This window comes from Panulirus ornatus, chromosome 19 (assembly GCF_036320965.1).
Source record: "Panulirus ornatus isolate Po-2019 chromosome 19, ASM3632096v1, whole genome shotgun sequence".
Lineage (NCBI taxonomy): Eukaryota > Metazoa > Arthropoda > Malacostraca > Decapoda > Palinuridae > Panulirus > Panulirus ornatus.
In genome coordinates this window covers 61,364,911-61,425,858 of record NC_092242.1, presented here as the reverse complement: position 1 = coordinate 61,425,858, position 60,948 = coordinate 61,364,911, and the positions used below count along the sequence as shown (strand labels likewise).

The following is a 60,948-nucleotide window of genomic DNA, read 5'->3' as shown; positions in this document are numbered from 1 at the left end:
AATGTTAGCCTGTGAAGGTATATATTTTTGATTACACAAACATGCTTTTAACTCAAATCGCCTTTAAAGTGAATAGTTAGGGCTGTTAATAACGAAACCACGTTACCGAATAAATTTTGATTCGCTGTCTAATATATATATATATATATATATATATATATATATATATATATATATATATATATATATATATATATCCTATCGAGTGCATGGCAAGGGTCAGAAATGCGGTGAATGTATATGGTCTTGAATTCTCTTGAACGCATTACGAATGCGTTTCATTTCGATTAGTGGTTCTGAAATGACGTTTTCGTTCTTGTTGACAGTGATATGAAAAAGGACCAAATAATCAATCACCATATTGACTGCCAGGGTCGTTAAGGTCGCCTATCGAATAAATCTGAGTGCCTTATTTAAGCGTTTGATATATTCAATTTTAAGGTCATGCACTTTCTCATTGCATAAATATCCCTTAACAGACGGTACTACCACAAGTATAAGAGTACGCTGGTTCGTTTTTTTCGGTATAAGGCATAAGAATTACCAAGGTCATTAAGGATATAAACGTCGATATAATTGCATTTCGAAAAACTTGAACTTTTGTGGTTCGATGTGTGTGTGCCATTACTGGAACAGGATGACACCTTGTATACCTTTAGTGATGTGAGGTCTTTTAGATGGTTATGTGTGTTGCATAAAAGGAAATGAAGTGCTTTATCTTAAATAACGCGTGGTCGATGCTCGCTCAGTCGCCAATTAACCATTTGACTAAGTGGTCGGTTGCCTGCTGTTATTGCAGTCATGCATAGTTGATTATACCTAAGCATGAATATACTTTCCGAAGGAGGTATAGATAATTACATATGAGTATGGCACACATCCTTTATTACTAGAAAAAAAATACACTCGGATGAGCACTTTTGGGTCTAAATTTTGGGCAAACACAAAGATGATATATATTCGGTCATCTGATATATTCTACCTATAAATTCTTAGTTTTTCACATAGCAATTCAATCATTCGGTGATCTGCTTAAGTTATGAGATTAATAATAACAACCATATCTGACTGGTCTTAGAAGCAGAAAATTCTACCAGGAAATGAATAAAGTTAGTGTGTTGCTGACAAAGCATGACCCAAGTATATGAATCTCCCTCGAAAATAATATCAATATTACCTCTATTTAGGAATGTTATTTGAATATTTTGAGGTATAATAATAGGGTTTATGTCTTTTTATATAAAAATGAAACCGAGAAAAGTGATATTTTATGAAAGAGTTTAGCTTGATAGCATAGTTTTTCCATGGACCAATCAGCGGCTTCCAAATAATAACAACATGGCCACGCTCACTAGGTATGTGTCAAACCCGTGTTTGAGTTTTATATCCTATTACTGCTGGATGTTTGGCGGGATATGATTTCTCTTACAAATATGTTATTCAATAAGAACTAGACTATTGATAATTATTGATGAATTGTCATTATTCATGCAGTATACCTATTATTTGTCGTATTGTACCGGCCTCAGAAATTGTTATCCTCATGGAAATCAGCTGTTGGAACCTGGTTCAACGTCAACACTTACAATGTGGGCTTGCAAAATTGGTTTTCGGGATGAAACATTCCTAGCCAGGGAAATCTTTGGTCAAATATATGATTTCCTCATGTTTCCAGTCAAAATTGGGTTAAACATTATTGGTCCAAATTCCTTTGAGGTGTTAGTCAAGGAAAATTGTACAGTAATATTTTGGTTTTTAAGGTTATCAAAGAAGTTACACTCATGGAAGAAACGTATTGGTATTTCAGTGGACTTTCTACACCCTGAAGAAATAGTTTATTTCAGTGGTAGGAAACGTAGGACATTTAATCCGAATAGTTTACTGATGGAGGGCATTGTAAAGATGAGGGAAAACTTGATATTAACTAATATTTGAAGTACTTAGAGGAAATAACTTTGGAGAGATCTCACCTAACTTCCCTTAGATGTGTAGATATATTGCAGACTTACATAAATGATACGGCGAGCTGCTGGTGGAGACGGTGCATTACAGCTCAAACACGTAGTATATCCATCTGTGCATTGGATAGATACGCAGATATGATGATATAGAGATGTAGTATAAATATGTTAGTTTTCAGTATTTAGATATAAGGACGATGGAAAGATATTAATTATATCTGTTTTTATTAGCAGTTCTAGACTAATGTTGGTGGTTGGATTGGGTTGGTCAGGTTAGGTAGGGTAGGGTATGTTAAAGCTTGATTAGGGTAGGTTGTATTGTGCTTACTACTGTATAGCAAGAAGGGTATTATTACTGTTTCAGACATCCAGCAACTATTGGTAGGTTTGGTTGAAATTGTTTTTCGGTATTACCATTATAAACATCCAGCTAGGTTTGTTATGTAAGGTTTGCTTTGTTTAGTCTGGTTCAAATTGTTTTACCGATGGTGTTTGATGTCTTTTCAATGATCCTGGCCTTCATTTCTATCGCAGATCAGTATTAATGATCCCTCCCCTCCCAAAAACCTGGTTCCAACTAGTGGTCCCCTATTATCGTTGGATAAAGGAAATGATTTTACTGTGCCTTGGGAATGGATGAAGTAGAGCAAGTATGAATATGTACATATGTATATATAGATGTGTATGTATGTTTATGTACATGCATGTGCATGTATTCATATATATATGTTGGAAAGGATCACAATTTTGCGCGTGATCAAGATATTCCTATGAGTCCACAGGGAAAATGAAACACGAAAAGTTCCCAATTGCACTTTTGCGTAATAATCACATCATCAGGGGAGACACGAGAGAAATATAACAGTCAGTTGATGTACATCGAAGAGACGAAGCTAGGACGCCATTTGGTAAACATGTGATTGTCCAGTCACATGAGAGTGTGTGTGTGCATTGACATATAGTGTGATTCATACATTTATGTAATTTTTTTTTCTTCGTAGGTTGGTAGCTGCAGCAGTGTTATTTACACTGGTCTGTGCTGTTGACAGGAATAATTTCAAAACGTGTCAACAAAGTAGCTTTTGCAGGTAAGCTAAGTGAAGTTTCTCATATATCTTGTTAATGATATTTCTAAAGTTCCCCCAGCAAAGAGCAATTTTGATATTGTGACAATTACTCTTTATGAACTCATGTGAAGCAAAACCAGCAAGAAAATGTTATAAGAAAGTTAGGGCATCAATAAAGGTTTCATAGATTGTTAATGCTACCGTGTGAAAGGAATACCGAAAGGAGGTGGAATTCATTGTTGGAATTTATGATATTTTAAAACTTTTCCATGTATTACAGATGACCTATGAAATTAGTAGATTTCACCCTAAGGTGAATTTTGTTAGAAAAGCTGGACATATTGGTAGAGGTTGCAGTATTAGTGTAGAGGTACTGTAATGGAAAGCTGTATTCTTTGAAGCAGAAATATTCTGATTTGTCTTGATTTATTATGTAACTATTTTGTATGATTATAGCATTACCTCTACAGTATTTTTTTCCCCTTTTCTTCTTGTCCATAAAGCATTATGCAAATGCTTGTTGGTAAATTTTTTTCTGTTAAGGTATATGGATATTGTTAGACTATTTCAAAGAGTTTTAAGATATTTAAATATCGTTAGATTACTATGAACATTTGTTTTTTGCTTTTGCAGACGTCACCGTGCCATAAAACCTGGAGAGAGTCCATATGTTCTCCTTACAGACACTTTAAGCATAACTGAAGAGGGAGTTTTTGGAGATATTTTGAATGAGAAAAGCAGAGTGTTTTTTACCCTTGAATTGTACCCTTTGAAAGATGCCACTCTTCGAATAAAGATCAATGAGAAAAATCCTATCAAACAACGTTTTGAAGAACCTTATGCCCTAATTGGTGATGGTCAAACAGAGACGTAAGTGTTGCTTCTCTTTGTCATGGGATATGATTACAGGAAGTGTAGATGCAGTAATGATGACATTACAAAGTGCATGTCAGGCTTCTGTTGAAGTGAAATTTGTGCATGAGAGCATGGAAAAGTAGTTGTGTAACTGATGACTGGATGAAAACAGCTGTGCCTCTTCATGTGTTCCTGGCAGTACCTCGCTAATGCAGGAAATGGCAATCAAGCATGCATAGTGGAGTATAGAACAAAGTTTCCCTTGGTTAAAAGATGATATGAGTAAGGATGAAGATATGAGAATATGATTAGGAGAAATCTACCTATCTGTCCATCTATGTCTCTGATGCCTGTTCCCTTCAGGAATTTCCACCAAGGGGGTGACAATGGCAAGTGTCCACTTATCCCTCTTATTATGTGCCTTCGTTACATATACCATTCCATGCATTTTTCCCCAGATTCTCTCCCCCCAGTGCTCTTCCTCTCAGTTTCTCCATATCTCAGGTGGTCATCCTCTAGCACCAATCCCTTTAATCATACTGTTATACACCATCCTTGTAAACTTCCCATCTTGCATTCTTTCCACATGCCCAAACCACTTCAGAGTTTTATGCTTTATGCATTCTACCACTCCACAATTCATTTCCAGTGCATTCCCAGCCATACCAAATCTCTCATACAGCCCCTGAATTACTTTCATCATTTCATCTAGTCATAGCACATGCCTTTCTCAAATAAGTCGTTCGTACAGTCTGGATTCTTGACCTCTAAATCATCTCATGTTCATGTTTCGGCATCATAGGTCATGGTCATGAGTACTATGCTATCACCTTAATCCTTTCTTCATTTCAATGCTTACACCTCAACCCATCATTAAGGCCCCTTGACTCCTCTATCACCTACTCTCTTCCTTATTTCTTCTTCCATATCACCAGACTTACTCAAGATAGCTCCCAATTACTTAAGTTCTGTCACCTCTTCTTATTCTTTCTTCCCTTACGCACACTGTAAATGATAAAGTGGTGATTTGGCACATGGCATTATAGTTGAAGGTACAAGAAAGGGAGTTGTACTGCTCAGTAGAAGGAAAGAAGGAGAGTTGTAGAGTGAGTTGCATAGTGAGTGAATTTTTATTTTTGTGATGATGGAATTGAGAATGGAAACATTAGTCATAAGTGATGAATCATTGAAATGTGCTAAGTAAGAAAATTAAGCTGAATTTATAATGTGCCCTTTGGAAGGCCATTTTAACTTTTAATACACCAGATGTAGGTAGAGGATATGCTTGAGTGAATAAGAGGCTAGGTGCACTTGATCTTCTTTGTAAAAGGGATTATAATTCAAAGTAATAGTATTGGAAATGCCTTGACTTCATTATTGATTAGTTGATGAATCAGAGAGTTATATTATATGTAATATCTACAGGTTTGAAGTGATTGATCGTTCAGCAGATGAGTTGACAGTTAAGTTTGGTTCAAGTCGTGCTGTGGTGAAGGCCAAGCCACTAAAGGTGGATATTTATAATGGAGATGAGCTTGTGGTCAGCACCAATGCTCGAGGTCTACTCAAGTTTGAACACTATCGCAACAAGCCTGAAGGGTAAGCCTTTTATTATGTATTGAAGGTTGTATGGATATTCTCAGGTTGATTGAATAAACTTGAATGTCCTTTGTTTTCTTTTGTTATTTCAAAATCTCTTAGAGAAGACTTGAACAACGAAAGGGCTGTCAATTTTCTTTTCACAAAGGTCTTAGTCATAGACAGAAGCCTTCAATGAAATTAGGCATTAATCAAAACTGGGAAAATAAAAGAGACGTTATTAGATGAACTCAAAAGAGAGTAAAAAAAATGGGAAAGGAAAGTAAGGAAAAGGGAAGTTTTTGTGTACTCTGTTAATTTGAAAAATGTATTTTTCTGAAAAGTGATAAATTTCAGACTCCATAAAATTGAGATGGATTGCAGAACAAGGGTGATGATTTACTGAATCTGTTTAGAATGAGTTTTGTAAAATACTCTTTGTATTCCAGTGTAACATAGAGTTGGATCTAGTGGCAACAGACATACGTAATTACTTACCTCCTGTGCCAGTGCTCAGGAATCTGGTCATGTCCATTGGCTAGGACCACAGACCGTAAAGTGTTCTGATGTGTTATGTGCATCTGTATGCACAGAGTGCATTTGAGAAGCAAATGCTTGGTGTTTTCTTTATGGTAGTTGCACCATGGACATGAAGGGTCTTGGGATATGTTGAAATGGTGTTTGTAGTATTGTAGTGATGGATGCTGTCCAGAGCATAAGTGGGAGAGTGTGACTTGCATTCATCTGGTGATTGTGGTTTCTAAGAGGTGTATTTCTGGTAGGTTGGAGTTTAATCCTGAGTTAGGAGGTTGTTTGTTTTATGCTTGTCAGGGTGTTTCATTGTGTATGTATAGTGCCAATTTGGAGGTCAGTATTTTGGTAGGAGTGGTAGGATCTGAGTAGATGTTACTGAAGTGTGAGGTAAGGGTAAGCTTTTTATTTCTACCTGGGGTTTGGTGGTTAGTTATAGAGTAATATGGGTGGGAGGGGTCTAGTGTGGCTACATAGCATTGGATACTTAGCTTGTTGAGGCAGGTCTGCATTGGTAGGATTTTTGTTATGTTGCGAAGATGTCAAGTGTTTTTGGTTACTATATAGCCAGTGATTGTTCTGAGTGCATGGTTTGATGTGGTTTGCAGTTTTGTTGTATTTAACAGAATTTCATATATATTTGTGTGAAAGTATGACAGTCTTCTGCATTAAAGTGATTCATAATAATCTTGTTCCATTGAGTCATTAAATAAGAGGGATGTTTTCCCTAGATGTTTTATTTTCACAGTACCCAGACCATTCTGAGTTTGCAGTCTGTAGTTTCCATAGTTTCATCACTTATAATGCCTTCACCCTGAATGGTTTAATTCTTTATTTTCATGTTGCCTTTCCTGTCTAAACAGTGTTCTTAGAGATCACCATCCATTTGGCCTGTAAGTTGAAAAATCATCCTCACAGTTTATTTATTTATTTACATTTTCATGTTGAAGGTTCATGTCTTGGATAGAAGTCCATAATGAAGCTAGGACTTACTTGATTGAAATATAGGAAATGTTAAAGAGGGGGAGATATAAGAAGAGAAGAATAGTATTTTAAGAGTTGTGGGGGACATAGTAATCCCTTTGGTTGACTGATTTTTCCCAGCTACCTTTTTCAGTATTCAAAGTGGCATGTACCCTTTCAACCTGTACATGTAGGAAATGAAGGAAGTCTCACTTTAGAGCATATCTTTGTGTTTAGATTTTAGCCCAAATTCTTTTAATTACTGAGACCAAGCTTTATGAAAGTGATGGTGATTTACAGAGAGTGATTGCAATTGTCAGGTTACTGGCTTGACCATAGGTGATATGCTCTTTGCTCAATGAATTGTATGTTACTGCTAGTATGAGGCTTTTTTTTTTTTTTTTTTTTTGTCTTTCTGATGCCCCCTCTTTAAGGTGAGAGAAGCAGTTGTGTTTAGAGAAAAAAGATTATCTTTTTAACTCTTGGGTAAAAATTGTTTCAAAAGTTCATAACATTTTTACTACCATCATTGGTTCAGTTTCATCTCTGCTATGCCTTGTAGCCAAAATTTGTGTGTGTCGAAATGAATTTTCTTTATGAAGATTTTACATAAACTCAAAATGTGAATCCTTTTGAGTTGTATTATGTCACTGTTATTGTTTTTCATGCAGTGTGATTACAATATCCTTGGAAGTTAATGAAATTATTTTCCATTTTATTTACTTTACAGATTTAGCTGAATTGATTTTAAACTTTTGTTTTAGTAAGTAATAGCTTTCACAACTGGAATTTCATTCGTGAATGTTTTGGTAAATGGTATTATATTTTTAGTGATGCACATCCTAATGAAGGAGAGGAACATGGAAATGCACATCCTTTGGAAGTTGAGGAGGACACCAATGGACTTTGGGAGGAAACGTTTAAGAGTCATACAGACTCCAAACCTCATGGGCCTGCATCAGTGGGTGTGGATATTTCCTTCATTAAATCAAAACATGTTTATGGCATCCCTGAGCATGCCGATTCTTTCTCCTTGAAAGAAACAATGTGAGTTATGCATATAAATACCTTGGTTTTGTGATATGATTTATCTTTGCTATGCCCAGTAGCAGTGTTGGATGATACAAATAGTACTTATTTTTAATTTAGACATTTGGATAAAGTCTTTCTCCAGTATATTTGCTTGTTTATATACTGTGATCATTGCCTGATCTCAACAGCTAGATATTAGGATAATGAATAGTATATATTCTTAGATAAAACCTCACTCTTACCCTGTTTAAAACTATTTCCCTAAGTCACGCGGGGAGTGCTCATCCTCCTCGAAGGCTCAGAGTGGGGTGCCTAAATGTGTGTGGATGTAACCAAGATGTGAAAAAAGGAGAGATAGGTAGTATGTTTGAGGAAAGGAACCTGGATGTTTTGGCTCTGAGTGAAACGAAGCTCAAGGGTAAAGGGGAAGAGTGGTTTGGAAATGTCTGGGGAGTGAAGTCAGGGGTTAGTGAGAGGACAAGAGCAAGGGAAGGAGTAGCAATACTCCTGAAACAGGAGTTGTGGGAGTATGTCATAGAATGTAAGAAAGTAAATTCTCGATTAATATGGGTAAAACTGAAAGTTGATGGAGAGAGGTGGGTGATTATTGGTGCATATGCACCTGGGCATGAGAAGAAAGATCATGAGAGGCAAGTGTTTTGGGAACAGCTAAATGAGTGTGTTAGCGGTTTTGATGCACGAGACCGGGTTATAGTGATGGGTGATTTGAATGCAAAGGTGAGTAATGTGGCAGTTGAGGGAATAATTGGTATGCATGGGGTGTTCAGTGTTGTAAATGGAAATGGTGAAGAGCTTGTAGATTTATGTGCTGAAAAAGGACTGATGATCGGGAATACCTGGTTTAAAAAGCGAGATATACATAAGTATACTTATGTAAGTAGGAGAGATGGCCAGAGAGCGTTATTGGATTACGTGTTAATGGACAGGCGTGCGAAAGAGAGACTTCTGGATGTCAATGTGCTGAGAGGTGCAACTGGAGGGATGTCTGATCATTATCTTGTGGAGGCTAAGGTGAAGATTAGTATGGGTTTTCAGAAAAGAAGAGTGAATGTTGGGGTGAAGAAGGTGGTGAGAGTAAGTGAGCTTGGGAAGGAGACCTGTGTGAAGAAGTATCAAGAGAGACTGTGTACAGAATGGAAAAAGGTGAGAACAATGGAAGTAAGGGGAGTGGGGGAGGAATGGGATGTATTTAGGGAATCAGTGATGGATTGCGCAAAAGATGCTTGTGGCATGAGAAGAGTGGGAGGTGGGCTGTTTAGAAAGGGTAGTGAGTGGTGGGATGAAGAAGTAAGAGTATTAGTGAAAGAGAAGAGAGAGGCATTTGGACGATTTTTGCAGGGAAAAAATGCAATTGAGTGGGAGAAGTATAAAAGAAAGAGACAGGAGGTCAAGAGAAAGGTGCAAGAGGTGAAAAAAAGGGCAAATGAGAGTTGGGGTGAGAGACTATCAGTAAATTTTAGGGAGAATAAAAAGATGTTCTGGAAGGAGGTAAATAGGGTGCGTAAGACAAGGGAGCAAATGGGAACTTCAGTGAAGGGCGTAAATGGGGAGGTGATAACAAGTAGTGGTGATGTGAGAAGGAGATGGAATGAGTATTTTGAAGGTTTGTTGAATGTGTCTGATGACAGAGTGGCAGATATAGGGTGTTTGGGTCGAGGTGGTGTGCAAAGTGAGAGGGTTAGGGAAAATGATTTGGTAAACAGAGAAGAGGTAGTAAAAGCTTTGCGGAAGATGAAAGCCGGCAAGGCAGCAGGTTTGGATGGTATTGCAGTGGAATTTATTAAAAAAGGGGGTGACTGTATTGTTGACTGGTTGGTAAGGTTATTTAATGTATGTATGACTCATGGTGAGGTGCCTGAGGATTGGCGGAATGCTTGCATAGTGCCATTGTACAAAGGCAAAGGGGATAAGAGTGAGTGCTCAAATTACAGAGGTATAAGTTTGTTGAGTATTCCTGGTAAATTATATGGGAGGGTATTGATTGAGAGGGTGAAGGCATGTACAGAGCATCAGATTGGGGAAGAGCAGTGTGGTTTCAGAAGTGGTAGAGGATGTGTGGATCAGGTGTTTGCTTTGAAGAATGTATGTGAGAAATACTTAGAAAAGCAAATGGATTTGTATGTAGCATTTATGGATCTGGAGAAGGCATATGATAGAGTTGATAGAGATGCTCTGTGGAAGGTATTAAGAATATATGGTGTGGGAGGAAAGTTGTTAGAAGCAGTGAAAAGTTTTTATCGAGGATGTAAGGCATGTGTACGTGTAGGAAGAGAGGAAAGTGATTGGTTCTCAGTGAATGTAGGTTTGCGGCAGGGGTGTGTGATGTCTCCATGGTTGTTTAATTTGTTTATGGATGGGGTTGTTAGGGAGGTAAATGCAAGAGTTTTGGAAAGAGGGGCAAGTATGAAGTCTGTTGGGGATGAGAGAGCTTGGGAAGTGAGTCAGTTGTTGTTCGCTGATGATACAGCGCTGGTGGCGGATTCATGTGAGAAACTGCAGAAGCTGGTGACGGAGTTTGGTAAAGTGTGTGGAAGAAGAAAGTTAAGAGTAAATGTCAATAAGAGCAAGGTTATTAGGTACAGTAGGGTTGAGGGTCAAGTCAATTGGGAGGTGAGTTTGAATGGTGAGAGGCTGGAGGAAGTGAAGTGTTTTAGATATCTGGGAGTGGATCTGTCAGCGGATGGAACCATGGAAGCGGAAGTGGATCATAGGGTGGGGGAGGGGGCGAAAATTTTGGGAGCCTTGAAAAATGTGTGGAAGTCGAGAACATTATCCCGGAAAGCAAAAATGGGTATGTTTGAAGGAATAGTAGTTCCAACAATGTTGTATGGTTGCGAGGCGTGGGCTATGGATAGAGTTGTGCGTAGGAGGATGGATGTGCTGGAAATGAGATGTTTGAGGACAATGTGTGGTGTGAGGTGGTTTGATCGAGTAAGTAACGTAAGGGTGAGAGAGATGTGTGGGAATAAAAAGAGCGTGGTTGAGAGAGCAGAAGAGGGTGTTTTGAAGTGGTTTGGGCACATGGAGAGAATGAGTGAGGAAAGATTGACCAAGAGGATATATGTGTCGGAGGTGGAGGGAACGAGGAGAAGAGGGAGACCAAATTGGAGGTGGAAAGATGGAGTGAAAAGGATTTTGTGTGATCGGGGCCTGAACATGCAGGAGGGTGAAAGGAGGGCAAGGAATAGAGTGAATTGGAGCGATGTGGTATACAGGGGTTGACGTGCTGTCAGTGGATTGAATCAAGAAATATTCCAGTCTTGATGGGCATTTATTATTAACGTGATTGGTTTACAGTGAGCTTATGTATTTCTTTGCCTTCAGTATTTATATAGCAGGAGAAAACTTTTCCAAAATTCAACCTGTTACCATCAATACAGCACATGACCTCTTACAGATCAACTGAGCCATACCGCCTTTATAACTTGGATGTTTTTGAATATGAACTCGACAATCCAATGGCTTTATATGGGTCAGTTCCTGTGATGGTGTCTCACACTCCCCATCAGAGTACTGCAGTTTTCTGGCATAATGCTGCAGAGACCTGGGTTGATATAAAGGTATGAAAATATTTATTTTGAATGTTCATTGTTTTGGGCTGGGATAGTGTTGAGTAAAAAAAATTGGTGTTTTATTCTAGCAAGCACAGGACTACTAGTATTTTCGAGTTATTAACGTTTACCTTTACATGGTCAAGAAAGTAATAAGTTGAACATGCATATAGCTGTTGGTTGTACATTATAGAACAAAGAACTATGGTGAGAAGAAATCCTAGGAAGGCACCTGGATGGGTTTTATGAGATGATAAGGCCATGTAGAATGAATGGCAGATGAATTGTTGGTCAAGATGTAAAACAGCACAGTAGAAGGTACAAGGAGGAAAGGTAGACTGCAGGAGAACTGGATATATTCTTTATGAGAACTGATGATGGGCTAGATATAATTCAGATGATTATATAGAGGTTGCTTGAAGGGTGGATGCTGTGGAAATGTTTTGTTTGTGTATGGTGATGTAAGTCTCACCTGATGAATACACAAAGTATGCAGATTGAAAAAGTAAGAAGCACATTAGTATGAAAGTCCACTTCACATGAGTCTTAAATTTGTATGAATAATTTTGGAGGGTGGGCCTATTATTCACTTCATGAGAAATGGGAATGGAGTTCATAAAATTAATGATTTTCTTCTTTGGCTTTTATTGTAAAGAAATCAGATTTTTGACATGCACAGTATTATATTTCATAAGAAACATATGAATAATATTTTATAGTGTTGCACTTCATTGTATACCCTGTATTTTACTTTTGCACTGCATCTCAGAAATGTAATAGCTATAAAGAAATACTTTTCAAATGTTTTGAAATCTTCTCTCCTTTATAACAGAAATTACCAGACAGTAACGTAGTGTCATCTATTGCTGGCTTCTTCTCTGGTGGTGACTCTGATCCTCCTCAAGTGTCAACTCACTGGTTCTCAGAGTCTGGCATAATAGATCTGTTTGTTATGCTTGGTCCTCGTCCAATGGATGTGTTCAGGCAGTATGGAGCTCTCACTGGGAACTACAATCTTCCTCCGGTAATAATTTTCTTTTCTATAGTGATACATAGTTGAAATAAACTTGGATATTGTGGCTTTCCCTGTGCAGAAAAGAGAAAATGAGATTAGCAGAGGGGTTTGGGAATTTTAGTTAAGTTTTAATGGATGTCACATCAGGACTATACTGTGCTGAGTGTGTGATGGATGATAAAGAAATGAATTGTGTTGGTAACAGCATAAAGTGGAAAGGCAGATTGTGTAAGTGATAGGTAGAATTGTTGAATGAGTGTCAAGAGATTATTTTATCCCAAAGTAACCACAAGGAAATGTTTGTTTACATTGTAAATCAATGTGGAATGGTCTAGAAATGGGGGAAGCACATGCATATACTACAATTTGCAGGTTATGGAACTAGATACTTGATATGAAATACACTGTGGCATGGCATAATTGGACACATTTACACTTTGTCACAGGACATTTATATAATGCCAGTGTTGGATATATAAAAGACACTCTTCTGTGTACATATAGTATGTGTACAAAATTGACATCTATAGTCTAGCTTCTTTGAGAACAGCAGGAGGAATATCTAAAGAGGCAGTGGTTGTAATCCTTATTTCCTCTGTTGTTATTGTAGAATTGTATCTAAGCTAACTGGTAGTATCCATCCCTTCATGTGGTTCATGTTTTCTTTTCCCCATGCAGGCTTAATTTTGCAAATTTTGTTAATTCATAGATATATCTATCTTTTCTTTCATATATGTTTGTGTTAGCAAAGCAACTTCAGGAATAAATAGATGGCTGATCCCTAGAGGAAAATTCTTGCATGGTTCTTTCCTCAATTCTTTCTTTTAGAGAGAAATGATACAGGAGGGAAGGATTTCTAAACCATCACTTCTACTCCTTTTAGTGTTCTGCAGCAAGTGAAAGATAAATGGGTAGTAGTCTTTCTCCCTCATTCCCAGAGATATCTGGCTCTTATATCTACTTGATGGTACTACCAAAAGCAAAACAGTATAGATCCAAATTAGTTTAAAGAACTGCTTTGTAACTAAAAATAACAAAATTGTTTCAATTAGATTTTTTGAATATTACAAATCATGATTTGAAACTTTCCCAAACCAGTGAAGGGTGAAATAGTAGCAGAGCTAACAGCATCCACAGACCCTGAAATACATTTCAGTGACCTCACATAAGATTTTGTAAGGTTGAGACACCCTTATGAATAAAAGACATTTTTAATGAAGACCGTTTTTACAGCAGGGCTGAATTCAGCAAGTTGAATCCATCTTAAGTTGAACCATTGAAACCCATGTTTTACAGTGGGGGGGTTATGTTCCCAATATAACTCCTGTGAATTGTACTGTACTTGAAGCAGCTTACCACCCATATGCAGTACCAAAACATGTCATGATGTAATTCAGATGATTTTTTTTTTAAAACTTGTTGAAAGAGGTCATACTTAATTGGTCCCCACTTTTTACATTAGTGAGGTGTTCCAAGAACAAACAATGAAAGGCCTTCTTCACTCACATTACAGTATATTCTTTTTGTCATGCTTCAGGTTAGTCTGATCACTTTTTGCTGTATGGTTGACAGGTTTTCTTTGAAGAAATATTTATTAACACAAGAAGTATCGTAAGAAAAGGAAAAATGACCTGGGAGGAAAGTAAATGAAACTGAGAAAATATCTAGGTGAATTTAGGATTTTGTTTCATTCAGGAGTGTCATTGGTGGAACATACACACACTGATGTTTGTGTGTCATTTTCATTGTGTCTGTCTGCCTGTTTATCTACATTTTCAACAAGGGCTCCAAATTCCCATGAGAGCAAAGGAGAAAAATAGGAGAATTATGAGGATCTGTTTACTGTACAAGTCTTGCATCTGTCTAACTTGTAATGCCTTTGTATAGTAAAACTTAAATTTGCTTCACATATAATGAAGATTCTATTGGATTGTTATGCATTATAATGTGTGAGAGAGAATTTCTTTTTTTTAACTTGATGACCTGATATAATCTTGTTTAACTGAGGTTTGTGTATAAAATAAGGATTACCTTACTCCATGAAAGTAATTGCTTTATAAGTTATCAGCTGAAAAGGATTTTAATCTTATTACAAAGCTGAGGGTACAAAATATTTGACTAATTGTTTTCTTGAATAGAACTTTAGTTTTAGAACTTTAGTTAGTCTTGAGACTGTTGGGGGCATAGTCACAGGTCTTGTAGAGTCTTGTAAATTTGCTTTTTCAGTTTGAAGTAGGGAAAATGTCCTGTAATATAGATGTGTCCTGATAGGGAAACATCACAAGTTAATTGTTATTGACCCAACAGCTGTTCAGCCTAGCATACCACCAGTGCCGCTGGAACTACAATGATGAAGAGGATGTTCGTCAAGTAAATGAGAACTTTGACCATCACGATCTACCAATGGATGTAATGTGGCTTGATATTGAACATACTGATGGGAAAAGGTAAGCTAGTTGAAGACAGAGATAGGCTTTGCTGTGGATTTTGTCCTCATATATTATGTATGTGATTGTTCACCATGGTAGAATGGTACAAGATAAAGACCTTAAAACTTTTGATGTTTGAACTTTATGCACGCTTTCTGTAGTAGCCTACTTTCCAACTATTTCTAAGCATTTGCCATCTTTCCAGACACTAATCAATTCTCCTAAATTAGATAAGCTTCTTTTCGTATATCTGCTCCATGCCAAACCTTTCATTGCACCTATGATACATTTCTCTTTGTTACTATTTCTTTTTATATTGTTATCCTTTTCATATTGTCTTAGTAATGTTGTCTTAGTAACATGGATGTGCATAGTTTTACTTAACATGAGTGAATATGCATTAAAAGTATACACATACATACTCTACCTATCATGTGCAGTATACTGAAACACAGCCACCTATCCACAACCTGGCCCTGCAGACGTTTTCATTGTTTTCCTTGTATGCTTTACATGCCCTGACAGTATTTTTAGTCGTGCATTCTTTTTATGTGTTCCTTTATTTGTAAAGGATTGCTTTTCTGTTATGTACACCAAAGAGAAAATCTTATACCATATAAACATCATTATATAGAGATTAAAATGTGTACTACTGGTGGCATATAAATGTTTACAATTATCATCGACTTATGATGCTTCTTTTGTTCTTGAATTTTAGTGTTTGTCACGATTCCTGTATTTTGTATACTATGGTTTGTGTATTGTAGGTGGTGTAGAAGTATTACCTGATCATTTAGCATGTGATTAAAGTCCCAATGATGCTAGATTTTTTATTTTTAGTTTAGTAAACAGTTATTTGCTTGGACTGTTTTAAGTACTGATTTGCATGGGATGATCAAAGTACAGACAGGTTCCTTGTTTGCACTTTGATAGGCCTTTAGCTCTACAAATAAATAAGACTGAGGGGTGGATGGAAGGCTCAAGAGATGGAAGCTTTAAAATGTTATGCAGTAAAGGAGGAGACACATACATTGCCAGCACAGGGCAGTGGATAATTGTTGCAGTAAATGAGCTTTATTGGATTGGGGCTGAGAACCCTACTTCTGCAAAATTGATTTCCATGGAAAGCACATATGATGTTGAACAGAAAACCTGTATGCAGTTATTTCACACTTTATTGTAAGGAATGGAATTAAAGGTATATAAAGATTGACTTTTCAGCAGTGTTGGAATTGTTCCCTAGAGATTTTGTCAGATTTGATAAGAGTGTTGTGTGGAGGATCTAATCAGATTATTAACTTTTTTTTGAAATCTTATTGTCAACTTATCTCCTAGTCCTTTTCATTCATTATTCATCTACACAGAATTACAATGTAGCATGCCAAACTCATATGCTTTATTTTTTTTCATACTTGATCACTGTATCCTTTGTTAGTGAAGTAGTGCCAGGAACAGATGAAGAGAGCCACATCTGCTTACATCTGTTCTCTAGATGTCATGTTTGATGCACCGAAACCACAGCTCTCTGTCCACAGCCAGGCCTCACAGACCTTTCTGTGATTTAACCTGGATGCTTGGCATGCCCTGGTTCAGTCCATTGATGGCACATTACCTTCATTATACCACATAGCTCCAGTTTACTCTATCCCTTGCACGCCTTTCACCTTCCTGCATGTTCAGGCCCCAATTGCCCAAAATCCTTTTCACCCCTTACTTCCATTTCCAACTTAGTCTCCCGATTCTTTATGTTCCCTCCACTTCTGACACATGTATCCTCTTTGTCTTTTGCTACATGTTAAAATTTTTGTAATGAAAGAGTAACTAATAGGACAGATATTTTGCTAGGTAGGCATTCATCGTGCATTTACAAATTAAATTTAACAGATGATTACTGCAAAGGTTGTTGGAAAACTCACCCACAGTTTCCAGTTCTTCACCATGCAAACTCATGTTATGCTGTCTTATTTTTAAAAGTCTAAAATCTTAGTTTTAGTTGCATTTATTGTACTTTCAGTATTTTCTTCATAAAAAGTCAGAAACAGCCTGCCTCTCCTTCAGCAAACAGAAAAGTATCACCTAGTGAAAATAATCATGATTAACATTTGAGTTTCACAATTACATATCAGTCCATAGCAATTACCCAACCTCCTCCAACCTTAATACTAAATAACAAAGATAACAGTGCACAAGTTTGACTTGCTCCCACCTTTTTCAGGCCGCTTACTTCTATCGCCAATTTTTCCCATACGTGTGCTTCCTCTATGAAAACTCTTTAAAAGCATTCTGAATTCTTCCATGCACACCTTATGATTATCTTTACTCCACATTAGTTGTGCAAATGGCAGATGCATATGCCAGCTGCCCACATGGGTGCATTTTATTATTGTGGCTGGCTTATGTGTTGTGGCCATACTCAGGCATCAGATGGTATTCTGTCTATGAAGTGCGTGTACTTTTTTTTGGAATGAATGCAACGTTTTCTTTGTCTTTCATTAAACTAAGCACATGCTACTTTTTGCTTGCTTTGTTGATGTAGTGTGACAGACTTTTACTGTCCAGATGCTTTGACTTTGTACGTTGTTTATCATGTCTTATGATTTGTTTATCAGGATATGTTTGTTTCTTTGTTGAATCAAAATTGAGTTTGTAGACAATTTTGGGCATGGTATATTGTAAGGAAGTAATTGTTCGGAATAATTGTGCAGCTGTTTTAGAAAACTTCTTGATAATAAAACAGTTGCACAGTGCGTGATGAATATAACAGTTGTTTTTTACAGCTATTTGTGTTCCTTATCAATATTCATAGATACTTTGGGCTTGAATGACATGAAGTAATCAACTGGGAAAAGTTTTTCATTTTCTATATTTTCAATTGGTTCAGGTATTTTACATGGGACCATCATAAATTCTCGCATCCTCTGGAGATGACTGCAAACTTGACTGCTCGTGGTCGCAAGCTGGTTACCATTGTTGACCCTCACATTAAGCGAGACAGTAACTATTTCTTCTACAAGGAGAACCATGACCGAGACCTCTTTGTTCACACCAAGGATGGAGGTGAATTTGATGGTAAGAATATCCTGAACTTTCATTATCTGTAAATAAATCTATGAAAAAAGGAAACACATGCTTTATTGTATCAGCTTATCACATAACTTTTCTCATGGGCAGTGTTGGAATGCAAAAAACGTCAAAGTGAAAATGAACACCAAAAGAGCTGCTAAGTAAATGGGATACCAGCCAATGTGTCAGTGTATTAGTGCTCATGTTTTGAGAGCTTGGACCATGTTATCTATGTTGCATTTTGAAGAGTGGTGGCATTTCCTGAAAAATGAAAACACTGGTACCTATGCATGCTCATGGGTTTAACATTGGTAGGTGTTTTTTGTCCTCGTGGTTTATTGATGGCATATTACTGTTATTTTATTTCCTGCATTGTTAGGCTGGTGCTGGCCTGGATCATCATCCTACCTTGATTTAACAAATCCTGAGGCACGCGATCACTACAGTGACACGTATATGCTGGAACGTTATAAGGTGAGATAAAAATGTAAGTTAATTAAGGGCTATTTTGATAGAAGTTAAGCACTTTGGATTTGCTTATGCAGTGGGAGACAAGTTTCAGGACTGATCCTCAGAACATGAAATTAAATTTTGATGCTGGATTAGGCACAGAGTTATGATATATCCTGTTGCCAATAATCTGGGCATCATATCCAAATTTGTGTAATGTATGTTCCTGCTTGTCCAGTTATTCACAGTGGGAACCGAGGCCAGTTTCCCTAGGTATTAGCAAGTCCTGTTGATTCTGAAACATAGGAAGGAAATCTTTGGATATAATTAGAACTGTGGAAAAGCCTTGCTTTATATTTCGACTGTTTGCACTGAAATCACAGCTTGACCCCACAAACCTTTCTATTGTTTCCCCCAGCCACCTCATATTTCCTCTTTCAATCCATAGACAGCATGTTGCCCCCCTGTATACAACATTGCTACAGTTCACTCTTACCTCCTACATGCAGTTCGCCCCCTTGCATGTTCAGGCCCTGACCACTCAAAAGCATTTTTACTCCGACCCTCCATATCCACTTTGGTCTCCTCCTCCTTGTCCCCTCCACTTCTGACACATATATCCTCTTTGTCTATCTCGCTTCACTCAGTATCTCCATATGTCCAATTAATTTTAGCACAAACTTTTCAGCTTTCTCAACCATTCTCCGGTTACCACACCTCTCTCTTACCCTACCTTTATTTTACCTATTTGATCAACCCTCCTTGAACCATGCAGCATGATTGAGAGAGCTGACCAGGATGTACTGAAATGATATGGTCATATGGAGAGGATGAATGAAGAAAGACATGATTTCTTAAGAACAGATACTTGTTAAAAGTTGAGAGAGGAAGGGGAAGAGGGAGATCAAATGTTGGACGGGGATGAGAGGCATTAGTTAAGAACCCAGTGAGAGAATTGTGTTGAAAATTTTCATAAAAGATGATTTTCTATATGATTCAGTGATCATATGTTGAATGTTTTGAACTTAGAATTTTGAACCAAAATTCTTTGAAAGCTGATACTCGATCTAGTGTTGGTCATGGGCCAAGTGTCGGTGACTGCAGTGCTCATTGAACATAGAGGTAGATTACTTCAGTTACTGGTACTCTACTTTTATTAGATTTGTGACTAGCTTCTTAAAAATTTAACAATATTGGACAAGGTAATATTTAGCACAGACCTACTATGTATATTTTTATATGCAACACTCATAAGTACACACTCATAAGTATTTGGGGCAGGAAGTAACTAAGTATATATATATATATATATATATATATATATATATATATATATATATATATATATATATATATATATATATATATGGAATTTGCCTTCAAGTTGTCAAACAGCAGGTGAGAAGTCACCTTCATCAATGCTATATATGTACACACACATAAGTATTTGGGGCAGGAATTAACTAAGTCTTGTTAAGGACTTTCTCTTCGCAAATGATTTCATTATTTCCTTGCTGTTGTGTGGTGTGCAAGCCTTGAAGCTGTAGGAACCCAGTTAAAGGAATCCTGGGGATATATGATGCTGATGTTCTGTACTCCTTATCAGTCCATAGAAAACTAAGATTATTCATGCTTTAGATGCTAAATTTTTGTGTACATCTTGTTGGACTTTGTCCAGGGTTGCTCTCTTTCTATTTCTTTACACTTAGTTACTTCTCTGAATTTTTTACTCTAGGTAATGAATATCTCTTTATCTCTAGTTACTCCGCTCTGGAGGTGTTATGGTCCATTCATGTTTCCCTTAATAGATTTCAATTATTTTAGGGCTCAACCTTGGATACCTTCACCTGGAATGATATGAATGAACCATCAGTGTTCAATGGACCAGAGATCACTATGCAAAAAGACAACATTCACCCAGGTCTGGGAGTTGAGCATCGGGAGATCCACAATGTGTATGGGCTGTTATTTGTAAGTAAGCAAAATGATTAAAAATAGTCCATAATTATTAATAATGTACCTGATTTGTTCTTGCCACTTAATATCCAAACTTTCAGATTTAGCTGTGCATGATGATTAAGATACATTTCAGATGACTTGTGGGTGTGTGATATATAATGTGCTTAGTACACCAAGACTTTGTAATTATAGTTTGGTATTAACACTTTTATGGACAGCTCAAGTTTAAAGGTTAGAGTGCATGATGAAGGATATTCCCGCCTGGGTATCGGGAGGGTTAGTGATATACTTGCCTCGGTATCAGGAGGGTTAATGATGGTTATGTAGTGACCCAGGACTTCAGTGGTTGTCAAGTTACACTTCTCTGACCCAGATAGTTGTCTTTTCTTTTTGCCTAACCCACATGGGGACAACTGGCACTCTGTTCAAAAACAAACAATCTTTCTTGTCACACATAACACTTGACAACACTTAACTAACAAAGCTCATTCTTTGTAACTAGATTTTCCCGTGGTGAGTGCTGTGTGCTAGCCCTACCTTTTGTCAAAATGGTAGGAGCAGTAAATAGAGGTAATAGTTAGGAACATTTAGGTAGGAGCATTAGGTAGAAACATTAGGTGGAAGTAGTAGGCAGGAACTTTAGGCAGGAGCATTAGGTAGTTGTAGTTAGGAAAAACATTAGGTTGGAGCCTCTGTAAATACTGTACTAGACTTGCCCTTTGCCAGTAGCATGTCAAGTGCGAGATACTTAAGGGTAAGAAGCAGCACTGGAGTTCACTGGTTATGGAGACCCAGTTGCCATGAACACCCCCATGAGGGAGTTTCAGAAGGAAAAGGTATCAGAGATATATAGATAGATAGATGGATATAAATACTTTTATGGACAACTTATTTTTCTTCAAGGTTAGAGTAAGTGGTTGAAGGACATATTATAATCAAGAAAATTTTGTAATTGTTGGAGATTTACATATACCACTTCCTGTAAAATTAGGAGACTGTTAAGTGTACAGGATGTCTGATTTGCTTTGTTTTACAGCACCAGGCGACATATGAAGGACACTTGCGTCGATCAGAAGGTCGTTTACGTCCTTTCATTTTGACCCGTGCTCACTATGCTGGCACCCAGCGTTCTGCAGCAGTATGGACTGGTGATAATACTGCTGAATGGGGTCACCTTCGTATATCTGAACCCATGTTGCTGTCGCTTTCCGTAACTGGCATCACACATGTGGGGGCAGACATTGGTGGATTTTTTGGCAATCCTGATGCAAATCTTATCTCCAGATGGTACCAGGTATGCTAAGGTTGAAAGAGTGGACAGGTTGGAAATTAAATAAGTGAAGATAATATGTAATGTGAGGTGAGTTGATTGTGTAAGGAATGGGTGAAACAGAGAGGTGTGATAATAAGTGCAGCATGATTGAGAGGGCTGACTAGGATGTCCTGAAATGATTTGGACTTGTGGAGAAAATGAATGAAGAAACACGTGATTTCTTAAGAAGAGATACTTGTAAAAGGTTGAAGGAGGAAGGAGGAGAGGGAGACCAAGGAGATCAAATGTTGTAGGGGAATGAGAGGCATGCATGGGATAGAATAAGTGGTGTAGGTGGATGATGTGCTGCCAGTAGGCTGAACCAGGACGTACAGAGCAGTAAAGGTAAATTATAGAATAATCTCTGGGGCTTGGCTGTGGATGGTAGGCTCTCTTTTTGATGCATTATGTTTGACAGGTTGTTGTTTGTCTGTTCTTGGTGTTACCTTAATAAGGCAGGAGAAGCAGTTGTGTGTTAATTTTATATTTTTTTCCATACTTGTTCTCTGTTTTCCGCAAACTAGTGCCAGGAACAGATGAAGAATTCATCTGGCATGGACCATCCTTGAAACTTGCCTGAATCAATTTGGGATCAGGTCAGAAAGGCTTATCTTCACTGCTCCCTCATTTTTACAAAACTACATCTTCATTACTTCCTCATCTTTATTGACTGAAGTCTTCACCAAGCCCTCACCTGCATTGTAATCTTCACCTCACCATCTTCACCCTTATGTTCACTACAAACTTTTCCATTACTCATGTTCATTACCCCTTTATCTTAACTACATCCTAGTTTCACAGTATCCTTATCTTCACTAAGCTGCAATTAATGCAGATGACAGGCCAGCCAAGAACCAGGCTTAGATCAGTTTTTCACTATGCTCCCCTACTCCCTCATCTCTACAGTGCCCTTTCTTTTAGAAAGCAAGATTCAAAGCCTGCCAAAGACTGACCTTGAAACTAAATATGAATATTTTGTATTCACAGTACTCTTCATTACACCCTCATCTTCACTGCACAAGCCATCACTGCTGTATCCTTATCTTTACTAGGTTCTTAGGTTAGCCTTGAATTTAGCTTGGTTATTTTTCTGTTATTTTATGATTATACTCTTCTTTGCTACACCACATCTTCACAGTGTTCAGGAACAGATTAAGAATGGATACTTCTGCTCTCATCCATTCTCTAGTTGTCATGTGTAATGCTGTGAAACCACAGCTCCCTTTGCATCACCAGGCCCCACAGACCTTTCCATGGTTATCCTCGGAAGCTTCACATGTTCGGTCAGTCCACTGACAGTATGTCAACCCCAGTATACCACATCATTCCAATTCACTCTTATCCAATGCCTGCCTTTCACCCTCCTGCATTTACAGTCCCGATTGCTCAAAATCTTTGTCACTTCTTCCTTCCATCTCCAATTTTGTCTCTCCATTCTCAATCTTCTTACTCTCTCACATAACACTTGACAGCATGTTCACATGGTATTGAAACCAAAATAAAATTTGTTTTAACTCTATGTATAGGGGAGTGAGAAAATTACTCATCTACATCCTGTATTTTGTAAAAGGTGACAAGAGGCTGGGGAGTCTGAATTTACATGGAAATAACCAAGAAAAGGAGGATGGAGAGAAAATTGCTATATTTGATAATAGAAATCAAAATTTTATGACCGTGAAACTTAGTTAAGTGGGAAGGGGGTAGAATGGCATAGGAATGTTCTGGGGTAAAGTCTGGGATCAGTGTGAGGGTGATAGCACAGGTAGGATGGCATTAATGATGGAGCTATAGAACTATGTTACAGAGGGTAAGGAAGTGAGTTTGAGACTGATGTGGATAAGAATGTAAGTTCACTGTGATAGTTTCTTTGTTTTTTGTTGTTGTTGGATGTTGAAGGCTCCAGTCATGGAGTATGGTAGTGAGAGTTTTTCTAGGAGGAGCTTATTGAGTGCTCAGGCAGTTTTGATGGAAGGGTTTGACTCTTCTTGGTAGGGGATGTGAATACAAGAATGAGTGATGTGGCATTCAGTGGTGGCATGGGGTATTCAGCATAAATGAAAATGGTGCAAGAATAGTGGAATGACTAGTAGAGTATTGGGTGTCTTAGAGAGATGCATCTATTTCTCGTTGCTAATGAACATTGTCTTCAGGCAGGAGCATTCCAGCCATTTATGAGGGCCCATGCACATCTTGACACAAAACGTCGTGAGCCATGGATGTTTGATACTGAAACATTACGCATTATTAGGAATGCTCTCCGACAACGATACCAGTATCTCCCTCTTTGGTATACTCTCTTCTATGAAAACGAGTTAACAGGTAAGCTGCTTGTAATATATACTTTTCATCTTAATTGTTTTGTAACCATTTGTATTTTTTATGGTTAACTTGGCACGGGGAAACATACCCAAGTCAAAGGTCATCTTGTGTGAAAGGGAAAAGTAAGAGAGTACATATTCAGAAATTAATCAGGGCTCTGCAGGAGTTTGTGGACATGAGTTTTATTGGTAGATAGGCTATAGGAAGGGGGAAAGAAAAATGGAGGAAGAGAAATACATTGCTTAGCTATTGAAGTGGAGGAGGTATCATATCAATCAGTCCTAGAGTGGCAGGTCACCATACTGAAACTGTAGGAAGTAATAATCAGATGCATGCCTTGGATACAAACCTAGGTGGAAGGGGCATACACAGACAGCTCATGAGAACGTTGGCCAAAGTGATACCCATAGAGCAGAGAACAGCAATATTGTGGCATACAGAAGAGGATGACTTAAGTTGGGTGAAGCCATTGAAATTGACATTTTCTCTTCTCTTGCTTATAAAGAGGTGAAGAAAGAACTGCTCAAGAATATGAACATTATTTCATATGAGGATAGTGAATCCCTTAAAGGTATGAAATAACTGCTTATAAGAAGAATGATAAAGGCACCTATATCACAATTCCAGATTTTGGGAGGTAGACTCTGCGATATTATGTGGGATTCCCAGGTTAGAGTGGGGACTTTGTTTATGTGCAGTGTGTTTATGCTATTACAAGGATGAATTGTGCTGTTTTGAAATTGAACAGAGGAAAATGGAATATTCTTAAACAGATATGGAATGGTATTTTACTTCTAGTGAATGTAACAAAAATAGCAGATTACTTCCTACCCCTTATAAGATGTAAAGGTCTGAATTGAGAAACCCTTATGTTCAGTATTAGGAAAAGATTGATTATTAGGAGGAGAGAGTTTGTGAATTGGTGTGTAAAATGGAATCTTCAGCCTGACAATGATTCGGGTTGGAAGTTGGAGAGATGATGGGACAGAACCTTAAGGAACACTACTGTTGGTAGGATGAGAGGGAATTAGCCCCATCAATGACTACTTTAGTGGAATATCTGGAGAGCTAGCTATTCGTTAGGGAATATGGAGAAGTAGAAAGAATTCTACTTCTGTATCACCTGTGTGTAGTAAACAGGGACTAAAGGGGGGTGGGAGGAACTGGAACCCCTGCCCGTTCTTGTATTTCAATTTTGAGAAGAAGAGACAATGTGTGTGGATGTTACCAAGATGAGAATAGAGGAAAGATAGATAGTATGGTTGAGGAAGAAAACCTGGAATGTTCTGGCTCTAAGTGAAATAAAGTTCAAGGTTAAAGGGAAAGATTGGTTTGAAAGTGTCTTAGGATTAAAGTGAGGGGTTGATGAGAGGACAAAGAGCTAAGGAAGGAATAGCACTACTCCTGAAGCACGAGTAGTTAAAGTTTGTGATAAAGCATAAGGAAGTAAATTGTAGATATGTGATTAAAGGTGAAAATGGATGGTGAAAAGAAAGATCATGAGAGGCAAACGATTTGGAAGCAGCTAAGTGAGTGTGTCAGCAGTTTTGATGTGAGTGGATATTAGCCATTTGTGATTTGATTGCGAAGGTGAGCAATGTGGCAGTTGAGGGTATGGTTAGGGGGCATGGAGTATTCAGTGTTATGAATGAAAATGGTGAACAGTTAGATACTGCATGCATGCAAATGAAGCCATTATTTATTTGTTTCTGATGCTACCTTGCTAAAGCAGTTAGATGAAATAAAAGCTTACACCAAATATGAATGCATATAAGCATGTAGTAACCAGAAGTACTGTGAATGGTCTTTAACTTTTCTTCATAGAATCTACAAAAGTTAAACTATAGGGCTTCAAATGATGATACTACTTGCTTGAACTGGAATATGTACCCATTGGTAAACAATACTGGAACGTTCCCCTATGGTGAAAGTACTCAGAAATCCGTGCAAGTCTATTTGATCAAAGGACCAAGCCATTGTATTGAATGTTTGTAGTTATGTTATTTTATTAAATTGTCTTGATGGTTTGTAAATTATTATAACAGTAGTATGAAATAATAAAACAGTATTTTCTGTAATAAAAGATTGTTATTGAACCTTATTAAACTGTTTGAATTTTTGCAGGTGCCCCACCAATGAGGCCTATATGGGTTGATTTCCCAGAGGATGAAGCTTCATTTGGCATTGATTATGAACACTTGATTGGCTCAGCTCTTCTTGTTCGGCCAGTTGTGGATGAGGGAGCCGTAACAGCTTCTGTGTATTTCCCTCCTGGTGTTTGGTATGATGTGCTGGATTTGACTATCTATTCAGGTCCAAGTACTGCAACAGTGTCTGCACCAAGAGACAAGGTACTTTACTGTTGTGGTTTTGGCACAGTAGATTGTGCTGTTGGTCTTACAGAAATAGATAGTTTCTTGGATTTCTGATACAAATTGTTAATTGATTACATTTACAAATGAATTACATTTGAGGAGATAAAGGAAAGAAGTGACACATCTATGTTTGGTAGTCGCCTGAAATAAACAGTGGGTGATTGTTGGGTGTAATACTAGGCCTGCATCTTCTAAAAAACCTTGAAATTTTACAAAGGGTCAATTATTGTTTGAAAATGTCAACACAGATATTAGTAAAGTGCTGACATGCCAAAGCAGTACAGTTTTGTGTTTAGGTATTAATTAATGGGTATTATTTTCGTAAATGCTTTAAAAGATAGTTGACTTTATGTCTTTAACTCTTTCCATGTCACTGCTGGTAATGACATGAGAAATTCATACAATATATTGGCAGAAAAACGTTTTAAGAAATATGAAACACATGCAAACAGCTCCTGGCCAACCGTATAGTTTTCTCTTTGGTTTACTTGGAGTTAGTATGTTGCTTGTGTTAATAATTGATTTATATACTTAACCTCCTTTTGATAGATACGGATGTATTTAACAGATTCCAGTGTATCAGAGAGGTGGGAGCATTATACCTCGCAAAGACAGAGTACGTCGTGCATCATCTTTGATGCGAGATGATCCTTACACCCTCTCAGTAGCTTTGGACTCGGATGGGAAGGCTCAGGGGACTCTCTACATTGATGATGAGCACACTTTTGACTACAGGCAGGTAAGGATGAGAATTAAGTTTATAAGAAGATAAGAGGTAAAGTTTGAGGCTTAAAGTTTTAAAAAAAGTGCTTTCAGAAGTACTGAACCTATAGCGGTGATGAGGCTGAGTATAGTATTATAAGTTATTCTATTTGTACTGGACGTGTCAGTGTAATGTAGGATTTAGGAATACATAAGAATGCGTAAATTAAAGTATTTCTGTATGTTAGTTATATTTGGTAAAATGTATTGTGCATGACAAAGATGGTCTTTTTTTTTTTGTAAATTCCTAATGCTGCCTTTGGAAGGTGGGAAAGACAGTTAGAATGAAATGACAGTAAAAGCTGAGCTGTTTATGCAGTACTAATATTTGCTTTAAAAGAAAGTCAGTAGCAGAACTACTGACAAGTAATGCAAGAAAGTATCCAGCTGAAATACCGTAATTAAATAATTTGTTGAAGTTTCGCTGATAGAGAACAGATGAAAAAAATTTAATAATTGTTGGTTCAGGGCAAGAAGGAATTTATAGCCATTGTTTATGGCTGCTTGAGTTTTTCATGATTTACTAGATATATTTGACCCTTTCAAAAAAGGTAATGATATCTTACCTAATTTTAACTTTTTTCTTCAGGGCAAATTCTTGTACTTGGCTTTGTTTATGGCTGCTTGAGTTTTTCATGATTTACTAGATATATTTGACCCTTTCAAAAAAGGTAATGATATCTTACCTAATTTTAACTTTTTTCTTCAGGGCAAATTCTTGTACTTGGCTTTGTCATACAAGAATGGAGTATTAACTTCAAAGAAGATAGATCCAGCTGGCAATTATGAGACAGGATCTTGGCTAGAGCGAGTCATTATTGTTGGACTGAAGAAACGCCCATCTAAAGTCACTATACAAAGTGCCTGTAAGTTTTTTATTTGAATCACTCACCAATTGTTACATTTTGTGTGTGATGAGGATTGATAACTTGGTGCTTTCATGTTTTTGCTACTTTTTTTAAGCTTTTTTGCCATATTCAGTTTCATATAAGGTCAAATCTATTGTGAACATGGTAAATGCTGAGGGATTAAACTCAGGAATGCCATTTTTTTTTCGTCTTCCATGAAAGGGTAGTATTTTTATTGCTCTTTCTCTTACTTTTGTGTTTTTCTGCTTTAGTTGGGGGAGTATGCTTGTGAGGTGAAACAGTTGCTGTCTATATTGGGAGTACAGTCTCATTACAGAACTTTTCACTTCAGCTTATTCTGCATATCCCAGCCATAGGAAGTAGTGCACCCTTGAAGTGCAGGAGCCCTTAGAAAAGTCATGTTTAACACAAGACTTTCATAGAAATTTATCCTCCAGTAATTATGAATGAAATATATATATTTCTCATACATATTTGCCATTTTCACATTACTGAGACTTAGAGGGAATATCCCCACTTGGCCCCCTTCTCTGTTCCTTTTTTTGGAAAAGTAAAAAATGGGAGGGGAGGATTTCTAGCCCCCGTTCCCTCCCCTTTTAGTCTCCTTCTGTGACACGCAGGGAATATGTGGGATAAGGATATAGTGACCCGTGATGGTCAGTTAAAAGGCTATTTATGTTGAGAATGGTCTAGAGTAAGTGGAGTCAAGGATGTACTGAAGGTGGTACAAGTAAGGGTTAGTTCGGTCAGTGTTGTTAAGAGTGTAGTGAAGGCAAGTATGTAATGATGGAAAGGGTATATTAAAGATGAGGTTTGTACTGAAGATAAGGCCGTATGGAAGATGAGGTAAGTATGTAAGTGAAGATAAGGATGTAGTGAAGACACCTTAAACTCTGAATCATAAGGGTTTAGTGAAGATGACCTTTGAAATGAACCAAAGTTCATTGAGAGGACTGGTGGTGTAGTGATTGAGTTTGGTAGTATCTCCTTCCATAGTGAATATGATTGTGAGTGAGAGTGCAAAAGAAGATACACTGCATTCATTTGTAAATGTTAGCATTTCTAGTTTTCTTTAACTTTTTTGAGCTAATCAGTGCAACATCCTTCTACTAGCTTTTAGTTTTAGACTGCTGAATACTATATGCTGTGTAAATAAACTGAGAATTTCATTAATAGGCATATTCTTCCATTTCTTTGCTTGATTTTATTTTGAAGTTTTTAAAGAAATTTATTTCAAAAGCTTATAATATCATTGTGTGTATAATTCTTTGGTAAGGTTTCTGATTTTATTAGACCTATCTTAATTTTAATTTACAGCTCGAGGTACTCGTGACTTGGAGAGCTTCTTTGAGAGTGGCAGTGGCGCCCATGCAAGTCATTTGACTATACGGAAGCCAGGAGTGAGCATGAGTGAAGAGTTCACCATTACCATCCAATGAGAATTCCAATTAGATTAGCGCTTTATGAGTTGTTAATTGTCAAGGAATAAATCACCTTTCTTCTATTAGAGAAAACTTAATTTTATAGATGTTTGGGGATTAAGTGTTATAAATGTGGCTGTGTAAAGAGTGTTTAGTTATTTATTCATGCTGTTCTAGTAAGCAGTAGTATTTACAGCAAGTTGTTGCTGAAGTGGTACAGTAATTATGTAGAATGAATGTCACAAGGAAGAGTTTCAGGTTCTTGTACTGTGTGAATGGTTATGTATTTGAATATTTTTACTCAATAAACAGGTGCAGTTTTGTAATTTGTTTCATCTGTGATGTTATTGGTAATGGTGAACTGTCATAAATGTAGTCAGTGTTTGTGTACATAATCTGCACACCATGTATACCTATGTATTCATGCATGCATATTGTTTTACCATGTACATGTAAAGTAGGTTTGTGTGTAACTGAACATTACTGTATAAGTATATAGAACATGCATGTATATATGGTATACATGTAGATATATGTGCTTGACTGATACAAAGTTGCGCAGAAAGTGTTTATGAAATTTATTAAAGTTCTAGAGGTTATATTTACATCATGCATATTATTCATGCTGGTTGATCTTACTCTAAGGAGTAATTACAGATGGAATTCTGTGATTTTTAATCCATATTTTTATTTTTAGTATTTTTCATATCTCTGTAGTAACACAAGCTATCTTAATGGATATCTCTGTCATGACACAAGCTATCTTAATGGGAAGGAAGGGTGTATATTTTTACGTCTGTATAGTATATGGGATTGTATATCCTTCACACGATGGCATGGGTAGGTATGGCAAGTAAGTCAAGACTGCTATCCTTTTTTGTGTAGTGCTTTACCAAGAGCAATGCATTTTCCTGAGACAGCTTTGGCCATCACACTCCTTTGTAGCTGCTATATGAAGATATTCTGACTAAATATAAAAGTTTTGAGGTTTTCAGATAAGATTAGCACAGGAATTTTTTGGTCATGAGGCTTTAAGGGCTGTAGTTAATTTCTGAACAAAATGCCTTGTGAAAAATTTTCCAGGTGCTTTCCTTCCACTATTTGATGATGGTAAAATATGCTGCCTATAATTGTATTACATCATAATTTTGATTGCTTGAGAGCACTGAATGGGTTAAGAAATTTTGTGAGAATTTATAATTCATTTCTTAGTTTGATTGATGATAAACATGGGAAAATTTTGTTTTGAGAATTGTGCATATACAGGGTAAAATATTTAACAATTTACCTAGTGTTTGAATTACTAGTGGATAAAATGCTTTTGTAGAGTATTATTTCATATAACTTAATTCCCATTTACATGGAATGGATCAAACAAGGAACTGGAATTCCCAGCATCATTCCCACTAGTTGTGTATACAACTTGTTTATTGTGGTATTAGAATATGTGCAGTTTGGTTTTATAATGGTGATTAGGACTGTTCTAAGAATATTGTACAAAACTTTAAGAACATAGGTATACTTTAACACTCAGCATATATTGGCAAACTTAAGTGTGGTGGTTTCAGTACATGCAGTAGATTTACTCTCCACATGGATTAGGCTGAACTTTATATAACTACAAATTTGGTCCTGTTCTGTATGTGCATAGCCAAGGAACTTCCTGGATTTTACATGAAAGGTCTTTGCGGCCTGGATGTGGATAGGATGTGGTTTCGGTGCATTGCACATGACAGCTAGAGAACAAGTGTAAACGAATGTGGCCTTTTTGAATGTATTCCTGGCACTACCTTGCTGAAGCAGGGAATAGTGATGCTGTTTTCCTGTGTGGTGGAGTAGCGACAGGAACAGATGAAGGCAAGCATGAATGTGTACTTGTGCATGTATGTAATGTCAGTGTATGTGTATGTATATGTTGACATATATATGTATGTATATGTGCATATGTGGGCACTTATGTATATATATATGTGTGTGTGTGTGTGTGTGTGTGTATGAGTGGATGGGCCATTCTTCATCTGTTTCCTGTTGCTACCTTGCTGACGCAGGAAAATATAAAATGAAATAATATTTTAGGAAGGAGGTAAATGATGCACAAAAGATAGGAGAACAAATGGAAACATCAGTGAAATGGGCAAAAGGGAAGTGATAACAGGTAGTGAGGAAGAGGTGGAGTGTTTTGAAGACTTTTGAATATGGATAATGATACAGTGGCAAGTGTAGGGTGTTTGGATTGGGATGGTACGTGAAGTGAGAGTCATGGAGAGTGGTTTTGTTGAGAGAGAAAAGGTGGTGAAAGCCTTACGTAAGATGAAATGTGGCAGGGTGGCTGGAGTGGATGGTATTGCAGTTGAATTTATTAAGATGGGGTGACTATGTTTTTGATTGGTGTTTTGGATTTTTAGTGTATGTATGGATCATGGTGAGGTGCTTGAGGATTGATGGAATGCATGTATAGTGCCATTGTATAAAGGCAAGGGGGATAAAGGTGAGTGTTCAAACTTCAGAGGTGTAAGTCTGTTGAGTATACCTAGTATGTTATAACTTGAGAGGGTGAAATCTTGTAAAGAGCATCAGACTGGGGGAAGGTGTGTGGTTGTAGAAGTGGTAGAGGATGTGTGACTCAGGTGTCTGCTTTAAGGAATTTGGATGAGAAATACTTAAGAAAAAGATGGCTTTGTTTGTAGCATATATGGATCTGGAGAAGGCATTTGACAGGGTTGATAGATATACTGTGTGGAAGGTCTTGAGAGTATACAACATGAAAGGAAAGCTGCTAGAAGCAGTGAAGAGTTTTTATCAAGGATGTAAGGCTGTGTAAAAGTAGGATGAGAGGAGAGTGAATGGTTCCAAGTGAAGGTTGGTCTTTGGCAGGGATGTGTGATGTTACCATGGTGGTTCAGGCTGTTTATGAATGGGATGGTGAGGGAGGTAAATGTGAGAGTCTTGCAGAGAGGGCCTGGGTAGTGAGTTAGTTATCTGTTGTTTGCTAATGATACAGCACTGGTGGCAGATTCTAGTGAGAAGCTGAAGAAGTTGGTGACAGAGTTTGGAAGTGTGTAAAAGGAGGAAGTTGTGGGTGAATGTGAATAAAATCAAGGTTAGGTAGTTGGGATGTAAGCGTGAATATAGAAAAATTGGAGGTAATGGTTTTAGAAGTCTGGGATTGGACATGGCATTGAATAGAACCATGGAAGCTGAAATGTCATGGGTTGGTGGAGGGGGCGAAGGTCCTAGGAGGACTGAAGAAAGTGAAAAGAGTGAATGTTATCCGGAAGGGCAAAAATGGGTGTGTTTGAAGGAATAGTAGTCCCAACAATATTATATGGATGCAAGGCATGAGCTATAGATAGGGCTGCATGAATGTGTTAGAAATGAAATGTTTGAGGACAATTTGTGGTGTGAGGTGGTTTGATGGAATTAATGAAAGGGTAAGAGAGATGTGGTAATAAAAAGTGTGGTTGAGACAACAGGATAGGGTATGCTATGATTTGGTCACATGGGAAGAATGAGTAAGAAAAGGTTGGCAAAGAGGTTATATGTGTCAGAAGTGGAGGGAACAAGGAGAATGGGGTGACCAAATTGGAGATGAAAGGATGGAGTGAAAAAGATTTTGAGCAATCTGGGCCTGAACATGCAGTAGGGTGAAAGCTGTGCATGGGATAGTGTGAATTGGAACAGTGTGGTACACTGGGGCTGAGGACCTGTCATGGACTGATTGAGAGCATGTGAAGCTTTCAGGGTAATCTTATAAGTTTTGTGTGGCCTAGCTTTGGATGGGGAGTTGTGGTTTAGGTGCATTACACATGACAACTGCAGAATGGATAAGAGCAGATGTGGCCTTTTTTTTGTCTGTTCCTGGTGCTACCTTGCTAATGCAGGAAACAGCGATCAAGTGGAGGGGGGGATACTATTAGGTGAATTTATTGATTCTTATATGAATAAATATATCAGATATTGTTAACACAGTTTTGACCACAATATAGACATTTTATGCTGATACTTTTATAAGTTAAACTGCATTAACATGTCTCAACTAAGACACTTAAGTTCCTTAAAATCTACATAACATGATTAAAAAGGTAGCTTCTCTCCATTGAAATGAACTGATGGAATGCTTTAGATTCTATATTTTCTTCATTGAATTTTTCTTTTTTCTTTTATAATGCTGAATTAGTACATGCTGAACATGCATTTAAAGGGCGTATCAGCAGTGAGTGTAATGGGAGCAATATGACATGATGAAAATTGTATTTGTGTGTTTTTGTCCAGTAGTTTTTTATTTTTATTTAGTGAACAGTTGATTTGTGAATATGTTGATTCTCAAAAGATGATAAGATTTCTTTAGAAATGATAATGGAATATAATGTTTTTATAAAAGAAAAGACAGTCAGAGAGGCATTTGATAAAGTAATGGAAACTTGAAGTTTGAGAAAATATAAACAAATGTAGGTTTTAATATATGGTCACAAACCACAAACTTTCGGCAACATTGAGATCATGTGCCATCAGTGACATGGTTCCACTAAATATGAATAAAGTCCAGATAAACGAATATATAATTTTTTGATACTATTAAACTCACAAACCAAGTTGAGAATATTGAGTTAAATTTCTTCCTGTACTAGTGTTAGCAGTATTCCAATGAAAATCAGGACATATGGGGTCGATTCCTTTACATATGCTTGCTCTGATACTGCTTTGAGAATAATACTAGAGGAAAGGATTTTCAGCTTCTTTTTAATGCCCATCATAGTTATCTTCAATGACAGGCAGGAGATATATGTGCTGTTGTCTTTTTCCCATGTCTCCAGGGATAGGTGCTCAAGGGAATCATAATGTGGAAAATAGGACTAAAGCTGTGGGTGTGTTAAAGAGCATGTGGAAGGAGGGAAGGAGGCATCACTGTTAACCCACAAAGTGTGGTGGTCTTGCAGCCAGAGTGCGACAGCCAAAGGTGCATTTTGATTTTCTTTCAAAGATGCTTGCTATTTCTTGCGTGAGTGGTGTAGCATCAAGAACAAACAACAGAGCCTTTTAGGGAAAAATCTTCACGTGGCTCCTTGCTCTGTTCTTTCTTTTGGAAATTAATACAGGAAGGAAGGATTTCCAGCTACCCAATCCCATCCCTCTTAGTTGCCTTTTATGACATGCACGGAATACGTTGGTGGAATTCTTTCTTTCCTCTCGAAAATTATTCTTAAGATATATTTAACTGCGTTTGGAAAAGTGGGTGGAAGGAGAAAGTCAAGAGTAAATGTGAATAAGAGCAAGGTTATTAGGTTTGATAGGGTTGAGAGACAGTTTAATTGGGATGTAAGTTTGAATGGAGAAAAACTGAAGGAAGTGAAGTGTTTTAGATATCTGGGAGTGGACTTAGCAGTGAATGGAACCATGGAAGTGGAAGTGAGCCAAAGGGTGAGGGACAGGCAAAGGTTCTAGGAGTGATGGAGAATGTGTGGAAGGAGAGAATGTTAACTCATAGAGCATAAATAGGTATGTTTGAAGGAATAGTAGTTCCAACAATGTTATATGGTTGTGAGGCATGGGCTATAGATAGGGTTGTACAAAGGAGGGTGGATATATTGGAAATGAAATGTTTGAGGACAATAAGTGGTGGGAGGTGGTTTAATCGAGTAAGTAATGAAAGGGTAAGAGAGATGTGTGGAAATAAAAAGTGTGGTTTAGAGAGCAGAAGAGGATGTGTTGAAATGGTTTGGACATTTGGAGAGAATGATTAAGGAAAGATTGACACAGAGGATATATGTGTCAGAGGTGGAGGGAACAAGGAGAAGTAGGAGACCAAATTGGAGGTGGAAGGATGGAGTGAAAAAGATCTTGATCAATCGGCACCTGAACATACAGGAGGGTGAGAGGCATGCAAGGAATAGAGTGAATTGGAATGACGTGCTATCAATGGACTGAACTTGGGCATGTGAAATGTCTGGGGTAAACCATGGAAAGGTCTGTGAGGCCTGGATGTGGATAGGGAGCTGTGGTTTCGATGCATTACACATGACAGTTAGAGACTGAGTGTGAATGAATGCGGCCTTTTTGTCTGTTTTCCTGGTGCTACCTCGCTGAAACGGGGTAGCGATGCTGTTTCCTGAGAGGCGGGGTAGCGCCAGGAATGGATGAAGGCAAGCATAAATATGTACACATGTATATATCTGTGTATGTGTATGTATATGTATGTATATTCCTATGAGTCCACGGGGAAAATGAAACACGATAAGTTCCCAAGTGCACTTTCGTGTAATAATCACATCATCAGGGGAGACACAAGAGAGAAATATAAATCAATTGATATACATCGAAGAGAAGAAGCTAGGACGCCATTTGGTAAACATGCGATTGCCCAAGACATACAACAAGCATTCATAAACTTATCATTTTACAAATTTTATCAACAATAAAGTTATCTAATTTGTATGGACCATCACTAATATTGAGATTATAATTCTTTGTGTATTTGATAATAGAAGATTCAATGATCTTTCTCGTGGTAAAAGAGTTAATAACTAAGAAGGCATTACTCCAGTCAATACTATGATCATAGTTTTTAACGTGATTAAACAAGGTATTTGATTCTTGCCCCGTTCTTATACTATATTTATGTTGCTTAAGTGTAACAGAAAGATCCTTACCAGTCTGCCCAACATAAAATTTATCACGATTTCCACATGGCACTTTATAGATGCATCCAAGAGAATTTTCTGGTGAATTCCTGATTAAGATATTCTTTATAGTATTATTGTTGCTGAAGGCAACATTTACATTAAAGGATTTAAGCAACATGGGAAGTAAAGTGAAATTATCATTAAAAGGGAGAACTAAAAGATTCTTGGTGTCAATGGTTTGTTTGGGCTCAACTCTATAAAATGTTTCTTTGCTAACTTAAGGGATTAATCAATGAAAGATCTAGGGTACTTTGACTTAGATCCAATAGAATATATCTTCTCAACCCCATCATCAATAAACTCTGGACTGCAAATACGTAATGCCCTAAGGAACATGGATTGAAATGATGATAATTTAACTCTTGTCATGTTGAGTAATAATGGATATATAAGCATTCATTGGTAGGTTTTCTGTATATGCTAAACTTAAAGTTATTTCCTTGCCTATGGATCAGGCAATCTAAAAATGGTAACATACCATTATTTTCATTTTCTACAGTAAATTTGATGGAAGGTTCTAAATTGTTAAGTAAGGGGAGAAATAATTGTAAGTTTTCATATGTTGGCCAAACACAAAGAACATCATCTACATACCTAAACCAAATTGCATTAGAAGGTAAGATATCCTTTAGTAATTTTGTTTCAAAGAGTTCCATATAAAGATTACTTAGTACAGGTGAAAGAGGATTACCCATTGCCATACCAAATTTTTGAGCATAATAATCTCCATTGAATTGAAATACACAGTCTTTTATGCACAATTTTATCATTTCAATGAAAACAGGCTTTGAAACAGGTAAATGAATATCATCCAAGACATCTAACAAATATTATAAAAGGTCATCAATTGGAACTTTAGTGAAAAGTGAGGAAACATCAAAGCTAACTAGTTTGAAATCAAAATTAATGTTAATATTGTTTAGCTTGTTGACTAGATCTATATTGTTCAAGATATTAGAATTTGATACCTTACCCACTAAAGGGCTTAATAAAGAAACTAACCATTTTGACAATTTATATGTGATGGAGCTTACTGAACTTACTATAGGTCTTGCTGGAAAATTCTGTTTATGGGTTTTGATAAGTCCATACATATATGGCAATGAAGGGGACAAAGATGACAGACTTTTGATAAGAGAACTATTACCTATCAACAACTTCATTTCTTTATAGAAATGGGAATTAACTGCTTCTAAGGGATTTTTACTAAGTTTAGAATATGTTATTTAAAAGATCATTCATTTTAGATAAATAGTTACTTTTGTCTGAAATCACAACAGTGCGAGCCTTATCTGCTTTAGTAATATGTATATCCTTGTCTTTTTTCAAGGTGTTAATATCTTATAAATCTTTTAGGGCAATTAGGTTCCACTGGTTTTGACAAACTTGGCATACACTAAATCCTAAAACCCCAAAAGATTTATAAGAGCTATTAATACCTTAAAAAAGATAAGGATATACATATTACTAAAGCAGATAAGACTAACACTGTTGTGATTTTAGACAGAAGTAACTATTTATCTAAAATGAATGATCTTTTAAATGATGACACAACATATTCTAAACTACAATTGTAAGAAGCCCTTAGAAGCAGTTAATTCCCATTTCAATCAAGAAATGAAGTTGTTGTTGAAAGGTAATAGTTCTCATAACAAAAGTTTGTCATCTTTGTCCCCTTCATTGCCATATATGTATGGACTTATCAAAAACATAAACAGAATTTTCCAGCAAGACCTATAGTGAGTTCAGTAGGCTCCATCACATATAAGTTGTCAAAATGGTTAGTTTCTTTATTAAGCCCTTTAGTGGGTAAGGTATCAAATTCTAATATCATGAACAATGTAGATTTAGTCAACAAGCTAAACATATCAATGTTAATTTTGATTTCAAACTAGTTAGCTTTGATGTTTCCTCACTTTTCACTAAAGTTCCAGTTGATGACCTTTTAGAATATTTGTTAGATGTCTTGGATGATATTCATTTACTTGTTTCAAAGTCTGTTTTCATTGAACTGATAAAATTGTGTATAAAAGACTGTGTATTTCAATTCAATGGAGATTATTATGCTCAAAAATTTGGAATGACAATGGGTAACCCTCTTTCACCTGTGCTAAGTAATCTTTAAATGGAAGTAATCTTTAAATGGAATTTTTTGAAACAAAGTTACTAAAGGATGTCTTACCTTCTAATGCAATTTGGTTTGGGTATGTAGGTGTTGTTTTTTGTGTTTGGCCAACAAATGAAAATTTACAAAAATTTCTCCCCTTACTTAAGAATTTAGTACCTTCCATCAAATTTACTGTAGAAAATGAAAGTAATGGTATGTTACCATTTTTAGATTGCATGATCCACAGGCAAGGAAACAAGTTTAAGTTTAGCATATACAGAAAACCTACCAATATATGCTCATATATCCATTATTACTCATCTCAACATGACAGAGTTAAATTATCATCATTTCTATCTATGTTCCTTAGGGCATTACATATTTGCAGTCCAGAGTTTATTGATGATGAGTTTGAGAAGATATATTCTATTGGATCTAAGTTAAAGTACCTTAGATCTTTCACTCATAAATCACTTAAGTTAGCAAAGAAAACATTTTATAGAGTTGAGCCCAAACCATTGATGCCAAGAGTCTTTTACTTCTCCCTTTTAATGATAATTTCACTTTACTTCCCATGTTGCTTAAATCCTTTAATGCAAATGTTGCCTTCAGCAACAATAATACTATAAAGAATATCTTAATCAGGAATTCACCAGAAAATTCTCTTGGATGCATCTATAAAGTGCCATGTGGAAATTGTGATAAATTTTATGTTGGGCAGACTGGTAAGGATCTTTTTGTTAGACTTAAGCAACATAAATATAGTATAAGAATGGGGCAAGAATCAAATGCCTTGTTTAATCACGTTAAAAACTATGATCATTGTATTGACTGGAGTAATGCCATCTCAGTTATTAACCCTAACTCTATTACCACAAGAAATATCATTGAATCTTCTGTCATTGAATACACAAAGAATTATAATCTCAATATTAGTGATGGTCTATACAAATTCGATAACTTTATTGTTGATTGATTTGTAAAATGATAAGTTTATGAACGCTAGTTGTATGTCTTGGGCAATCGCATGTTTACCAAATGGCGTCCTAGCTTCGTCTCTTTGATGTATATCAACTGACTTATATTCTCTCTTGTGTCTACCTTGATGATGTGATTTTTACACGAAAGTGCTTTTGGGAACTTATCGTGTTTCATTTTCCCTGTGGAATATCTTGATCAAGTGCAAAATTGTGATCCTTTCCAAAATGTATGTATATGTGTATATGTTTATATGTATATGTATGTATATATGTGTGTATGGCCCTCTCATTTTTTTTTTTTTAATTTTCCAAAAGAAGGAACAGAGGAGAGGGCCAGGTGAGGATAGTCCCTCAAAGACCCAGTCCTCTGTTCTTAATGCTACCTCGCTATCGCGGGAAATGGCGAATAGTATGAAAAAAAAAAAAAAGATGGAGTGAAAAAGATTTTGTGTGATCGGGGCCTGAACATGCAGGAGGGTGAAAGGAGGGCAAGGAATAGAGTGAATTGGAGCGATGTGGTATACCGGGGTTGACGTGCTGTCAGTGGATCGAATCAAGGCATGTGAAGCATCTGGGGTAGACCATGGAAAGCTGTGTAGGTATGTATATTTGCGTGTGTGGACGTATGTATATACATGTGTATGGGGGTGGGTTGGGCCATTTCTTTCGTCTGTTTCCTTGCGCTACCTCGCAAACGCGGGAGACCGGCAAAAAAAAAAGAAAAAAAAATATATATATATATATATATATATATATATATATATATATATATATTTTTTTTTTTCCATACTATTTGCCATTTCCCACGTTAGCGAGGTAGCGTTAAGAACAGAGAACTGGGCCTTAGAGGGAATATCCTCAACTGACCCCCTTCTCTGTTGCTTCTTTTGGAAAATTAAAAAAAACAAGAAAGGGGAGGATTTCCAGCCACCCGCTCCCTCCCCTTTTAGTCGCCTTCTACGACACGCAGGGAATACGTGGGAAGTATTCTTTCTCCCCTATCCCCAGGGATAATATATATATATATATATATATATATATATATATATATATATATATATATATATATATATATATATATATATGAGTGTGATGGGCCATTCTTTGTCTGTTTTCTGGTGCTACCACGATGACGCAGGAAACAGTGATTAAGTATAATGATAATAAAAATATTCAACTTTACTTATTCCATAATTGATATTGCTAGAATTCTTGGAATGAATGAAAAATATATTTTGTAAGGAGTTGGTGTAAAGTTTTGTGCAAGTCACTTCCTACTTTTGAGTTGCTTAGTTATATGAACATGTAAATCATTTATGTGATTTTTATGGAAAATCATAGCATAATCTAGAGGAAAACCTCGCAAAAACCTGGAAAATTTTGATGATTATGTGACTGATGTACAGAATGAATGCACTTTAGAATGCAGAATGCATGTGTAGCATTATGATATCCATAAGTGATATAGTACTCATAATGAAGTGATTACCCACCATTTACATTAGGTACGAGAAGTAGAGGAATGTGTTTGAGATTTTTATTCTTCATGCTTCCTTTTAGGGTGACTTTTCACCCAGAAATAGTTGTCCAACTTAGGCCAGGATTGTTCATCATCGCTGGCATTGCTTCTAACACACTAGTGTTTTGAACATTTTGGACATATGGCATGTTGTCTGAGTATTAATCCCAATCTAGCCTACCAACAAACTGTTCCAAGTGGGGTTGGACTTTTATGATCAGGGGACATGGATTGTTGACTAATTGGTTGCCTAAAGAAGATGCAGGAAACAAAGGGTAGGATACTACACCTTTGTCACTTGTGACCAGATTTCAGCAAAAATATGAATAAATTCACCTTGTGTGACAGGTCTATCTCTATCTTGTTTGTGTATGACATATGCATTCAGCACTACAATGTCAAGTAAATTCATAAAGATTTTTTAAGTATCATTTTTTTTTTTGATCTTTGATCAACAAAATGGCAAGTGTTTGCCACGTGGACACACCATCCCATCCCAATATTATAATCATTAATCACTCTTGGCTGTACAACATCACCACGTTTTGTGTAGAACATATTTTCATGCGTATATGTAAACAACAAATAAACAGATTTGTGGGAAGGTTTTTTCCTTGAAGCCACAAGTAAGTTGTTCTTTCCTCTCATACACCATGTCACAAGCCTTGAGTTTTTCATTTTTCAAAATTTTGGGTAGGAACTTTGAATTTATTCAGGTGGTTCCTGTTGGATAGGTCATTTGTTGCACCAAAGGCTCTGCTAGAGGTATTTCATTAAGAAGTTTATAACTTTTATTTAGATGATATTTCTCTATGATTGTATGAAGGCAAAGGGGATAAGAGTGAGTGCTCAAATTACAGAGGTGTAAGTTTGTTGAGTATTCCTGGTAAATTATATGGGAGGGTATTGATTGAGAGGGTGAAGGCATGTACAGAGCATCAGATTGGGGAAGAGCAGTGTGGTTTCAGAAGTGGTAGAGGATGTGTGGATCAGGTGTTTGCTTTGAAGAATGTATGTGAGAAATACCTAGAAAAGCAAATGGATTTGTATGTAGCATTTATGGATCTGGAGAAGACATATGATAGAGTTGATAGAGATGCTCTGTGGAAGGTACTAAGAATGTATGGTGTGGGAGGCAAGTTGTTAGAAGCAGTGTAAAGTTTTTATCGAGGATGTAAGGCATGTGTATGTTTAGGAAGAGAGGAAAGTGATTGGTTCTCAGTGAATGTAGGTTTGCGGCAGGGGTGTGTGATGTCTCCATGGTTGTTTAATTTGTTTATGGATGGGGTTGTTAGGGAGGTGAATGCAAGAGTTTTGGAAAGAGGGGCAAGTATGCAGTCTGTTGGGGATGAGAGAGCTTGGGAAGTAAGTCAGTTGTTGTTTGCTGATGATACAGCGCTGGTGGCTGATTCATGTGAGAAACTGCAGAAGCTGGTGACTGAGTTTGGTAAAGTGTGTGAAAGAAGAAAGTTAAGAGTAAATGTGAATAAGAGCAAGGTTATTAGGTACAGTAGGGTTGAGGGTCAAGTCAATTGGGAGGTAAGTTTGAATGGAGAAAAACTGGAGGAAGTAAAGTCTTTTAGATATCTGGGAGTGGATCTGGCAGTGGATGGAACCATGGGAGCGGAAGTGAATCATAGGGTGGGGGAGGGGGCGAAAATCCTGGGAGCCTTGAAGAATGTGTGGAAATCGAGAACATTATCTCGGAAAGCAAAAATGGGTATGTTTGAAGGAATAGTGGTTCCAACAATGTTGTATGGTTGTGAGGCGTGGGCAACACTTTTACCTCTCCATTCTCCCTTACACTGTACCTCCACTTCTCTCTGGTCCTCACCTCCACAAAATCTGCAAAATGGCCAGAATCTCCAAGGAATCCTCTTAAAACTCTAGCTTCCTGTACAACTTTTCATACACTGCCCCACAGTCAATCAATCCCTTTTGTTCTCTTCCTTCATTTGTGATCCTTTAGTGGCCACAATAAACAATTCTTGTGTTCTACCCTAACCTGCTTTGCCTGTCAAAAGCTTGAAAAACAAAGCTGCAAATCACAAGTATGAACAGTGAATGAACAATTACTAGGTGCCTAGTCACCAACTATACTAAATACTACCAAGGCACTGTCGCCTCGGTATGCTCTGCAATCTGTTCCTTGCAAAAGCGCTACTTTCTTCCCACCTGAACCATAACCAACCAGTCTCAAAGTAGAAAAGCTTTACCACAGTGTCACATTTAACCATGCAGACCTTCCTTACTCTCCAACATACATGTTACTGGCAAAATGCATACACATCAACACTGACCCATAAGTACAAGAATCACCCCTTACACGGTTTTGTTCATCATAATACCTATCAGAAACTACGCCTACAAGAAATGAGGCTACCACATCAGTTCTGCACACCACCCATCTCCAGCATTGCAAACAGATTTAGCATATCACAAGTCATCAGCCTACGATGCAAGTGCCACTGAAGACAACGAACATTTAACAGTCGTGTTCATCCCACAAAAGACGCAAGCACACATACACACACACACACACACACACATCTTAAAACTTGTTTCCACTATGTGGACATTGCCTGCCTCCTGGACGTTGTGAGAGTATCATGAATGGGGATTGTGGAACAGGAAGACAAAGTAAATAACTATAGAACTGTGCTACCTGGTTGAAGAGGAAGTGGGAAGGGGACAGTTTGGTACTATTAAAAGCTTAATAAAGCAAACATTCTGATGCTAAGGTTTTCCAAAAAGGAAAAAATAGTAACTTTTTGGCTTTGCTTTTGGGAAAGCAGCTTGTTTTAGACTTTGTCACGTGGGCCGTATGTCCTGTGCACATGGAGATGAGAGGTTACTCAGCAGACCTTGCCCAAAGAGAAAATATTGGGAGATGAGGCTGAGAATTAGAAGAACCCTTTAAAATCACCAAGAAGCATTGAAAGGCACACTGTTACTGGTGTTTATCTCAATTCTCTTACTTAGGTAAAATACGAGATATATTCTGTCGGAAAGAAATATCAAATAAAAAGAAGTATGAATTGTGGATGGCAGACAACCGAGCATCCAATGAAACGCTAGATATAGTTAAGTTGACCTTAAAAATCTATTTGGCCTACGTTTTCTATGAACAAGTGAATATTTAAGAAAACGTAAGGCAGGAAAAAGTACAGGGTAAACTCGTTCTACTGAAATTCATATATGAACCGAGTGAGGTATGGATAGTATATTGGCACGAATCATCCAGTGCCTTAGGTGAAAAGTGTTGCTGAGCTTTCTTTTAAGACGCTTCATCGTATCAATTGATGATGAAGTGGAGAGAAGGGTCTTTGAGAGGAATGTCACCAATGACAACCATATCAATCTAGCCTTCACTTAATGCAATATAGGTTTGTTTGATTAATTCCCCGGATGACGGTGCACCATAGTATTATGGATATCATTTGCTAAATTTAGGCATGCATTTTTTTGTGAACTGGAAATTGATGAATATTCCACGATATTTTTCCAGTGGAAGGTGGTGAGTGTTGAGAGCGAGTTTCATTCTGTAAACATCCTTAACTTTGCAACTAAACAGACACAATAATTTTACCATAGACATTAATTGTACGAGACGACATGATTACAATAGGATCAAATCACAGAAATGTATGTTTTATGAGTTAGGGGTGAAATATCATATCTAATTTGGGGCAAAGATCACGAGGAACATAAAAAAATAAGTAACCCTACGAGAGGCTCAAGAGGAAACACAGAACTTAGCCAATAATTCTAGAGATAACGATGCTCTACTGAGTGTGTGATTCACGTCTCTGGAATACCAAGACTGAATGACTGACTGACTTAAGGCTGAACGCGGAGTGGAGTAAGGCAGGAGTGTGGCACCATGACACCATCTATGGTCGTATGTTATAAATGCACTCACAGATCAGTGACGCATATTAACGTTAAACATACCATACTTCCTGATGATAGGTAGAGGATATAGAAGAGGATCCTGTTGAGTGTACCTTTCCATGGGAAGGCTACAAGGCTACATGGAGAGGATACATGGGAAATATACAAGGTACATGGGAATGATACATGGAAAGGATACAAGTATACATGAGAAGGGTACAATGTATATGAAAGGATACTAGGGCACAAGGTACATGGAAGGATACCTAGGATACATGAGAGGGATGCGAGGATACATAGGATGGTCTAAGATACATAGAAAGAATACAAGATACATTGAAAGAATATAGGGGGTGGGTGGGTGGGGGTGCTTGAGAAGGATACAATATGCAGTCTGAAGAATACAAGATACATGGGAAGGATTCAAGGATATATCGCATGGATACAAGATACGCTGAAAGGACACAAGGTTCAGTTTTGATTCAGGAGAATGTAAACAGCATAAAAAAAGTGTCTTATTTCGGTGTGGCGGTGAACACTGTTGTCAGTGGAGTGTGATAGCCTGTGAGATGGTAAGTGTTAGTGATGCTCTAGCTGATGATAGTGCTCAACTCAGACGCAAATGAACGAATGAGAGAGACATGCAAGAGAGAGGACGAGGAGGAGGAGGAGAAGAAGAAGGAGGTGGAGAGAGAGAGAGAGAGAGAGAGAGAGAGAGAGAGAGAGAGAGAGAGAGAGAGAGAGAGAGAGAGAGAGAGAGAGAGAGAGGAGTGGAGGTAATCTGCCTCTCACCTTCGTGGTTCCTGATATAAAAGTTGAGTTGGGGATCAACAGTTGCCTCGGCAAACGTGACAATTAAGCGCCCAAGTTTGCGGAGGCGCTCAGACCACACGCTGTCCATCCGCCGTGTTGACTCTGCCAACCCGACAGTAAGGCGGGGGCTGAAGCCATTATTACTGGGCCAGGCTCGGGATGGTGCCTGAGGAGGGTGAGGGGGAGAGAGGAGAGTGGACTCTGGAGCTGCTACAGATGGGTCTTGGAAGGCACTAGGCTTTTGGGGGGGTGTCATAGATGGTCTGCGGGAGGAGGATTTTCTAGGCGTTTGGCAGATATGGTCGAGGAGGTCGTGGGGCTGCCAGGGGCTGGTCTATGGGAAGTTCTAAGGATGGCAGTTCTATGGGTAACACATGGGAAGGGCATATAACATGGGGACCTAAAGGCTCATGACCGAGTTATCTGGTGGCATATCATAAATTATGAAAGAAATAGAATGATAAAGTAGGCGGCACCACACCCTCTAGTTTGAGTAGAGCAGGATTAAAAAGAAAAAAATGAAGTTTGAAGAAACCGCGTATTATGAAGACAATATACTACCACGGATATTCTACAAGGAAGCACGAAAGGGAAAAGTTAAATTCCCGACTAATTTCAAAACTGCTTCACAGGGGGTTTGACTCTGGGGAAAAAAAAGAAAAGAATACGAGTTGTCGCCTCTTGAATCAGGATTATTTACTGATAACATATCACTGAAGCATTTGTCTAGCTTTGACCTGAAGGTGTTGATAAAAGTCTGCGTTTACCACACGTGTTGGTCGGTTACTCCACTGTTCCACCACTACACACAGGATGTTCTACGGCGGGAGAAGAACTTCTACCAACGTATCTATTACATCTTCATCAAATCGCCATACTTTTGATTCTGGTCACTGAATCTCCCTCTGTCTTCGGCGAATCCATGAATTCGCTCTAATATTTTTCTTCATCTTTGTTCAGGTTTGTTAACCAGAACATATTCAAATATTCTCGAGGACAGAATGCATCGCTTTGCATTTGTCTGCACTGGAATCTACTTCCCAAATCATTGACAACTCTAAGAATTAGTTCAAATCCTTTTGAATCTTCAGGCGATCATCCCTTCTTTTTCAACTAGGCTGTGTTTCTTAGTTTCGTTTCGTCGGCAAATTATGAAATTCATCTACCAAAGTCGTGTGTCCAGGTCGTTGGTGTCGACAATGAACAGTCTGGGTCGCAGGACTGGTCCATATGGCACCCCACTTCTCACGTGAAGTCGGTCAGATGTTTTTCCCTCCATTCAACACCGCGCGTCACCCTGACTCATTGGGCTTTTTATGTGGTTTTACAGTTCACCAAGTTGTTCGCTCTCCCCTCAGGATTACTCGATAAATTGGGGTTACCTGGCTCAGGGAAGCGGCGAAGAAATAGGAAAGAGATAATGACATAAGAGAATATCATTAAAAACGATTGATTGATCTGGGTTATCACTTAATCATCTCGTAGTCTGAAATACACCACTATGATAACCCTTCCCTCCCACCAGCAAGGAACACGAGACGTCCATAAAACGAGTAACACTGTATTTCCTCTGATGACTTACTTAAGTAAAAGTGAAAACAGCCAAAGTACGAAGTACTTACGAACAAGTAAATCCCTCGGAATATACTACTTACATTCAAAGTGTTGTTGGCTAGCTACTTACATGGAGCAGGGATGGGTGGCTGGGCAGGACAGGGAGAAGGGGGTGAGGAAGGTGGAATACACAAGTTCCACTCGACACTTTACTCCAGCACGGCAAGAGAAGACACCTGAGATGCTCTGGTAATGTGTAACAGAGCTGCCTTGACGTCCCATGGATGTACTATACGTAGGACCAACGTGTGTATGGGACGTACGCCATCTGGGAAAAGAAAAAAGAACCGACAAATAACAGAAACATAAATCTCAGACACGTTTTCTGTTTCATTTTGATTGTATGTTGAAGATAACCAGAAGAAAACTGACACATAAGCTGCTCATCCAGGTGGTTTTTCATATATTAATTCCTTTTGCTCTTTTGATTTTCGATATATATATATATATATATATATATATATATATATATATATATATATATATATATATATATATATATATATATATATCCTTCTTTCATCTCCAGGTGTTGCCATTTATGTGGGATTACTACGATGCTAGTAAACAGATCAATCCACCTTTAAATCCCCATCAACACTTGTGTTTAATCCGCATTAAATCACGTCTGAAAACTTGGCCAAGAAAGCCAGGGCATTTTTTTTTTACGCCACAGAGAAATTTGGAAGAAATAGGAGATCCATTTTCTTTGACAGGAGAAACAATCATTTGTCACAATGGTTTGCTCGTTGCCAGCATCCCAACCTGCCTGATTACACCTGTGGCTGCATCTGGTGAGAGAGAGAGAGAGAGAGAGAGAGAGAGAGAGAGAGAGAGAGAGAGAGAGAGAGAGAGAGAGAGAGAGAGAGAGAGAGAGAGAGAGTCTCCATCGACGTACACAATGAACAATGTTCAGCCTAGCTTAGGAAATCTCCATCACGCAACCAAAGACACAACACACACACACACACACACACACACACACACACACACACACACACACACACACACACGGTCTGCCGGGGGTATATAAATAAGGCAGCAGAAAACGCTTCCCAGATAATCACCCAAAGGCATCGAAAAACTTACGCCACACACCTGTACGTACTCCAGTCTTCTCTTCCATCCCAAACTGTCCCTTCCCCTGTCCCACCTGCTCTTCCTCTCCTCTAAACACCCAGTTATAAGAGAGAGAGAGAGAGAGAGAGAGAGAGAGAGAGAGAGAGAGAGAGAGAGAGAGAGAGAGAGAGAGAGAGAGAGAGAGAGGAGCACTTATGACAGACTTGTTAAAAGGCAGGTGTAGAGCGTAGAAGTCAACGCATGACAGTCGAGGTCTGTGTGTGTGTGTGTGTGTGTGTGTGTGTGTGTGTGTGTGTGTGTGTGTGTGTGTGTGTGCTTGAGCCATGACTGGTCGATGACTGAGAGCAAAACACAAGATAGCATCAATCCACCTTCTTTATTTTTTTCGTACAACCTCCAATTTTATTGAAACCGTGAACTCCATCTGGGTCATTCCCCAGCCCTCCCCCCCCCCGACGCTACTGGCAAAGAAGTGAGGGGGAGAAAAAAAAAAAAACGCTTAAAAAAGACGATTTCAAAGGTCACTGATTTAAAGGAACACACGCACATAGAGCAATTAAAGGATGAAAGGCACCGCCGTCTTTCGCTGGCTTTTCACACGCCAACCATTCGTTCGAGTCCCACTAAACAAGAAAAATGAGCTTCTACTTAAGGGCCATCGACACTCACATCAGAGGCGCTTCGAGGCCTTTCCAGGCTGTTGGAGAGACGAGACCCACTGAGTAATTGAGAGTCTGAACACACCCAGCCGGGGCGGGTTCCATCTGGGGACCTGAAGGATTCGGTCGAGTTCCCCATTGGTCGTCTGGTTAAAGGTTCTGATTGCGCGGTTTATTTCCCTTAACTGAAATAGACTACCTAAGTGTATTTACCCAAATACTGCTGCCCTATGAGGACGGTATTCTGACAGCATAATCCCTACAGGATCTGAATGCGCTTGCTTTGTGCCGATCGTCTCTATTAATGGGACGGATGAAGATTCGAAATATCTACGGAAAGTAGAAAGATTTGACTTTGTTTTTGATATTGAGTTCCAGACCGAGAGATGATCCTGTGCGTCAGAATGAGGAACGTTTTAAAGGAAGGATGGTAAGAGGCAGGTGACGATGATGAGAGAGGAAATAAAAGAAAGACAAAGAACAAAGGATGAAGTATAAATAGAGGAGGAGGAGGAGGAGGAGGAGGAGGAGGAGGAGAAAAACAGAAAGAGGAAATGGAAAATGAAATTGCCACTGCTCTTTCACAACACTGAACAGTACGTTGTTATACAGGACCTAACTCTATGTTATACACTGGCGTTACATTATGTGATTCATCGACACATAATAAAAATATCTTTATAAAGCTCTAAACAACAGAACTATCACAACTCGATTGAAACTTTTTATACGTGAATAAACTGTGAGGTTAGTGGAACGATACAGAAGTTTCCATGTATGTAATGTTAACGTCGATTCCCAAGCGCGTCTCTTCCATCCATTGACTTGCGGTCAACACTTGAGACCAGAGATGCGGGCGTGAGTGTCTCCTGGGCGCAGGTGTGAACCAGTTCAGTGAGGCCACACAGGGAGGTGTGAGGGAGGGGGGCGCTACGTCCTCCAGCTGTGAGGTCTCCTCCCTCACAACACACACACACACACACACACACACTACTGGGCTCTCTCTCTCAGACTCTTCCTTATTCCTACTTTACTTTTCCATTTCTTCGTCCTCTTTCTTATCTTCTTTTCGTGTCACCTCTTGGCCCTTTCCCCGAGTCTCTCTCTTCCTCCCTCTCATTCATTTACCTCATTTTCCCTCCCACTTCGTCCATCTGTCATCGTTTTCTCTTCGATTTCATCACATGATTTCTTTCACTTCTTTTCTCCGGCCTTCCTGTCCCTTCTCTTCCTTCATTTCTACTTCAGTTCGTCAACCGAAGGTAAAAATGTTTAAAAAAAAAATCGTTCTTGAAGAAACTATCAACAATATCATTCAAACATTTACAAACGTCTATCATCATGCAATCAGTAACGTTTGGGAATATCAGAGAAGTATTCGGAAACACTGGCGTTGAGAAGAACTAACTTGATCAAGCGAGGATCTGGAAACAATCATTATATGATCTGGCTCGGGGGGACGTGTGTACCACAATGCAATCACCGTCTGACCCAAGACTTATCGGTGTATTATTAATGATGAAAACTACAGAGGTATACACACCCGACTGTCTCCACTCAGACGCTCTACAGATACAGTCACACACATACACACACACACACACACACACACACACACACACACACACACACGAGTGCCGGTGGTGCTGTGGGTAGCGTTGTGAGTCACCGGTTCGCCTGGGTCGAGTTCGAGACCTAGATAAGGCATACGGCCCACAGGCGGCCTAGCTGTTCGCTACAAATAGTAATCACAACCACAGAAGCGTCTCCGGCTGCTAATCATCTCGTCATAGTGTTTCTAAATGAGTCGTGCAAGGTAGGTGCGCCCAGGCCACGCCTGCCCCCATTGCCACGCCCCGTCCCCACCTCGTGCCACGCCCATCCCGTCACGCCCACCAGGGGCCATCGCACCTCTCTCTCCTCCCGCCCCTTAATATCTTGGGCCCAAAATCACTCTCTTGCAAATTTTGCTTCCAGGCTGGTGATAAACTTGACGATTAATGAGAGAGAGAGAGAGAGAGAGAGAGAGAGAGAGAGAGAGAGAGAGAGAGAGAGAGAGAGAGAGAGAGAGAGAGAGAGAGAGAGAGAGAGAGATAGTGCCTTCGGGATCGAAGATGATGATGATGATGATGATGATGGTGAAAATGTACCAGAGGGTAAGAAGATGGTGATGATGCCGCAACCATGATGGTGAGGGGAGGGGAGTGTACAGTGAGGCCATCGATGGTGACAATGAGTTAATGATAACTGTGAGGACGAAGGTGTGACTGTTGACACGATGAGGATGACCAGTGAGTGATCATTGAAAATGACAGTTTTCAAGAGACTCTTCTGAATATACACGTCATCTTTCATTCGTCTCAGTCCACGATCGTATCTAGAGATGAATTATCGTACATGTCACGAAAAGGGGAATCGAACACTTGAGACAAAAACAAAGTACCTCCACTAAGGTTTGGGATTCCATAAAAAGGTCGACGATTTTGACCAAAACAAAAACAAAAAAAAAAAAGCAGTCAGAGATTGTACCATATTATACCCTGGACAGACCAGAGAGCATTACATATATCTCTTCACCGATAACACACAGGCCAAAGCATACTTGCAGATGGAATGAGCAAGGTGTGGGCATATATCTTTGGCACAGAACGAGAAATAACAGCAAAAGAATAAACTGATAAAATGAGCCAGAAATTTCCGTATGAGGTAAGGATTCTGAACCCCCCCTAGAGGCTATAAACACCAGGATAAACCCAGCCGAGGTCCCCCGCAATAGCCAGGAATATGAGCTGAGCGGAGGTGAGCTGAAAGATATGGCCGACGATTTTCTCTTTTGCGTTTTAGGATCATTTCTTTTTTTTTTTTTATCTTTATACGGGATTCCAACTGGATGGAGGTAAGGGGGGATAACTTGTTGTATGGGAGGCTCTCTAGGGAGCATCAGTTTATGGCTGTGAAATCCTTAGTAAATAACAGATTTAGTGATGGTGGAACATTTGTTTTTTGACAAGAGGAGCGGCAGGTAGTGATGCTGCTGGCTGTAGGGGGGTGTGTGTGTGAGGGAGGGGCGGCGGTGAACGGGGAGGAAATCTTATATCAGGAGAGGTCCGTTTTCGCCTCTTATTCCTTGATGTATAAAGCTATAATACTTTCCATAAAGAGAAGGAGAGACGAGGTTTGTAATGTGTGTATGGTTGGCTGAGGATCCTATCGACGCACACACTTAGAGGCAGCGAGAACAAAGAAGCAGTCTTCGTCGAGGGTTGTCAAGGGGATCCAACACTCTTCCTTCTCAACTAAACTCCTCTTAAAAACCCTTGCTTTACCGGGTTTTTAACTTCATTTACATAATAAACTGGAGAAATCTAATGTACTTAAATATATGCTTAGACTATATCATTCTAGGATGTGCTACAGAGCGTAATGTAGAATCATGCTCGATTCTTTTAGAATCAAGTAGAAAATATGAAAAAAAAAAACTAACAGCACACTTAGAGTGTGTTTACGCCACACGTTTGGAGTATATGTATTCCTCATTTGTCCTGAGTGATATGGTCGGCGGTCGGCCATACTGGATCAGGTCGTATAAAAGCAAAATTAGGAAGTTATGTGGGACCCCTTTGATGTCTTGTCTTCGTGCCAAGCTTGACTTGTCTGTAAGCAAAGCCAAAGGCTTTCTGAAAGAGTGAGTAGGGGTCGTGGGTGTATGACAGGCGATCAGAAATGGTTCTCTAGTGTACAAACGTGGCCACTAGGCTGGTTTACTGGATTGCGTCATGAAAACAAAGCAAAAAAAAAAAACGCCTTTTACAGGAGAGAAGACGTAGTGAGGTGAGAGCAGCTCAGCGCATAACGCGGCGTTAACGCAAGTACTGAACCACAGGGGGAATTATGCAAGAGATTCGTGAATGAACTTAAATGGTTTCCCTTGTCACACACACACACACAACATAAAGATAAGTATCCGTAGTGCCCTTAAAACAAAAAAGAATGAATAGAGAAGGTCCAGAGGAGGGCAACAAAGATGGCACCAGAGAGAGAGAGAGAGAGAGAGAGAGAGAGAGAGAGAGAGAGAGAGAGAGAGAGAGGCCATATATCTATTCACCACAGAGGAGAGTAAAAGTAAGTATTGACTTGACCACATCCTTCAAGTTCTGATACTATTATAATGATGTCAACATGCGAAGAGTTCTGTGGAGTGGGTAGTAAAGCCAGAGGCCACAACATGAACTTACGAGGAAGGACCTTGCTGGAAAAGACTTACAGAAGTACTGCTGTGATGTACGAGTGGCGGATGAGTGGAAGAAAGTTTGTGAATCTGTGAAAGAAGAGCGTAAACATAAGTTTAAAAAAGCTGTATGATGACAGAAAATTCAAGAGATGGGGCCCCATGAGGGTAGAACTCCTTCCTCGTACAGTGTAATGAAGTGATTACAAAATGTAATTGCTAATAGGTAATCACTCATAGAGGAGCACACAATCCCGTACACATACACACCATACCATCACCTTCTCTGTTAAGCAACCCTAACTATAAAGAAATTAGCGGGGAACATCTCAATGGCATCTAGACATGTTAATAAACAGCTCCACTATACTCCTCCTTGATCTGGACTTCTATTGGCTGAGCTTCCTTACCTAAGCCTGTGATTGGCCGGTGGAAGAGGTACGTCATCGGTCGGTTACACCACCACCACCGCCACCACAATGACCACTCTACCACCCCCTCTCCTCCTCCCCCACAATGACCGTGATTAAAAGAAAAGGAAGAAATGCTGAGCCAAGACGAGTTCCTTAGTGTGGTTTCTCAAGCGAGGCAGGGAGCTAATGGTGAGAAATGTTTCTCTCGCCGTCAGTTGATCATGAGAGATCTGCTGGGCGAGAGGCTGAGCCAACCATCACATCGAGGTAAGGAGTAGATGATGGCCCTCTACCGGCAAGATAGTGGAACAACGGGAGGGAGGCGGAGAGGAGAGCAGACTATAGTGTTAGAGGGAAGCGGGCAGGATTGCAGACCACAGTGTTAGAGGGAAGCGGGCAGAATATCATGACACAGCGTGTCGGAGACTAGAGATAGCATAGAGTGGAATGGATGGATTATGTATAAGTCAGTGTTGAAGATTAAAGACAGCATACAAAGCTGAAGATGTGGACAAGATAACAAGCCATGGGGAAAGTGAGACTGATGAGATAGCAGGCCACGGGAAAAGGAAGACATGAAAAGACACACCGATAAGATAACAAGCAACGACAAAGAAAAGATAACAGATCCTCTGGCGTAAGAGTAATAATATAGCATATCGTAGGAAGGTAATAGTAAAGGTAATGAGTAAAGGTAATGAGTAAACCTCATTTTAACTCCAGATTTGTATTTAGCATGGAAAATACTTTTTATAATTAATTTTTACAGGAAATCTATTTTTCTGAGAAAAATCCGAAAATTGAAGGTAATAGTTCAGGGTATTTTTTTGCTCAAAAAACTTTTTCTTTCAAAACTGAAAAATCAGATATTCAAACACTTCTATACTTGAAATAATCTTGGAAAATATATCATGATGCTGTCAGTCACCCATGAGAACAGACTAAATAGGATGCAAAGGAACAGAAATATTTGAAAATTGACTTCATTCAACAGCTAAATTGAGTGTCATAAAGACGAGTAAAGGTCATTTTAACACCAGATTTGTATTCAGCATGAAAAATACTTCTTATAGTGAATTTTTAAAGGAAATCTATTTTTTTGAGGGTATTTTGAGGGTATTTTTTTGCTCAAGAAACTTTTTGTTTCAAAATTGAAAGTTAAGATATTCAAACACTTCTATACTTGAAATAATCTTGGAAAATATATCATGATGCTGTCAGTCACCCATGAGAACAGACTAAATAGGATGCAAAGGAACAGAAATATTTGAAAATTGACTTCATTCAACAGCTAAATTGAGTGTCATAAAGACGAGTAAAGGTCATTTTAACACAAGATTTGTATTCAGCATGAAAAATACTTCTTATAGTGAATTTTTAAAGGAAATCTATTTTTTTGAGGGTATTTTGAGGGTATTTTTTTGCTCAAGAAACTTTTTGTTTCAAAATTGAAAGTTAAGATATTCAAACACTTCTATACTTGAAATTATCTTGGAAAATGTATCATAATGCTGTCAGTCACCCATATGTACAGAGTCAAAACGATGCAAAGGAACAGAAATATTTAAAAATTGACTACATTTAACAGGAAAATTGAGGGTCATAAAGACTAGTAAACGTCATTTTAACACCAGATTTGTATTCAGCATGAAAAGTACTTCTTATAATGAATTTTTCAAAACTGAAAAATCAGATATTCAAACACTTCGATACTTGAAATAATTTTGGAAAATAAATCATTATAAGGTCAGTCACCCATATGTACAGAGTAAATACGATGCAAAGGAACAGAAATATTTAAGAAAATGACTTCATTTAACTGCTAAATTGAAGGTCATAAAGACGACTAAACCTCATTTTAACACCAGATTTGTATTCAGCATGAAAAATACTTCTTATGATAGCATACAACGCTGAAGATGTGGTCAAGATAACAAGCCATGGGGAAAGTGAGATTGATGAGATAGCAGGCCACGGGAAAAGGAAGACATGAAAAGACACACTGATAAGATAGCAAGCAACGAGAAAGAAAAGATAACAGATCCTGTGGCGTAAGAGTAATAATATAGCATATCGTAGGAAGAAGACAGATAAGATAGCACAACAAGAGGAGAGAAAAAGACTACGATAACAGACCACAGGATGACGAATGCCTGTTAGACAGCAGGGCACGAGGAAGGGTGTCCTGATGGCAGGACCATGGGTGAGGGACCCCCCCACCCGGCAAAATAACACATAACCAATATGAAAAACCACTATGATGACAAACTAAAGGGTGAAGTAGACTAGCAAGATATCACATGACCGATGAGAGACACCACTAAGAGAACAGGCCAAGTAGGGATGCTAAGATAGCAGGAGAGGAAAGTAATGGGTGTAATAAGAGTTAGGATACATGGCTACGTGAGAGGGTATGTGGCTTCTTAGGAAGGGTATGTTGGTATATGGGAAGGGTACGTGGGTACTTGGATAGGGTACATGGTTACATGGGAAGGACACCTAAGTACATGGGAGGGTGTACCTGAGTATGTGGGAATACATGGGGAAGGACAGGAAAAAGAAAAAAAAAAAGGAGACATGTAGCATGGGGATGGGGAAGGAGGAGTATTGGAGTGTGTGGGTGGGGGAGCGTACTGCCATGGGTCATGGGAGAGTAATGTTCATAGGGATGAAAAGGTGATCACCAGGTATACAAAACGGCGGCAGTGGGGCTGAAAGGAAAGCCAGGGAGTAATAACATACCTTGAAGCAGTGGGATTGTTTACTTGACGTATTCGTCTAGCTCTTTGATCTGTGGGTATTGATGGTTTCTGTATGTGCAGCACCGCATCTGATGGTTGTTTATTCCAGCATTCAACAATTCTGCATCGTCGTGCGCCAATTTAATCCACAAATGACCTGAAAATGAACAAAAGAAAGTCTTGAATGTCTCAATGTTTACAAAACACCAAACGGAACATCAGAATCGACTACAAAATTGTTTTCATTAACGAGAGGAAGTCTGTAAATGCTAGGAATACTGAAGCATAAACCATTACACGAAAGAAATGTCCACAGATTATCCAAAGAACAACAAATATGCATAAGAAAACTTTGGTGTAACGCCAGAAACAGCGACAAACAAGGGTTTGGCCCTTCGCTCCGTCAGTAAACAAGGGGCCCTCCCTTCACATGATCATTAAACAAAGGGGGTCCCCTTCCTTCACATGGCCAGTATACAAGAGGCTGCCCCTTCACATGATCATTAAACAAGGGGGGTCCCTCCCTCCCTTCACATGACTTGTAAACAAAGGGCCTTCCCTTCACACCTTCATTAAACAAAGGGGGCCCCTTCCTTCACATGGTCTGTAAACAAGGGGACCCTCCTCTCAACAAGGGGACCCTCCTCTCAAACCATTATTAAACCAGGAGCCTTCTCCTAGCATGACCAATAAACGAGGGCCACTCCTATCAAACCATCACTGAACGATGGGGTAACTCCTTCCCCTGTACACCACCAGCAAACGAGGGACTCTCCCTACACTTGGCTCAAGGACGTCACGTGATGTAAACCAGGCCGTAATAGGTCGTTATGGGTCATCGGGAAGTTAGTGAGCGAGGCGAGGCCCTGGACCCTGGGCTTAACTCCAGGCAACTACCGGTAAACTGGGAGAAGTTCATTTGGTGGCTGGGGGGAAGGTCAGGGGTCGGGGGGAAGGTCAGGGGTCGGGGGGGGGGGGGGGAAGATCATGGGGGGGGGAGGGGCGGAGGAGGTGAGGGTGGGATGTGATGGGTCGTGAGAGATCGTGGGGGTGGGTGGGAGGTTGGTCGGTTGGGATGGTCAGGGATCGTGATTTCTAGGGGGTGGGGGGGGGTAAGATCAAGGGCTGGGATGGTCTGGGGTAGGGGGAGGTCAGAGAGAGAGAGAGAGAGAGAGAGAGAGAGAGAGAGAGAGAGAGAGAGAGAGAGAGAGAGGTCAGGCGTCAAACTGAGACCCAGGTCACGTCCAGACGCCCGTCAAGACCGCTGAAATCTCTCTAATAAGACAAATTTATTGTGTTTGACCCAGCGGCCCCACGGAATGGGAATGGCCAATATTTGAGACGAGCCAACCGAGAGAGAGAGAGAGAGAGAGAGAGAGAGAGAGAGAGAGAGAGAGAGAGAGAGAGAGAGAGAGAGAGAGAGAGAGAGCCCGAAGAATGAGAGGGACAGAAAAAAAAAAAGGGATAGTAGAATGTGTAAAGAAAATAAAAGAGACAGAAGGAATAATTTGTCGTTTTTTAAGTTCCGGGTCTTGAAAGGTTTCTAGATAACACAAAAGCACATCATTCTATAACAACAACATTACAGATAACACAGGTGAAAGAGATCCTTCAGCTGGGGGCGGGAGGCGGGCGGCGGGCGACACGACAAACACAGTTTATAGATGAAGGGTCCGACGCATTACGATCGTCGCAATAACTAAGACGGATATTGTCGCTGTCAGTATATCCTGGAGAGGCGCAAGAAACCTAGACAGATGCTCTAGTGTGCTAGAAAACCTAGACAGATGCTCTCGTGTGCTAGAAAAACCCTCGGATATTGTCGGGTGAATCATAGATGTTAAAGAAACGATGATGAGCAGGCGGGGGAAAGAGAAGACCTGCTGGCGAGTTATGATGTCCAGGAGCAGGAGGAGGAGGAGGAGGAGATATTGTCTGAGGGTGTGTGGGGGCGCGGGGTGTCTGAGGGGTGAGGAGGGAGGGAAGACAGGAGAAGAGGAGGGGAAGAACGTGTAAGAAACTGGCTGGGGAGGGGTAGAAAGTGGAGAGAGAGAGAGAGAGAGAGAGAGAGAGAGAGAGAGAGAGAGAGAGAGAGAGAGAGAGAGAGAGAGAGGAAAGCAACTTGTTGTGAGAGGAGTGAGGTGGTAGGGAAAGCGGAAGAAAGCGAGAGGTGGAGAGGGATGTACAGGGGTGGGGGACAAGACCACACGATACAGAAGGCGTAGAGGCGATACGAAGACCAGCCAGGAGGGAAACTTCACCCTTACCGACGTCGAGCTGTATGGTCTCGTGGATGCCAGTCGCTCAGCTCAACATTCTCCCTGTGTTGTTGTATTCACAGGTCAGGCGATGCTGTTTACTTGGTCAGTAATGGGCTTTCCTAGCACTCAAGAACAGTCTAGTTGATCAATAACATCATATGAGCCTCCAAGAACAGTGTAGTTGATCAATAACATCATCGGAACCTCCAAGAACAGTCTAGTTGATCAGTAACATCATCTAAACCTCCAAGAACAGTCTAGTTGATCAGTAACATCATCTAAACCTCCAAGAACAGTGTAGTTGATCAATAACATCATCTAAACCTCCAAGAACAGTCTAGTTGATCAGTAACATCATCTAAACCTCCAAGAACAGTGTAGTTGATCAATAACATCATCTAAACCTCCAAGAACAGTGTAGTTGATCAATAACATCATCTAAACCTCCAAGAACAGTGTAGTTGATCAATAAGATCATCTAAACCTCCAAGAACAGTCTAGTTGATCAATAAGATCATCTAAACCTCCAAGAACAGTCTAGTTGATCAGTAACATCATCGGAACCTTCAAGAACAGTCTAGTAGATCAGTAACATCATCTAAACCTCCAAGAACAGTGTAGTTGATCAATAACATCATCTAAACCTCCAAGAACAGTCTAGTTGATCGAGAGTGTTTCCTTCAAGGCTTTCAACTGAGACAGGCAGTGGGGTGGGTTAGGAGGGTGAGGGCCGACAATCCGTCTTGTGTTAATTAAGAATGTGGAGAATTTTCCTCATCAGCTGCCACACGCGGCTTCCTGACCGGGTAGCTAACCAGTTGGCTCTGGTGGTGATGCGTCACCAGTTAACTCCACCACAGCAGTGGGTTAGAAGTTAACTATCTTGTGGACAAGCGTTTGCATATTTGAGTTTCATTCGTGGTATCTTAGTTCTCCACGCTGCTCACAAGGTAGATTTAAGTACTGGGGATCTGGTTTCATTAGCATCACTTACATCACTTTCCTTAAGTAATTGAGATTGTGGTTGTTTAAAGTTAGCTTTACTTTTGGGAGGCAGTAGTTCGATGGTGACTCTACTGGGAGATGATTGGTCACGTGGTTAACTCTACTCATGGAGGGAAAGTTTCACGGTTGACTCAACTCCAAGAACTCTCCCTCAAGAGGTAACTCTCCTCGTAGATGTATGTGTAACTCTTGACATGACAGAAAACGGACTCTCTCTTACCAAAGACGAAAGTAATTTCCACCTCCACTTCCTCCTCCTTCCCACAAGCAACACTTCCACTTTCTTCCCCTAAGCAACACCTCCACTTCCACCCCAAGTCACACGTCCACTTCTCCTCCTCCCCCAGCAACGCCTCCACTTGCTCCCCCTCCCCCTAAGCAACACCTCCACTTTCTCCCCAAGTCACACCTCCACTTGCTCTTCCTCTCCCACAGGGCGTCTCTCCTCCCCTCTCCCACAGACGTAACTCCTCTTGTTCACCCTCTCCCCCATGGGGCCTCTCTCCCCTCTCCCCCAGTTAGTCTCTCCCCACTCCCTGAGGACTCCTCTCCCATTCCTCCCTCTCCATCCGCCAACCCTTTCCATCCCTCCCTCCTCTTCCCTTCTCCCCTACCACCGCTCCACGCTCGATCCTGGACGTCAGCACAACAAGTTAACAGTTATGAAGTGTTGTAGGTCGTGGCCCTGGGCAGGTCGTGGCCCTGGGCAGGTCGTGGCCAGACCAGGTCGTAGCCCTGGGCAGGTCGTAGCCCTGGGCAGGTCGTGGCCCTGGGCAGGTCATGGCCCGGGACAGGTCGTGGCCAGACCAGGTCGTAGCCCTGGGCAGGTCGTGACCCTGGGCAGGTCATGGCCCGGGACAGGTCGTGGCCAGACCAGGTCGTAGCCCAGACCAGGTCGTGGCCAGACCAGGTCGTGAACATGGGCAGGTCGTAGCCCAGACCAGGTCGTGGCCAGACCAGGTCGTGAACATGGGCAGGTCGTGGCCAGGCCAGGTCGACTAATACCTCCATCAAAGTAAGTTAAAGTTTTGATTTGGAGGTTGGTAGGTGCCGGACACCCTTGCCAGACTCTCGCATCTTTTCCCATTTTCTCATTCTTTCATTCTTTCTTTCTGGAAATTTCTCGGATTTCTCGTGTTTTCTCGCCTCTCCCGTCTTTTTCTCTCATCATTTCTCGCGATATCGCACATTATCTAGACTTCCTCCTCCTCCTCCTCCATCTTTCTCTCGTCTATACTCGTCGACTCAAAGTGTTTTTTTCTGTTTCATTCGTTTTCTTTTCGTTGTCTAGCTTTCCCCGCCTTCTCTCACTTGTTCACAGTGATTCTCGTTTCTTTCACTCTTCTGTAGTTTACATCAACTTTCACCGCTTTATTTGCTCTCTCTCTCTCTCTCTCTCTCTCTCTCTCTCTCTCTCTCTC

General features: G+C 39.2%; 1 protein-coding gene across 1 annotated transcript; it reads left to right on the top strand.

Moving 5' to 3' along the window:
- Positions 1-1,305: 1,305 nt before the first annotated feature.
- On the top strand, positions 1,306-33,784 carry GCS2alpha (glucosidase 2 subunit alpha). Its single transcript, XM_071674030.1, has 17 exons — positions 1,306-1,355; positions 2,963-3,049; positions 3,662-3,898; positions 5,309-5,482; positions 7,787-8,002; positions 11,406-11,568; positions 12,392-12,583; positions 14,882-15,021; positions 17,885-18,072; positions 18,446-18,540; positions 20,341-20,487; positions 21,512-21,769; positions 23,938-24,106; positions 26,231-26,457; positions 27,050-27,220; positions 27,953-28,109; positions 29,430-33,784. The coding sequence occupies exons 1-17, from the start codon at positions 1,339-1,341 to the stop codon at positions 29,549-29,551; spliced, it is 2,760 nt and encodes a 919-aa protein (XP_071530131.1). The 5' UTR covers positions 1,306-1,338; the 3' UTR covers positions 29,552-33,784.
- Positions 33,785-60,948: the final 27,164 nt, after the last annotated feature.

Bases quoted from the DNA above. Each gene is read 5' to 3' on its own strand.
- GCS2alpha (XM_071674030.1), top strand. The intron at 5,483-7,786 runs GTAAGCCTTTTA...TTATATTTTTAG, and splicing joins TATCGCAACAAGCCTGAAGG to TGATGCACATCCTAATGAAG. The intron at 24,107-26,230 runs GTAAGCTGCTTG...GAATTTTTGCAG, and splicing joins CTATGAAAACGAGTTAACAG to GTGCCCCACCAATGAGGCCT.